The sequence below is a fragment of the Xyrauchen texanus genome, chromosome 40 (genome assembly GCF_025860055.1).
Source record: "Xyrauchen texanus isolate HMW12.3.18 chromosome 40, RBS_HiC_50CHRs, whole genome shotgun sequence".
NCBI classification, from domain to species: Eukaryota; Metazoa; Chordata; class Actinopteri; order Cypriniformes; family Catostomidae; genus Xyrauchen; species Xyrauchen texanus.
In genome coordinates, this window is record NC_068315.1 from 17,534,692 (window position 1) to 17,592,828 (window position 58,137).

Sequence of the window (58,137 nt, forward strand, 5' to 3'; positions counted from 1 at the left end):
ATGTAAAAAATTAAACAGATACATCATATCAGACTTTTTGCAACTTTAATGTTAAAATTACAACCTATGCCTATGCTAATGCCACTGCAAAACAAAGTGACACATTTGAGAGCAAAAAAATGTTTTTTTAACTTTGAATTACTTAACTGCATAAGTGCGCACACCCTTTTATTATTGGTTATGCGGCTATGTTCAGTATCAACCAATCATCAAGCTCATGTGAAATAGTACACACCTGTCTTCACTTGAAGTGATTATGATTAACTCCAAATAAATCTCAGCTGTTCTAGTAGTACTTTTCTGACATCTTGGTTGCATGCTACTACAAGTGCCATGGTCCAAAAAGAGCTTACAAAGCATCAACAGGATCTCATTGTTGAAAGGTATCCCTTAGGTGAGGGCTACATATTTTTTTCAACATTAAAGGAGCTGCAGCTCTTTCTGGCAAGTACTGGTTGCTCCATACATGTGACAACTATCTCCCATATTCTTCATCTGTCTGGGCTATGGGGCAAGGTGGCAAGACCAAGCCTTTTCTGACAAAAGAAAACTATATCCAGTCTCCCAAAACCATGTGGAAAAAATGTGTTATGGTCTGATGAGACCAAGATTGAACATTTTGCCCAAAATTGTAAAAGGTATGTTTGGTGCAAAAACAACACCGCACATCAGCAAAAGATCACCATACCCACGGTGAAGCATGGTGGTGGCAGCATGCTTTTGGGCTTCTTTTCTTCAGCTGGAACTGGGGCTTTAGTGAAGGTGGAGGGAATCATGAATGGCTCCAAGTTCAAGTCAATTTTGGCACAGAACCTTCTGGGTCTGCTAGAAAGCTGAAAATGAAAAGATCTTCCACCTTTCAGCATGACAATGACCCAAAGCACACATCCAAGTCAAAAGAATGGCTTCAGCATAAAAAGATTAATGTTTTGGAATGGCCCAGACAGAGCTCAGGCCTGAATCCTATAGAAAATCTGTGGGGGGACCTGAAGAGGGCCGTACATCAGAGATGCCCCACAATTTAACAGATCTGGAAAGTTTTTGCAAAGAGTGGGGAAATATTCCCAAGTCAAGATGTGACAAGCTAACAGACTTTTTAACAGACTGAGTGCTGTAATCAAATCATGCATTATGCAGTTAGGTTATTCAAATTTTTATACATTTTTCTCAGAAATGTGTCACTTTGGCTTTCAGTGGCATTGCATAGTTTGTAATTTTTGTATTAAAGTTGAATTTTGTTTTTATATGATTTATCAAAAAAAAAATACATCACAAAAACCTGCGGTTTTAACAGGGGTGTGTAGACTTTTTATATCCACTGTATATGTTTTGTTTTTCAGTGTTGGATGTATGAATCAATACAAATGTTAATCGTAAAAAAAGAAGAAAAAAAAATTCATCGTAAAGTTCAACGAGGGTTTAAATCCATTTGCTGATTTGTGAATGTGACAAAGCATGAACATAACTTTAGCCTAACTTGTCATTATAAATCATGTAAACCCTCATTGAATCTTGTGTTTTTATGAAACGGGCTATAATTTATTATCCATTGTACTGTATTTCCACATAAAGTCAGGTCCATAAATATTGGGACACTGACACAATTCTAATCTTTTTGGCTCTATACAAATGGGATAATGAGGGAATAACACACACCTGGCCATGGAACAGCTGAGCAGCCAATTGTCCCATTACTTTTGGTCCCTTAAAAAGTGGGAGGCACATATACAAACCGTTGTAATTCCTACACCGTTCACCTGATTTGGCTGTAAATACACTCAAATTAAAGCTGAAAGTCTGCAGTTAAAGCACATCTTGTTCGTTTAATTTCAAATCCATTGTGGTGGTGTATAGAGCCAAAAAGATTAGAATTTTGTCGATGTCCCAATATTTATGGACTTGACTGTACATTCATCTCTGCAAATTCCGTGGGATGGTGCTCACGGAGATGGTGCTTAAGGTTTGAAGTGTTTCCCGCCTGAGCCGATAATTTTTGCAGCAAACTTTACAGACTGGGTAGCCATCAACATTGATGGTGCTTCGTTGGTCTTTTACATAGCCAAGTAATCCCAGACAGCAGAAATAAAGGTTCAGGCTTGCCCGGACATGTCTGAATGATGCGTTCATGATGCGCAGGGCTCGCGACACCTGCACGTCACCTTTAAAATTGAGTGACTGTCTAATGTAACATGAAGAAGGTGCAATATAATGATTTATTTTATTTTGCCAAGTTTATATGATGATGGGTAAATGTCTTAATTAAACTGATTAGGATTTTAGAAGGTCTTTATCTCCCTGCAATACCGTCAATACTAGTCAGTCCCCACTTTACATTAGCTGCACAATGCACATCGTGTGTGTCCCGCACATCTGATTGGCCAGGTGTTTTGACCACACCATTTACACATAACAGCGGGGGATGGGGATCAGAATCAGATGACAAGTTGAAATGTGTTTTAATGATAACAATTATTGTATTTTTCATGTAAATACATATACATTCTATTTTTGGTGATATAAGTCAGTAAGTAAATTGTTGTACTTGATCCCATTAAGGGTCAACCATAGAGCTTTGCATGGGCCCCCGGGTCATCTGTACCCTTTGACCCCCCCCCACCCCTGACCACAGGCCTGGTTAGGTTTAAGGGTAGGGGAAAGACATTATTGTTAGATCTGTATAAAATCCATAAAATGCATTGAAGTCTTTGGAGAGTCCCCACAATGATGAAAAAGAAAGTTTGTGTGTGTGAGTGAGAGAGAGAGAGACAAGTGCTAATGTAAACAGACTTGGCTGCATGCATTGGATAATCACACTCGATCAGCATGTTTTCACTGTGAGTATACAAGTTTTAAACTGTTATCATTGTGCTTTTGTGAGAGTTTGGCTGTCCATTTAAAAAAACTAATAAAAAATGATATGCCTGAAAAGACTGTTTTAGTTGCTGTTTGTGTGAATTAAAACCTCATCTGCACATAATAAGTAGACTTGCAAGGGAAGACCACGTTTAGATATGATGGCCGTGCATATACAAGCTGTGAACTGTTATTGCGGCACTTTAGTGACAATTAGGCCGTTACATAAAATAAACATATGTTCTTGAAAAGACTCTTTGAGTAGCTGTTTGTTTGACGAATGACTACCGCTACTAATTTAAACAATTGGCAGCATGCATCGGAGGGATCTGAGGGATCTGATTTAAGCCCACATGTTTGCCATTGTCTCTTGTCAAGTATTGTTAATGTAACTGTGTTTGTTAGTCAAGTCATAGTCAAGACAAGTCATAGTCTAGTTAAGGTTCATGTTTGTTTCACGTGTTGATTTACAGTTGTCAACCACCTGTGTCCCACGCCTGCCACGGCCAACGGGCAGGGTTACTTCAGAAGTAAGGGGTTGCACCAGCTGCAAAAGGGAGCGACACTTCCGCCCACAGTCAGGGTTAAGGAAAGGTTTAGGTTAAGGGCTCTGTATTCCTTTGCTGCCAGTTTGGAGATCTCACCATTTTTTGGAGCTCGGCCTGCTGCTATACCCTTCTCACTGGGCCAGACATAACATTAGCTCAGCCAATGGCATGAGTTTGGAGTGAGATTACCCATTTAGATCAGACATTACACACTTCACCTGTAATATTAAACAACTGCACAAGGAATCAAGTAGGTCTGCAAGTACAAACCTGTGTTTTCATCTTGGGGTAATTCATTTGTTGGATGAAGTCATCTGCCATGTTCTCTTCTGCATTGGCACTGCTTCTTGCCAGTCACAGAAAATAATATAATGTCAATTCAGTTTTATTTTCAATGACTGAAAAAAGCACACATACTTTCATGAAATTGCAATTATATAGACAAGTAACCAGTTCAGACACATGTAATTCAAAACAAAATACATTTTTTGGGCTGAATTCTAAATTATGACACGAATAAAAAATGTTCTTACCTTTCCAAACAAAGATTTTTCCATTGACCCCATTGTCCAGGATAAAGCAGTCATCAAATACTAGCAAGTCTTTGGCAAATTGACTTTTCTCTGACACATAGTCATCTTTATTGACCCTGTTGCATCTGAAACCTATTAAATTAATTGGCAGTTTCTTCAAATTTAATGCACATTACATATGAAAATAATTGTTAGACCTTTAAAGGATTTGGGAGTCAAATATGTGAACCAAGCAGACATTATAGATATGGATGAGATTCCAGATGGCTAGGATTCATCCAAACATCTGCAGCTAGTCTCTAAATTTACAGTTAGGCTCTTAAATTGTCTATTTACACAGTTTAGGTTACTAAACACAAGCCTAACATAATTCTGAGCGTGTTGTGGTACCTTAGAGGAAGGCAGAATTTGATAGATCTGCTTGGCTGTCTTCCGCTGGAGTGCTTACTTTCAGCTGTGACACTGGACCAAGAACCTGTTCATCAATTTTAACAAAATGCAGAAATAGTGCACTTAGAGCACATAGCAGCCTTCTAAATGCTGTGAAGACTCACTATGCGTGAACAAGGATGCTTTCATTTTCACTGGCATATGTTAATGCAAAGAGCAGAGTAAATCTTAATCACAGAAGGGCAGAGTTGTTGCTACCTGTAGCATCTCTTAAATCTCCTCTCCCTCATTGATGTTGCTGATCTGGGATTTGCCTAGGGAGAGACTATCCATGACACAATCATCTGTAGAATAAAAAAATCATCTGGTTTTAGAAGTCCATGAAAATATACTTTACACATTTACTTTTAATTGCAATCAAGCAACCTATTTTACACTCCTACTGTGTACATATGCAGCGCAATTCCTAACTTTAAAAATAATGACAATGTCCCCAAACACTATATGGGCACAAGTCATACTTAAAAATGTATGAATTTCTCTGGAATAGATAACAAAATATCAAATCACAACTGAAAACTGAACCGATTCCAAGGTGATTTTAGTAGATGTATGAAGTCAAGTGTCCTAGAACTTCTTTTTGAAAAATCTTTTGCTTAAAAAGATTGTGCTATCTATCCTTAAATAAATGCCGCTCAGTTTAATATTTTATCTGACCTTCATGCACTTCTTTTAAGCTCGGCCACTGCTCATATATACATTGGTCAACAGACAGGCATGCACACATACCTCACCCAGGTCGAGTATGAAGCAGTCTCCTTTGTTAAAACGCTCCCAACTCAGATCCACTTCCTTGGCTCTGTGGTTCCATTTTCCTTTGATATGGTATAACCTCTGAATGGGATCAGATCTAGAATGCGGCCTTCTAAACCCTGACTCCACACCTCCCTCCTGTGAGAAAGAAATGGCAGAAGAAAGAATGAAAATGCAAGGAACATAGACACTCCGTTTGAAAATGAACTATTAGATTACTTTCCTTTGCATGATTTAATCTAAAATAAAATAAAAAGTAAAACATGCATTATGCATAAATTCATTATAGCCTGTTTATTGTGTTTCTCATTATGTGTTTATCACTGACAACACTTCAAAATTATGCAAATGTAAAAGTTGCTCTTAAGATGATGCTTAAGTTTGACCAAATTTCTTTATCACAGTTCATACCCCACAAACATAGAAAATACCTATTCAGTATTAAAAACATACTCATAGATCAGAATTCTGCAAGTAGAGAGTGTAACCTATCAATCACATGATTGCAGCCATCTGCTTGGAGAAATTGGTTCTCTTAATTACACATTGATCAGGGTCATTGACAATCCACCTCTTATGAGAGAAAACAGTAACTTGAGAATGATCATCCTGCAAAGTGAAGGGTATAGAGTACACCACATATTTTTTTCTTGTGATGTTTAGTCACTGTTTTAATATTGAAAGTAAGAGCAGTAATTATTCCGAACACTGTTTTAGTGCTTGAGCATGGTTTTAGCTCACTTTAACTTTGTGTAAAGATCCCAGTAATTATGCATACAAATGTAACTATTATGACATCAATTTGAATGGAGATAAAGTCAAATTTATATTTCACGGTGTTGACACAAACCTCACCTTGTAGCTGACACCTCATGGGAAGAGATTCATGAATTCTGTAGACTCATAGCCCTGAACCTGCCTGTGTTGTACCGGATCTCCACCCAGAAAGTTATCCAACTGTGTTGCCAACAAGGCACAAGCTACCTGCTCCTCACAAGATGATTTCTCTCCTGAAATGGAAAGAGAAAGGGAGAGAGACATATAATTAACAAACAAATTGAAAAAAAATGATGTATGTATTGTTTATTTATAACCTTAATGCTGATAAAATGAGAAAACCGATAAGAGAATGCAATTAGGAAGCAATTAAACCTGTAATTAGCTGTAAAGATTGTAAACATGTTTGCCACACTGTAAAAATTAACCGACTAAAACAACCTGCAGTGAGAAGTTCATAACACTTATTTGACCACTTAGTATTTATACACTGATGAAGAGAATCAACATAATGATAACAAATTGCACTGAAAGCACCAAGCGTGTTAACACTAGTGCAATTTTACACAATTCTGCCCTATGTGAAGTGCCACCAATGCCAAAGTCACTTCCTCTGTTTTCAGCATTAGATACTGAGCAACAGGTTTCTGGTATAGTTAAGCTAAAGCGGAGCTGTTTGACCCAAATGCAAAGCAGTTTGTGGCACAAAAACAAAAAAACACACCATCTCCATTATAAGGCATGAGGGTGCTTTTTAGTACTGGCACAGTAGTAACTGCTCATAATGGCCCAGTTAGGGCTCTGGCCAAATGACAAAAAATAATCGATTTGGTCCAATTAATTACTTGCATATAATGAATTCCACTCTTATCAACAGTCACAAATAAGCCAATCTGCCCCTTTAAGATGTTGAATCTACTGTAGTTTGTTGATCTGTATACAGTCTATGTGTAACTGTAGTTCATTATGAATGAATGATATGGTGGGGTTAGGGACACAGCACAGATGTAAGGGGTGGGCTATGGAGACCAGTTTGCCAGTGAAATGTAGAGACAGGGGGCATGCGTGAGAGAGAACAGCTGGAACAGGCACATGTTGCACTGACAGCCAGCTTAGAGTTACCTAAAGCACCAGATAAAGTACTTCCTTCTTTATCCCTCTCCTTTCCTTTCAAGCATAATTTTCCATCTTTCTGCGTACTCACGCATGGGCAGGCCTGCTGAATTCTCTGATCAAGCATATAATTTTAGTCAGCAGGCTATTATCTCAGATTCAGATCCCATACACCGCTCCATCATTGCATCTGACTGACCCCAACACTGATGGGTCAGGACAGTGTTATGCTGTTGTGTTAAGGCACATCCGAATCAAATATTTGTGTAATATCCTGTCTACTGATTATTAATCCAGCCTTCTCTGACTTTGATATCCCAAAACCTGTGTGCACGGTGTGCTGGTTGGTTTAAAGAATTAAATGGTTCCTTTAAAAGTTTCGTTTATAAGGTCCTATTTTTCATTTCTTTTAATTTATAACTACTAGCTAGAAATTAGCATTGTATTTTCTTAGTAATGTCCAAAGCTCACTTAAATTTTTTTTAAATCATTAAACATGACATTATGATGTTTTGATATGCAATCTGAAACCAGATTTGAGTCTATGCTTTTGGACACAGCCAATGAGCAAATCAATAGCAACCATCTCACCAATCCTCAAGTGGAGGTCTGTTCCCTGGTCACCCAGGTTATCCAGCACAAAGTAAGAGTCACCGTTGAAAAAAGCCCCCACAAAGGCAGTATAGCCTTCATCTTCTCCACTCGCCAACACCTCAGCCCTTGCTGCCTCACCTCTTTCCCAAACTGTCCTGGAGCGGCCTGAAATTGGAGCATTCTGCAGAGAGACAAAGTGGTGAGGAAATTACATTTTAAAGACTTCATATAGGCTTAAATTCATAAAAATAGGTAAAAGGTTATTAAATAGTCTGAGCCATAGCCTTGTTGGCTATACATAAAACTATTAAATACTCTGTTTACTGGAATGTATATACTAGAAGCAATTGCTTGTGACCTTGTTTCTACCACAGTAGGATAAAGTAGTTTCGGTCAGTGATTCCTATACTTGATCCTGGAAATCCCCAGCATTGTAAAATGTCTGACTAAACTGACACACCCAGTTTAGGTTCATGGAAAGCTCTACTAATGAGCTGATTAGTTGAATCAGGTGTCTCAGATAAGGGGGAGAAAAGGGAGACACCTAAAGGTAAAAGGTTGGGAATCACTTTTTAAGGTGATCTTAGAGGGTAGAAGTAGACATGCACACACCCATCCACCACACACACACACACACACACACACACATATAAAACAATGGTGAGTAATAATGAGATTAATATAGTGATTATACTAATGGGGATATTTGACAAGAGTCAGATATTAGTGGTTGGTCATACTCTGTTTTGTTATGGGCATGCCCAACAACATGCAACCCACAACTGGCCGTATTATAAATTATAAGTGACTCGCTGGCCACATCTCATATATTGATAAGGGGTCATGGCAACACTAAGTGCACATTTTATTACTGAGACATGCCATACAAAGTAAGAGGCAAACAAGCCCTCACATATTTCACAAAGGAAAGATAGCATCTAATGGTATCTTCTATGCTCTGATATAGTTACTGTTATGAACACATATGAAACAACAATCTTTGACAGCGTTTGTGATGATAGGTAAATTACACAACTGCTCTCTCTTTATCAGCACATTCAGTACCACATAATCCTTTCAGTCACAATACACATGGCATTATACATTTCGTTCATCTCCAAAAGGCATGATTCCATGCTTCATACACTGCAATAAACCATAACAGAGAGCTATTTCCTTATTCAAATTAATTTTTTTGAAAGCTCAAGAGTTGCTGTTTGTTGCTGTTACAGTTGCAAATTTTATGAATTTATGATACAGTTTATGATCCATTTTAAGACATGAATAGAGATGTCAGTATTCCTTATGTAACATAATCTTATCAGTTCCAGGAAGGGATACATGATGAGGAAGCATGGTTGGCATTATAAAAGGTGAAGTGTGCTAGATAGTTGTACATTTCTGTTTGAGTAACGAAACATCATCAAACACATTTTTATCTGAATAATCATGTGATGTAGAGAAGCAAATCCAGTCCTACAGTAAGTATGCTCTTGCAAAAATCAAACACTGAAGGGATAGTTTACCCAAAAATGAAAATTCTCTCTCATTTACTCACCCTCATGCCATCCCAGATGTGTATGATTATTTTTAGCAGAACACAAACAAAGATTTTGGAAAAACATCTCAGCTCTTTATGTCCATACAATGCAAGTGAATGGTGACCTTTGTAGCTCCAAAAGTCACATAAAGTAAACACAGAAGTAATCCATAAAACTCCAGTGTGTAAATCCATTACTTCAGAACCAATATAATAGGTGTGGGTGAGAAACAGATCAAAATGAAGTGAAGTGCTTTTTTTATACTCTAATTCTCCCCTATCACTTTTTTGAAAGTTAAATTGGAGTAAAAAAGACTCTTTCTATTAAGATATTAAGACTTGTTTTCAGAGAATATCCTGTATCTTAAATTAAGCTTATACAGTACATGCTTGAAATGAGAAAGACTGTTGGGGTAACGAGGTAATAACAAAATGGGGTAACAAACAAATGCTTACATCAATCTTGAATATATTTTTCTAACCCCAAATGCAAATAATTTTTGTTCTTGTTTCAAGCATATATAAGCTTACTTATATATATTTACTGAGACAATTCTGAATATCTCACACCATTTTGCCATCTTATTTTAGGGATGCTTCTATATTTTTACAGGAAAACAAGACAAAAATATTTTTTGCAGTGCGTTAACATGATTTTAGTGAGATAAAACCACTTACTAATCCTATTTGTGTAAAGTTATATCCAATATGACAACTTTATTGTCGATAACGTAACTCTGTAAAACCTGTAATCTGGTTAACAGTGTAATGCCAATTAACCCCTGATTTTATCACAATAAAATCATTTTAGCACATATGATGTTTAACCTGCTGAGACCCCCACATGACTACTGTGAGCATTTCCCTTTTTCATTTGTAACTAGTAACACCTAATAAACAAGCAAAAAAATCCTAAAGTTTTCCTAAAAATGTATGTCCACATATCTGGACAGTGGGACTAAATTGTGAAATTTTAAGTAATTTCAAGCTATAGAAAGTCAGATGTTTTTCATCAGATAGTTTTTTATGTGTCCAGGAGAGTCGGTTATTCATGTATTTGAGATGTTATAGACATTACAGCTGATTTTCTATAAAGCTGAATAAATAATTAAAAGTTATGGCCAACATCATTGCTCCATTGCTCCCTAATTAGTGAATGACTTAACCTCTAGTGTGATTTCAGTCTTCACTGGTTTCAAAACAGTGAATGTAGGATTTTTATGGACAGTTAGTCCTGTTGTCCACTGTGGTGGACCCACAGATGAGGAGTGTGAGTGGAAGAAAGATGAAGAGCTGACCATAAGCAGGAGGAAATTAAGGAAAAGTGGAGGAATAGAAGAAAGATGAGGAAGACCCTAAAGGATTACCGAGTTTTGGCACCAATGTAAAAATTAAATGATGGCAAAGGAGGAAGCTCACACTCCTCGTCTGTGGGTTCGTATGTTGCTCTCAAGATATCACTATGCTAGTCAAAGAGAGGCTGATACAGTGTGGCGTATTTCCATTCCAGTTTGTGGACTTCTTCATAAACTTTACTTCAATGTGGAGGTTTTTAAGGGCATTAACGCATTGCTTCACCACCTTTAGTAAGCTCTCCATGTATCCTGAGGGATTCCACAAGCCCATCCATCCTCTCCTGCAGCGCCGTGAGGATCTGTGGATTTTGCATCATCTGCATTGTCAGCTGATGTGCTTTACTGTTATCTTCCCCTGTCTCCTCTTCCTCCACCTCTTCACCATCCTCCATATCTGCCGGGTCAATTTCAGTCTGCTCTTTATTGACAAGAACTGCCATTTTGTTTCACTGTTATTTCTAAGAGTCCGATATGAGTAGCAGAGCATCTGAGGAAGAGATGCAGCTGTGCAGCGAACAGCACAAAACAGCGCTAAAAAGGGCAGCTGGAGACACCGGTTCAAGAGAGAGACACACGAGGCCGTGCTGAATGTGTCTGTGTGTCTTTATGTTTTATGTTGTTTTAAGTTCATTTATTTCATTAAACTTGAAAGTTGACTATTCAGCCGGTTCCCACCTCCTCCTTGCCCATCCTTAACTGCATTACATCCATGTGCGTGTTTAACAACATGCCGTTTCGCGATAAATCTATGCAAATTTGAAAATGGCATATCGGCTGAAACTAGAGACTTTTGACTCAAACAGGTTTTGCTGTGAAAACTTAAGCTGGTTTCTTACCAGATGTAGTTTTTTTGCAGTTTCTCTGAAAGACAAACTTGGCTGAGATTGGCACCATGTTGTTTTGTCACATGACTCGGTGTGCTGAAAGTTTAACTTTGGCATGGTGGGGAAATTAACTTTATCAAATAATTTACTTTATCCACACAAATTACCGAAACGAACACTTGTTTCTTTCTCACACTTTATAAATGGGTCTTTTTTTTTTATATAAATCTTTCTTTATATTTAGGATTGGTGTTCTTGGCATTACAAAGTTTGAAAACCTCTTGCTTTAAGCAATTCATCCTCTGAGACTGAAGTTATATGTGTGATCCATGTTATGAACAAACAATGACATGTTGTCTCAATTCTAAAACCACACTGGTCACACTGCCCAACCTTGTCGATAACCCCACTCTCACACTGAAGCAACGTGTCAAAACAGACACTTCATTCCAGTTTTGTAAGTAAGCAAATGTGAAAGTGTCACCATTTAAGCTGAAGTACAGAAATTCAAACAGGAGCACTATGTGCATAAGGCAACGACAGTGTGTCAGATGATTGAAAAATGCTGCAGAAAGTTATGAAGGCAGCTCAACTCATCATAGGGTGCAAGCTATCAAACCTACAGGACATTTACTCTGAAAGATGACTTAAAAACACCAGGTCTATCAGAGGGGATACCAGTCATCATCCCAGCTATTAGCTGTTTGGTCTCTTACCTTCAGGCACACGGTACAGAAGTATTCCATATACCGATCAAACAGACTTAGAGACTGTTTTAATCTGCAGGTGATAAGACTGCTTAACAGCCACAGCCTTTCTTAATCTTTCCAAATATGGTTTTCTTTTTTAATTTAGTATATTGAGTATCATATTTCTACACCTACATTGTAGCTTTTCTAAAGTGTGTTCTACTTAAACGTTTTCATTAAATGTTTAATGTATGTTTATACCTTAGATTAGCTTCAACTTTTAATTTCGATTTTTCTTCTTTTTTCTGCATGGAGCTTGCAGATAATGCATTTCATTGCATGCATTTACTGCTGTGTGCTGTATTGTTGTGCATTTGATAAATAAAATAAACATGTAACACTTGTAATTTGTAAACTAGTGAGTCATTAAGAACTGCAGAGAACATGCAAGCTGGCACTATCTACTTCCTGTGTTGATTCGCAAGATTTCAGGATTATCAGTTAAACGCCTTAAAAGTTAAACTTCTAAAACAATGCAGTTGTATAACAATGCTTATCAATGTTGTTTTGGTGGTGACAAAAGGGATGGAACACCCATTCACTGTTTCAATCACATTTACAGACTCTTTTGTGAACAGATTGAATGTAAGAAACTCTCATTTTAAAGGTGCACTCAGTCATTTTTTTCCCCATTAAAAAGGTTTGAACCCTAAAGAAATTAATTTTTAAATATATGAAATCATGAATGCCCACATGAGATGAGGACTGTAGCCATATCAGTAACCACTTTTATATCACCTTATAAAAGTGGTTTTATTCTACATGGGGAGGGGCGTTCTCATGGGGGAGGCCATTTTAGAATCACATGACCAGCTGAATACTACTTAACACTTAATATCAGTAAACATCTTGTTATATATTAAAAGAATCATGGCTGATTGTGAAAAGTGACATTCTACAATGGCATCTGTAACTGAAAAAGATTGATTTTGAATGATGGTGCATCCACACCACTAGATGTAACTGTAAGTCCAAGATGACATGAACAAAACGTTACTGAGTGCACCTTTAATGGCTTCTTCTTTTAAGGTAAAGTGTGTCATTTCTATCTCACTTGTGTCACCAAATTGAATTGCAGAAATAATTATTGTTTTCAAAGAGGTTTCCCCAACCAATTCACTTGTCTTCCATTGGTTGGGTAAATAGATAGTCTCGTTCAAATCTTGCGACACTGTTTGACTTTTCTGAGAGAAATCGACCTATAAATGGCTTGCTTATAATAATAAGAGAGTTGATAGATGAAGTATGGCAAAACATGGCAACTCAGGCAAAAATAAAAATAAAATAATGACTGCCTTCAAAATGTCAGTCAATACAGTTAGTATTTAATTCATTTTTGGCATTTCAATTTTTTTTGTCTTTGTAGCTTATCCTGGACCTGCTCACCTCACATAATAATTTTATCCAACCTGCCTCATCCAACCGATAATTAGCTGAAATACTAGACTTTACACATAAACATACAAACTCTCGAATGACTTTTAATGCAGTATATTTTAACAAAAGGAGCTTGGCTAGTTGCTCATAAGCCCATTATACAGCAAATGTGAATGTAGAACATTGCAATGCATTATTATAACAGTTATAACAATGTTATAACAATGTCTTAAGAACATAAAAATTTTATATCATCACAAGGAAATGGCTTAAGTAAGTAGCACACTAGAACAACAGATCAGAGAAGAACTGATTATAAAACAAGTGCCACAGAAGAAGGAATGTGATTCAAAACATAATAAAGAGGTTGATAAGGGTCATAACAAATCAAAATGTAGACCACAAAATTATAAATTGGAACATAGAAGGGTGGAGCCAACATTATATATTTTATTAATAGTGATGTACTGGCAATTCTGACAAGAATTACCCCAGAGAATATGCAAGTGGTGGCACAATATCAGTCCCATGACTCTGGTTTAAGGTGTATATACAGGGCAAAATAGGCCATTCCTGAATCACATTATTGGATATCATTATCCAATTCACTATTTGAAGAATTCAGAGTGAAGATCAAGATTTGCATTTGTACTAGCTTTGGAATGTTAAAGGTCAACCATTTAAAAAGTCACTTATGCAAAGCTCTTGATTGCACGTCTACTTAAAGAAATTAACTAGAAGTGAAACAAAGGTGTGTCTCTCCTACTGTCAGAAATTCTCTCTTTTTCTACAAGAATGAATACATTTTACCCAACAAGAAAGCAACCATAAAAGAGGCTTAGTTTTGATGTTCTGGGTGCACAATGTCTGACTTTTTATGAATTTTTTACAGATGTTTTAGAACACAGATCAAGTTGAAGTCGGAGGATCCTGCAGAGTTTCATGAGAGAAGAGAGAAGAGGAACGGATGTTTTAGTGGAGAGACTGCATGTACAAAATAACTTCCTGCATCAGATTTCAGTTCTGGCCCATCCCTCTTGAATACATCCCCCCCACGATTTTTGAAGGCAGCATAGATGTATCCTTCCTGTGCGCACCGTTCCCCAATGGTTGAGCTGAAGAAACAAAATGGCAGCCGAAGTGGGGGCTGATTGTGTATAAATAAATGTTTTCCACTTTTTCCAACTTTTGATTCCGTTTCTAGCGAGAAATTAGTATCATAGTTTTGAAATATACACTTTGTTATTGCTAAAACTCTTGATTTTGTTCTAGATTAATAGATCATTGTGGTTCGGTTGGATGAATGAAGTAGACACATTACCTTTAGTGGACACCAGATGACTATAATCAGTTGCTAGTATCTTAGCAATGTGACATAAAGCTGCCTCAGTAGCCTGTCCGAAACCAGTTTCTGGTGGTACCTTCGTACGCAAAACGCTGTCTGTCCTCTGATATGTGCTGAAATGTTTGTTTACTTTAGTAGCGGATGTCATTCTCCAAAGAAACAGCTACTCATACAGAAATATGTTTTATATACATACATCCAGCTAGCACTAAAGTACCACGATAATGGTTTACAGCTCTTATACGTACAGTCAGTACATCAGATCCCTCCGATGCATGCTGCCAATTGTTTACATTAGTAGCAGTTGTCATTCGTCAAATAAACAGCTACTCAAAGAGTCTTTTCAAGCACATATGTTTATTTTATGTAACAAACAGCCTAATTGTCACCAAAGTACCCCAATAACAGTTCACAGCTTGTATAGGCATAGCCATCATATCTAAATGCGGTCTTCCCTTGCACGCAGCCACGTCTACTTATTAGGTGCAGATGCAGTTTTCATTCACACAAACAGCAACTAAAACAGTCTTTTCTAGCATATCATACATTTGTTTACTGAAACAGACAGCCAAAATATCCCACAGGCACCATAATAACAGTTTAAAACTCATATACTCACAGTGAAAACATACTGAGTACGATTAATGGATGCAAGCAGTCACGTCTGTTAACATTAGCGCTTGTCACACACACACACACACACACACATACACACACACACACACACACACACACACACACACACAATGTCTGAGATGTCAAAAAGTGCATATAGGCAAACCGGACTGATAATATTTATTGTTCTCTTTTATAGCTATATATAAACAAAATAAATAAAACAAATATAGTACAGCAGACAGAACCCATTTGTTCACATGTTTACTATATTATATACAGTATTTCTATATTTTAATGACAAGAAATAAAATAAATAAATAAAACAATACTCATCCACACTCTGCCCCCTGTACCGGCTCTGCAGTGTCACATGCAAACATAACTCGCTCCACCTGCCTGTTACGTGCTTATATTACGTGTTATACATGTTTATTGTTAGGTTTAGAAGTAGGTGTTGTATTAGCAGCTTTAAAATATATATACATTTATATATTGTAACAAACATTATTGCTAGTGTACATTAATCTACTTGTTACATGTTTTTGTATTGTTAAAAAGTGATTGTTTAGAGGATGTGAAGGGTTAAAACAGTGTTTCCCAACCTTTTTTCTGCCACTGCACACTTTCTACGACTAGAACATTCTACGGCACACCACTATCCCACACAGGCTAACCATCGTAAATATTTTTCCTTTTCAAGAACTTTCTGTCCGTCTTAGTAGCGTGTTTACTTGTAATGCTTGAAATTCGGCTATGCAAAAAAAAGGCACATACAGTGCTTGTGCTGGACTTTCTCATCATCTGTCATTCTGATGGACAGGATAGTACAAATTCCGTCACAATCTATTATTACTCTTCATTTTAATTTTCATATTTTAATGATAATAAGACATTTAATAGCTTTTATTTTAGTTCACATTTTCATTTTTAATTATGAACTTACAGGATGAGCATTATGCATTTATTTATTTATGAAGAGAACAGATGAACAACAGAGACACCACATGAAGCAGATAAATGTTTTTCTGGACCATATAACACAGTGCTGAACAATAAACTTTGAAGAAGGATCTGATAGCATTGGGTGTCTGTGTAATTTCTTTCTTCCCTCCGCTGAGCCGTATCGAGACGGGGATTGCAGATCAAGAAAATAAATTAAATACATTGGATGACAAAATTATCTAACACACATAAAAAATGAACTGAACAGAACTCAATCGACAACTCAAACCTTCCTCCTGGTCCGCATCGACTTAAACGTGGTGCTCGCCTGTTCGTAATCAAACGCATCAAGGGAGACTGATGCTGAGGCAATTGTCATTAGATTATGCATCTTTGCCTAGGACAGACGACTTCTCGTGGCAGTTTTAATTTGGTTTTTGAGGCTGAACACAGCGACAAGTGCCACATTGCCCTCCACATGACGAGAGTTGCAGAAAGTGTCACAGAGGGGCGATTTTACGAGTTTGCCACGTAAAAATGCGGGTGGTGTACACAATAAACATTGAAAACATGTATTTGGAAGAGAAAAAAAAGCTTGCAGTTGCTTTGATAGCAGAAAGTAATAAAATGACTAATTTATGTTTAGGTCGAAGCGTTTTTTTGGTGAATTTAAATTAGTTCATTTACTGGGGTCTCTGATATTCGTAAACGATAAGGTTATATTTAATTAAAATAAATTATGAGATGTTAAATTTCTCTTCACAAATTTGGACAGTTTTAAAATGTTTCTTGTTGTTTAGTATTCTCAAAGATATTATTGGTGAAGCAAAAAACGCGTGTGTGAAAAACACTTTGGTGTAAAGTCACTTCACCGACTTCAGTGTATTCTGCAGCGCTGACGCGAGTCATGTGAAAGGCCCTTAACACGTATAAATATCACTCACATTTGCTCATAAATCGTAGCTCTTCAAAATCACAAAAGTGACCAATTATGGTTTCAAAACGGCAAATTCATCCAAAAGGTGAGGAGTTTGGATCCCTGAATTCATTAATATTTTTTTCATGCATTTATTTCTTTTGTGGAATTTGATAATTTTTCACGGCACACTAGTGTTGGGAAACACTGGGTTAAGGGATCTAAAATATCGAATATATTTTTAATTGAGTAGTGCATTCAAATATATTTGTAATGGATTCGTCAATATTTTACGTTTCTAAAGCTGTAAATGTGTAAAACCGTTTAAGTTTTAGATACATTCAAACGTCCATCCAAATGTACAAACATGTCATATGATTTCTCACTTAAAATGCACCTGTTCTACTAGAAAGATACTACTCAATTCGAATTTGAAGCTTCAATGCATAGTTGAGCAAAATTTAATCATATAGTACAATATTGATTAGCTCAGAAAATAATTTCAATTGTCCCTCGATTAAAAGAATTGTGGTTACAGTGAGGCACTTACAATGGAAGTGAATGTGGCCAGTCCATAAACATTTAAGTTAAAAAGTGTAGCCACAAAATAAACATTAGAACAGATTTTATTACATTAAAATTGTTAACACGTTTACTTGATTTTAGTCTGATAAAATAAATTACAAGGTTGTCATCATGGCAACGAAGTTGCAATAGTGGATAAAACTACATAGACAAGGTTAGCAAGTGATTTTATCACACCAAAATCATATTAATATTCATGATGTTTGCACCTAGTGGCTGTACATTTGAAACAGTGTGAATGTTAATGTTTATGGATGGACAGGCCCCATTGACTTCTATTGTAATTGCCTTAAATACAATTGCCTTATATGAGGATAACTTGAAATTGATTTGTGGTAATCAACATTATGCTACAAATGCTGTCGACTGAGCTTACCTTGTATTGAACTTGATAAAAATATTTTAATTCCCAAAGCTTTTCCACTTTAAACACACAACCAGTTTTTTTTTTTTTTTAAAGAAACAAACAGCAGGTGTAATCAAACTTTTATTTTATTTTTTATTTAAGTCAAAAAACAAACAAAACAGATACAGAATATGAAGTAATCAGATTGATTTCTATACAGTGGCAATTTCTCTTAATTTAAATGTTCTTTTCCCCCATAAAACCCACCCAGTATTTACTCGATTGCATGAAAACCCTGTCTTACCATTTATACCCTCATGCACATTACTGGGAGCCTGGGTACAAAGTATCAACAGGACTTGTTTGAAACATTCATGAAACTGAAGGCAAACAAGGATATTACAGAGACACTGCCAAAACTGCTCTCCCTAATGCAATATGAGGCCTTAATTCTAAAACTGAAATATGCAAGAGTCTCAAAGTTCTTTACAGGTCAACAAAAACTCCTGTCATGACAAGTGTCCATTAGAAAAACCAACTTGAGGGAAACAATAGGTGCTGTTTGCACCTGAATAGAACTCATCCAAATGCCACTCCTCACTGATGTTAACTCGGTCTCTGTCACCCTCTACTGTTTAAGCAAATGATGTTAGAGAAACGTATGCCTTTTGCCTATCAAGCACTAAGAAGGTACAGAATCAGCTGTGTGAAGACAAATTTGGAATAAATGACAAGATCAAAAGGGCACGATGACGCTAGATATGAAACGGTGCATATTGAAAATGAAACAAGTCAAATTTCACCTTTTTCCCCAAGCACCTAATCCAGGGAGCCAGGCTGATTCAAAGACAACTATGAATTCAGCACTAGAAAATCGTGTAAAATAAATCCTTTCCTCAATAATTCACACAAGAGAACAGCAAATGTACTTAAAAAATAACTTGGAATGATCCAAATATCAGAAAAAAAATAATAATTATACACTTGCTAATTAGAGATTAAAGGGTTGAGTGCTTTGGACAGGGATATCAGATCTCAAGATTTAAAACCTAGTAGGTTTGAAAATGTTAACAATTCAAATTGCGCAAAGCAGTGCACCTAGTCCTCTCCTGCCAAGCCCAATCTTAGGATAAATGAAAACCAGAAAAGGTAATAAATACACACTTTTTGTGTGTGCTCAGAGGTACAAGACTGCTGGTTATTGTTTCATGTTTTGTTTTTGCTATTTTTAAAATGGTAAAGCACTGGGTAGATGCTGGTGAAGGACATAAGGCTTGCATCTTTTGGGGATAGAGGGATTTGGGGACACAATTGATTAGAAAGTTGATGCCTTAAAACCATGCATACTTTCTCTCTCCAATTATTACTATACAACACTACCCATATCATGGCTGACATACATTACAGACTACAGTATTACAAGACTTTTTTAATCTGAAAAAAAATTTACATCACCTTCACCATGTTTCAAAATGCAACTTTCTAATAAACATCAGCCACCGCCCGGTTCTTTAGAAATAACATTTTTCATGAGTGAAGTCAAATTTGACAGAAAAACTACATTTAAACAGATCTCAATTCTGACCTCCACTTATATGGCAAAAATCAAAACTGACAACAAGCGCTTATATACATTAAGAAAAAGAATAGTTTCTGTAAAATGTAGAAGGTCAGTTTCCCCTTTTTAAGATATATAGATTTTTTTTAAGGTTTCATTTTGAAACTTTTTAGATACAATCCACTGTTTTCTGTTTGAAGGCTTTTGGCAATACTTCGAGATCTCAGATTTATTTTACATCCAACACTGAATTAAAAGTTAGGGAGATAGAAATTACTGGATGGAAAGGAGGAGCACAAATATTTTCCTCAAAAAAGTCAACATCCAGCATCTTTCCATCAATTTTGAGTTACGGTTCAGTAATCTCTCCCTCAAAGTTAGAACAAAAATGGTCTATACAAAGGCAGCCTTGAATGGCTTATAGTTCAAATCTGTAACAACAGATGCAACCATTAAAAGTGAGCTTGTTTAGTGAGGCTATTTTAGAATAGTCCAAGTCCAAAAGGACAAAAAAAATAAAAAATTCACATGTGGGATCCCAAGTTCCTCAGCCTTCCCTGTAAATCACAGCAATCCCAGCTGAGTGGCTTTCCTTCAGTCTTTTTCCCAGGGTCAGAGTTCCAATCAGGGAAGTGGGACAAACGTGCCAAACCATCTTTAGTTATTTTCTTCATCACTGTCATCAGGGCTGATGGCTGGGCTGTAGGTCGGAGAGGTGGGGCTGTAGCCAGGAGAAGTTGGGCTGTAGGTAGAGCCCTTGGGGCTAGTTGGAGAGTAGGTAGGAGAAGTTGGTGAGTATTTTGGAGAAGTTGGAGAGTAGGTTGGGGAGGTGGGTGAATATTTAGGGCTGGTTGGGGTGTAAGTGGGAGAAGTTGGAGAGTAAGTAGGGGAGGTGGGGCTGTATTTGGGTGTAGTTGGAGAGTAGGTTGGAGAGGTGGGGCTGTATTTGGGTGAGGTGGGCGAGTACTTCGGGGAAGTGGGTGAATATTTAGGTGATGTTGGGGTATATTCAGGAGAACTGGGACTGTAGGAAGGAGAGGTGGGGGTGTATTTTGGAGAGGTGGGGGAGTATGATGGAGAACTCGGGCTGTAGGAGGGTGAACTTGGGGTATAGGTAGGAGACTGTGGGGTGTAGCGTGGACTGGATGGAGAGTAGGATGGTGAGGTGGGGGAGTATGAAGGAGACGTGGGGGAATAATTGGGGCTGGTTGGGGTGTAATTGGGAGAGGTGGGCGAGTAGGAGGGTGAGGTAGGGCTGTAAGAAGGAGAGGTTGGGGAGTAACTGGGCGAGGTGGGTGTGTAGTTGGGTGAAGTGGGGCTGTAGCTTGGAGATGTTGGGGAGTAGCTGGGGGAGGTTGGAGAGTAGCTGGGGGAGGTAGGGGAGTAGCTGGGGGAGGTAGGGGAGTAAGACTGGAGAGGTAGGGGAGTAGGATGGGGATGTGGGGCTGTAGCTTGGCGAGGTGGGGCTGTAGCTGGGTGACGTTGGGCTATAGCTTGGTGACGTGGGCGAGTAGGATGGTGAGGTTGGGGAGTAAGACGGCGAGGTCGGAGAGTAAGAGGGTGAGGTTGGGGAGTAGCTTGGAGATGTCGGAGAATACGATGGAGATGTGGGAGAGTAGGAGGGTGACGTGGGCGAGTAGGATGGAGATGTGGGACTGTAGTTGGGGCTGGTGGGAGAATAAGATGGCGAAGTTGGAGAGTATGACGGTGAGGTTGGAGAGTAGCCAGGGCTCTGTGGGGTGTAGCCACCAGGAGAACGAGGCTCGTAGGCAGGAGACGTTGGTGAGTAGTTGGGAGACAAAGCTCCTGAAAATATTGAAGGAAAACATTAATTAGTGACCTCTTTAGTTTGCAAAAAAACAACAAAATAACATGCAACTAGTGCAGTAACCTGGTGAGGGGATATAAGGGCTGGCTGGTCCAGGTGATCCAGGAGAACCAGGAGTAGGGGACCAGGCAGGAGAGTAGCCGGGCGAGAAGCCACTGGCATCAGATGCAGCGCTGGGAGAGAAGCCTGCGGCACCTGGTGTCATTCCACTTCCTTTATGGAAAAGAACAGAGCATGAAAAAGTTACCAGCCTGCAATCATGCACAAACGATAATGCACAGTAAATAAGAGTGTTACTAAAACAATAACATTTTTGTAACTGACATCACAGCAGAATGCTTCACTTACCGACACTGGGAGACCAAGCACCATATGCAGGAGTAGCTCCTGTGTTCCAAGGAGTCATTGCTGGAGACATGCCACTCATGGGGCTGGGGGCAGAACCAAAGAACATACCCGTGGCTGGAAAGGAAAAAAAGTGTTATATTATTTTGCTTAAATTTTAAGACCTCAAGGTCTCAAAATAGGAATTTTCACTTACGTCCTGCAACACTTATGCCAGGGATGTTGGTAGGAATCTCCATGCCATACTTGCACTTCTCAGCATCTAACAACAGGTCAAAGCAGCCAGTGCCTGCAGGAGCCAGCTGCCCTAGCATAATGTTCTCAGACACACCTTTCATTGGGTCACTTTCCCCATGTGAAGAGGCTTCCATCAACACATCCACCTGTAGAAAATAGAAGTTTGTTCAGAATATTTATATTAAAAATGAAGAATGCCAGAGTTTCTTTCCAGAGTTTGAGTTATTTGGTATGTCCCAATCTTTGCAATGACATCATGGGAGAGGTGGCCTGGACTCAAGTTTGTGCAAAACCTGATGATCCATGTTACCCCTGCATGATTTGAAAATCTTCCAAGAGTGTCTTTTGCTTTAAATGGAAGAAACTAATTCTTGACCTTTTGTACAATGTTAACATGGTCAATGTCACAAATATGCTTATTTATTAATGGCCAAGAAATAGTGAAAAATCTTTGTCTTTGTTAGATTTAAAAATCCTAAAGCTTTGTTTTGAGGTTTAAAATCATATTTTGAATATATATTGAATAAATAGATTTAAAAATGTAAATATAGACTCTTAAAACCCCACTGTATAATATAAATCAAAATGTTTGGAATTGAGTGGATAAATTGGAGTTCTCACAGTTTCTTCAAAGGAGCACTTCATGAGTGGTCCAGTGTCCTGTCTGTTGATGCCGTGACGAGTGATGGCCATCAGGTGACCCCTACAGGTCATTGTGTCACACAGCAAGGCAAGATGGCGATAGTTGACATAAGAACCATCGAAAGAGATGACATGGTTCAACTCTCTCTCCAGAGCCTTACGCACAGCCTCAATACCAAGAACCTGCAGGTGAAGAGCACACATTTGATAAGTTCTTTGTCTAAAAATGGTGACCAATGAAGTCCTCAAAGTGCAAACTATTGAATTGATAAGTCTTACAGTGAAAATCTCCACAATGTCATTGGAAGTGGTCCTGACAGGGTCCACATCTTTCTCACTGAGGACCCTCATGAGGCTGACTCCATCGGTTTCCAGAATCCACTCCTGCAGGGCTTTAAACTCTCCCTCTTCTGTAATGATGATTTTCTTCTTATTGTCAGTCTGTGGAAGATGCATGTAGACCTAGGGAACAGATTGGGAGAAATTAATCAATGTAAAAATTGTTCTTTGAACAAGTAAAAATGTTTTCTACAGTGAGACAAGTTTATATATATAAAAAAACAATACCTTGCTGATCTGCTCGATGCCTTGCAGGGTCATGTCTGTTAGCATGTTGGATTCAATGCAGCGCAGGAAGACATCATCATCCATCTTATCCACTACCTCCTCATCCTGGAGACGAGATCAGAAGTTTAGTATATGATATTGAGAGCAATGAGGCTAGTTCACACTTTTTTTACAAATTAATTTCCATAACCTTTCGAGTAATTTGTAATTACTGGATAAGAATTTTTTAAAGATCATTTTGATTCAGGCAGATTGCCTAATGAACCACTCAGGCCGAATGGTGTAAGGTTAAATTTCCTTTAAAAGAACAATCTGCTCACCATCAGACATCTATATTGTCTGCCAGCAAATAGTAATTTCTATGACTTATCTTACAGACTTATCCAGGACTTTAAAACAGTTTCAAAATTCCCTGATATTTGCAGGTTTTTCATGATGGTCAGAACCCCGGTCAAACAAGATCAATTAGGGAAAAAAAAAAATACCTCTTGGAACTTATTCTCATCGCTATTCATGATTCGAATACGCAGCACCAGTTTCTCAGCATTGTCATCATTGAAGATGCAGTTTAGGTCATCGCCAAATCCTAGGGGGTGTGGAGGAGAGAGAGAGAGACTTTGACACCATGTACCATGCCCCAAAAAGCCCCGTTTCATAATTTAAACATTGTATAAACATTTGTGTATTTGATCCACTATTAAATATTCTCATGGTTGTTTACACTCACCAGCATTGATCTTCTCTGCGATCTGTTCCATGGTCAGTTTACGGTCAGTCATGTGTTTGCGGTCGAGTTCGATACGCAGCAGCCAGGGTGAAATGCGGGTCACATCAAAGTCTGGCATCTCATAGTACACGTTCACCCACTCCTGATCCTCCGTCACCACTGTGTTCTGTGGGTTGGGGTCATAATAAATGGCTGTGTTGGCAGTGACCTTGCGCAGGGTTGTGTGCTCCAGCCGACAGAGGATATCTTTGGCCCTCTCTGCATCACGGGCCGCTTGGCCCAGGAGGAAGACTGTCAGAGAGGGAGTCTTGGGTCGCTTAGAGATGTTGATAAGCTCTTTGAGACGAGGCACACCAAGAGTGACGTTTTTGGCAGACACACCAGCATAATGGAAAGTGTTTAGGGTCATCTGAGTGGCAGGCTCTCCCAAAGATTGGGCAGCAAGAGCACCTACCATCTCACCAGGGTGAGCCTGAGGAAGAGACAAAGCAAATTTCAATGGAGGAGTCCTTGGCCATTGGGAACACTTTAATCTCCAACATTATTCCATTAAAAAGGCAATTAAAATTAATCATAATTTACTCAAACTCGTTGTTCCAAACCCATATGAACACTATGTTTTACAATGGAGCAGTATGTTTGCCTCAGTCATCATTCAATTTCATTACATCTTTTTACCATACAAAACAAAAATAATGGTGGCCGATGCAGTCATTTTGCCTAAATGTCCTTTTGTGTTCCAAAAAAGACAACATGGAACATCATGGGTAAATTATCATTTTCATCTTTGCCTTTGAACTATCCATTTAAAAATCTTAAGATAAATTGATCTAGTTGATTTAAAATTAAACCATTGTACAATTACATGTGCTGTTGCTCTCTCCTTTCCTTCCTACTTTAGAGCTGTTCAAATAATATTGTATAAACAAGCATTAATACTTACAATGGACTGGTTAAATTTGGTCTCTATCTCTCCAAGCAACCAATCAAAAGCCTCTGTGCTAAGACGGAACTCCTCAGTCATTCGCTTCGAGCTGAGGGTTGAACGCAGGTGGATATTGAAGAGCAGAGTGGCGTTCTCCTGGGCTTGCCTGCTTAACTGATCGTCACCATTTACGATCACCAGCTTCTTACTCAACTCCTGAACTCCTATACACAAAAAACACATTGTGAATAGAACCACAGCCTTGTAATTAAAGCACAATCATACTATTGAAGGGTTCAACTGTAGCCCACTCCAAAAACACAATTAGTGAGTGGTTCCACAATCACAACAAAGCGAAGTAACGGAGCTTGCATTATGGGGAACAAAAGCTGAATAAAAAGGAAGTCATATGAACTACAGAGTAGGCACAGTTAAAATAAAATTGTATATGTGGTCAATTTCACCACTTTTTCTTCAGTCAACAAGTATACAAAAGATATAAAACTGGCCTTTATAATCAGCTTACACAGATCTGCTACAAGACAATGTAAGCTATAGTGATGTCATTAGAAGGCTTTATTTAGCTGGCAGAAGCAAGGTCTTAATTTAGTTGGGAGACCTGCTCAATCGCTGACAGCCTTAAGAGGTTTAAAGCAGTGTATAAAAGGGTGTAGCAGGATAACAAAGATATAAAGGCTTAACTGTTAAAACCTTCCCCACCAAATTAGTTTGTTTCACCCACCTTCCACTACTCGCACTGGGTTGAGGTCAGTTGGTGTCCGAGGATTTATGCGGAAAATCTTCTGAGCATTCCAAATCATTCTGGCAAGATTGCATGGCAGTACCACCTAGGGGAAACCATGCCAGTTTCCATTAACTTTGGGTCTAAAGACATTCTGTTAAGTTGTGTGCATGTACACTGTAGTTATACTCATGCATGTCATCCATTTGTGACCATTTTATGAGGCTGTCCCAACCAAAGGGCAAATGCACATGAAGCTTAAATGTTTAATCTAACACAGCGGGACATACCTTGCTGTCTCCTGTGGGGAAAATGGCTCTCAGGATCTCTCTGTCTTCCTTCATCTTCTCAAACTCTCGCTCCAGCCCACTCTGGACATGAGCATTTGTCAAAACATCTTTCACCACATCCTCCTGTAGAGTGCGACGGAGAGCTCTTTCGTTGGAGTAGTCAAACTTAAATCTATGCGATTAAAGACAGATGTTCAAGGTTTAATTAATGATGTTAGCAGGTAATCAGCTGTGTATCGGCTCTTTGCTCAGACAAGAAAACCAACAATAAATGAAAAGGACCAAATCGCACTTAATACAAAAAAAAAAAAAAAAAGGACATAGGGGAAGACTTGAAAGAGCTAATTAACAGCAAATAATTAAAGTGTAATTTATGCTACAGCACTTTTCCCAACTTAATATGCATTGAAAACTATCAGCAAGCCATTTTATTAGTTGATTTTCCCCAAAAAAGTAAACACCTAACCAGCCGGACATTGGGCGTGTTCAACTTTCAATTGCGCCCGCTTTACAAATCGGCGAGATTTGCTAGTTGCAGATTTGCCGGGAGAAGAGTAGAAAAGACAGCCATCAGATTGCACAATGTTTGCTATATTTATTGCAGATCCGGATGCGTGATAGAAATTCAGATATACAGATGGTTGAATTTTGCATTTAACAACTAGAAAAACTATTTATCTGAATAGGTTACGTGCTGTTTAACACAGTGACAGTGTATATAGTAGGGATGCACAGATACCGGTATCGGGTCAGATACCGTGCTCATGCACTGATCCTCGTAAAAATGCTCCGAAACCAAAAACGGATACCATCTGATGTACGGTCACCCTCTCAGCAGCTGTAATCAATAAAAAAAAATAAAAAAAAACTAATTCCAGGGTAATATAACAAATCATAAAGTTATACATTTACACAAAAACAATTTTTTTTGGATTATTATATTAAAAAAAATGCTAGATTAAAGAGAAATAAGACTGAAACGTGTCATCACGGTCTGTGAAAAAGGTCTATTGCAGAGCTCCTTGGTCTAACACAGAAACACTTCAAAATAAAAGCTCCGCCAAAATGAGCTCAATTTAAATGAAAAAGTATGACAGAAATAAATCACTACTGTATAGTTATGTAATATTTACTGTTATACTACTAATAATAAAAAATAAATAGTAATTGTATTATATTTAAGCAATATCTCACATCTGTGGTGCTCTATTACGCAGAACATTATTTGACAAAAATAACTCCAATGTTATATTTAGGATTGTGCTGTGAGGTTCTGTATTACTGTAATCACTTAATTTGATACAAAATAATAGGATTTAATGTTGAAAATTAATTGCTATACTTTCATTTGATTAAAGTTTTAATTTATGTATTTAAACAATTTTGATGCTAAAATTAAATTAACTGCTGATAAAAAAAAAAAAAAAAACAGGTATTGGACTCTGTATCAGTGAGTACAAAAAAAATTAAATAAAGAAAAAAGTATCAGTACAACTATTATTGATAAACTACATCACTAGGAGCACAAAAAGTATCTACACTCACTTCTTCTCAAAAGCTTTGTTGGAGGGCTTAAGTGTGGCCATGTTCTGAAACTCCACTGATTCGGCTGCCAGCCCATCCTCTCCATACCTGAGCTGGACAACCTGGTTAATGGAATTTCTGACTGTAGCATCATACTTCACCATAACAGACTCCATAGATTTGATCAGACGACGCTGAATGTAACCTGAAGAGTGGGAAGGAAATACATAAAAAAAAAAAAAAACACTTAATTTAACTGCAAAACTAATAAACATAATTGTAGATAAATTTCTCATGACACATTACAGGGGGACCAGAAACAGGCATTGCAGCCCTCATTAGCTCCTCGGTCCATTCATTACCTGTCTCAGCAGTTTTGACAGCTGTGTCGATCAGACCCTCTCTGCCACCCATGGCATGAAAGAAGAACTCAGTTGGCGTCAGACCGGCCAAATAAGAGTTTTCCACAAAGCCTCTACTCTCAGGACCATAGTCATCTTTAATGAAGTGAGGGAGAGTGCGATGCTTGAAACCAAAAGGGATTCGCTTACCCTCAACATTTTGCTGCCCCACCACAGCAATAACCTAGAAAGGTCAAGATAAAATTGACCAAAAACAGTATGAAACATTTATTGCTTGATTACTCATGTGTCCATGTCAAGACCCTTAAGGCGTAACACTTATTTACAATCAAACACCATCTCACCTGTGAAATGTTAATTTTTGAACCTTTGGAACCAGCCACCACCATGGACTTGAAATTGTTATACTCTGACAGTGATTTCTGGGCAGAGGATCCAGTCTTGTCACGAGCATCATTCAGAATGCGGTTAACCTGGTTCTCAAAAGTCTGTCTCAGAGTGTTACCAGGAGTAGGCTCCAACTCATTATTGTGAGCTTTCTCAATGACCTTTGAGAAGAGAACACATGCATAAATGTATGCACAAGGGCTCCATTACATAGATTCCTGAAGTTTAGCTATATATATATATATATATATATATATATATATATATATATATAAAAAAGTTTCAATTACATGTTTTTGACTACAAATTCTTACCTCTATCACATCCTGTTTGGCTTTCTTAATAGTGTTCTGAATGTCCTGATATGTTGCCTTATCGGCAATGGAGTCGCCAATACCAATAGAGTGACCTGAAACAGAAAAGGGGAAAAAAAAAAGAAGTGTTTGATGTCCAAGTGATTTTAAACAGGTGTACAACTACCAAAACTGCTTTGTATTATACCCTCAATGAGCAGCCAATTGTTGACCACCGTCTGGATGTTGGAATAAAAGAGTCGTGTGATGTCATGGCCCATCTCAAGGTATGAGATATGGACCAGAGAGCCAGCTGAAGTTCCTAAAGACTTCTTACACAGGATCCCCATGATCAGCTCACCATTCTCCACAATTACCTGAAAAAACATTCGATCACATTCACTCAGACAACCAGGCTAGCATAAACATTTGGATGAATAAACCTTTAAAACAGTGACAAATTTTTGGAACCCCTATTGTACCTTGGTATCTCCAGGGGAGATGTGCTTATAAGGACCACTGTCCTCTTCATCAGGGTGGGTGCTGTGTGTGCGAATGGCATTAATGTGTCCAGGAATGATCAAGCTGAAGATCTGTTTGCCTGTCCATAGAGGTCGAGGCTTCAAGATGGCTGGTTGGGGCACTTTACCATCCCATGTTGAGAGAAACATGAGAAGGTTCATCACCTCACCCTGAAAGAAAGCAAAAAAATAAGAGTCAAGCTCTTCATTAGCATGAATGTCATTCATCTGTTCATACTAACAGCTTGTTACATTCATGATTCAGGTGAAACTTGCTCCGAATGCTTTGTAAACACACACCCTCTCTAAGAAGACATCTCTCTTGGTGAACTTGCGCACAGCTGTGAGTGTGTCCTGCACAATGCCCATGACAGGTCTGTTGGACTGTGGTGTAACAATCATACGGGGCACCATGGCCAGCTCTTGGATTTCAGCACGGGTCTCCAGAGACTGTGGCAAGTGTAGGTTCATCTCATCACCGTCAAAGTCAGCGTTGTATGGGGTTGTCACACTAGAGGTAAAGGGAATGTTTCTTTTAGATACATTCACCCTCTTCTGCAGTGTCAAATATGCTCCTATCGAATGTTGCTAAATCTGATCAGCATAAACTACAACCATTGTGATAGACCAAGTCTTTAGGAAATCTAGAATACCTCAGGTTGAGTCTAAATGTAGACCAAGGCAAGATTCGCACTCTATGGCCCATCATAGACATTTTGTGCAGTGTGGGCTGTCTGTTGAACACAACAATGTCCCCATCGCACATGTGTCGTTCGACCTGGCAAGAAAAAAACATTGATTTCAAACACTGCTCACCATATTATGTTATACCCCAAATTCTTACATTAAACTGGTCAGTGCAACAGATGGTCAAAACTAACTTTGTATCCAATCTGAAGGTGAAGGTCACTTGGTTTAGGGTGGAAACGCAGGTCAATTCTGTCACCGTTGTCACGGATGATATATTTGGCTCCTGGGTACTGACTGTTACCTCTCCTCACAAGCTCTTGGAGTCTGGAAAGTTAAAGGAGAGAAGAATTAAAGTGGTCAAAACTTAGTTGGAGCTGAACATGACAAAGGACTACAATTACATTTACGAAAGAATACCATTGTCATTGAGTGTGAATACTTGATATATCCATCTACAGTTGAATCAGAAGTTTATATACACCTTAGCCAAATACATTTAAACTCAGGTTTTTCACAATTCTTCACATTTATTCGTAGAAAACATTCCCTGTCTTAGGCGAGTTAGGATCACTATTTTAAGAATGTGAAATGTCAGAATAATTGTATCGAGAACGACTTATTTCAGCTTTCATCACATACCCAGTGGGTCACAAGTTTACAAACATTTTGTTAGTATTTGTTAGCATTGCCTTTAAATTGCTTAACTTGGGTGAAATGTTTTAGGTAGCCTTCCACAAGCTTCTCACAATAAATTGTTGGAATTTTGGCCCATTCCTCCTGACAGAACTGGTGTAACAGAGTCAGGTTTGTAGGCCTCCTTGCTCGCACATGTTTTTTCAAAATTGCCAGAGTAAGAACATTTTATGTGTCTTTTTCCCCCACATAGAATCATAAAAATAGCAAGTAAAATGCACAAAAAATCACTATTGTGATCCAATACATTTTCTTTAATGCAGATTGAGGTAAGGGCTTTGTGATGGCAACTCCAATCCCTTGACTTTGTTGTCCTTAAGCCATTTTGCCACAACTTGTGAGGTATGCTTGGGATCATTGTCCATTTGGAAGACCCAGTTGCTTTAACTTCCTGGCTGATGTCATGAGACGTTGCTTCAATAAATAATCAGCATAATTTTCCTTCCTCATGATGTCATCTATTTTGAGAAGTGCACCAGTCCCTCCTGCAGCAAAGCACCACCACAACATGATGCTGCCATCCCCATGCTTCACAGTTGGGATGGTGTTCTTCGGCTTGCAAGCCTTACCCTTTTTCCTCCAAATAAAACTATGGCCAAAACTTTTCATTTTTGTTTCATCAGACCAGAGGACTTTTTTCCAAATAGTAATATATTTGCCTTCACTTGCTAAATGTAGTCTGGCTTTTTGGCAATTTTGTTTTTTTTCAAGTTATGTCGATATAGGACTTATTTTAATGTGGGTATAGATACTTGAGTACCGGATTCTTCCAGCATCTCCACAAGATCCTTTTCTGTTGCTCTGGGACTGATTTGGACTTTTCGTACCAAACTACATTCATCTCTAGGAGACTGAATGAGTCTCCTTCCTGAGTGGTATGATGACTGCATAGTCCCATGGTGTTTATACTGGAGTACTATTGTTTGTACAGATGAATGTGGTACCTTCAGGCATTTGGAAATTGCTCCCATGGATGAACCAGACTTGTGAAGGTCCACAATTTTTTTTTCCTGAAGTCTTAGCTGATTTCTTTTGCTTTTCCCATGATGTCAAGCAAAGAGGCACTGAGTTTGTGGATGTATTTAAGGCCTACCTTCATATCCACCTCCAATTCAATACACATCATATCAGAAGCCAATTGGTTAATTTGCGACAACTTTTTGTGACATTGATTTACAAATATAACTGGTCTGATCAAACTCAAACAAAATTGCCAGAGTAAGAACATTTTGTGTGTCTTTTTCCCCCACATAGAATCAGAAAAATAGCAAGTAAAATGCACAAAAATCACTATTGTGATCTAATACATTTTCTTTAATGCATCCTTGATTATCCTAATCAACTGCATGCAATACAAAAAAAACAATTAAGTCAGAAGTAATCCAAAATATATCAGATTACTTTAAAATGAAATCCAAGAGATTACATTACTGACTACAATTTTAGTCATGTAATTTATCAATCATACCAGATTATAATTCAAATGTAATCTACCTAGCACTTTGTGTAATAATAAAGAGATCTAAATCCAAATGTTACCTGTCAATGTTAAAGGGCGTAACAATCTCAGGGAAGGTCATGTTTGCAGCAATGGAACGGGGAACTCCGACCTGGTCGATATGTAGGTTGGGGTCAGGTGTGATGACAGTTCGGGCAGAGAAGTCTACACGCTTCCCCATCAAATTACCTCGGACACGTCCTTCCTTACCCTTTAGCCTCTGCTTAATTGATTTTAGAGGACGACCTGACTTTTGCATTGCCTGAAACAAAACCAAGGACACGAGGGCACCGTCTTCTTTAGTATGAATATGTGATGATTTAAACTGGCAACTAGTGCAGAAGCAAGCATTCTGGATGCATAACCAGACAGTTCATTCAAAAGGATGTAAATTCACATCTCATGTATGTAACTAGAATCATGTGTATCACAAACAATTATCTGGCACTAGCCTTGATTCATATATTGTATAGTATAACAGATCATAGATCTTACCCTAGGCAGGCCTGGTAGTTCATTGTCCACCATAGTGGCCACATGAAACTGAAGCAGCTTGACATCCTCTGCTATAACGTGAGCTGCAGCTCCACTCTGCTCATTTCGCCGCAGCTGGTTATTGATCTTTACAATGTCAGCCAACTTGTGTGTCAAATCATCCTAGAGGGAAAAGGAGTGAGCAACTGAATTACAAGAATTCTAACAGCTATTAGTACTAAGCTCCACAACAGAATTCTTTCAGTTTATTTTATAACTGCTTACCTGATTTCTAGCAGATCCTTGCATGACCACAGCAGGTCTCACAGCAAGTGGGGGCACAGGCAAAACGGTGACGATCATCCACTCAGGACGGGAATATTTGGGGTCCATGCCGAGGATCACATCCTCCTCGTCTGAAATGCGTTTAAAGATCTCATGCACGCGTTCAGGGCTGAGGAGAATCTTCTTCTCTTGGGAGTCTTCATTTACATGCTTCCACTCAGCATACAGCTCCAGACCAGTGCGGCGGATACGTGGCTGGTACCTGCCACAGCCTCCGTGTCCCTTGATGCAAAAATTATAAATCAGTTAAATGGTTTGGTAAACATCAACACAAATATTTCAAAAAATGATTAGGACTCTGAATGTAAAGAGCTCGAAAACTGCCATCTGTGATGAAACTCTTTAGCACCTTCTCTTTGGTGATGTCTTCTTCGGCCTCCTGCTGCTCCACTCCAAACTTGTTGTCCATCTCCTCTCCACCCTCGCAGATGTTTTTGCCTTTACAGAGGTCATAGACATGGGTCAGGCGCTTTCGTGGCTGCCCCTTCGACTTGATCAAGATGTCTTTGATTTTGGGATTGTTCTGGGTAAAAAAGCAATTATTGTATAAAATGAGCTTGATGAATTCATACATGCCTGTTCAACATGGAGATAAATTACAAAGGAAATTCATCTGAAGAATGAGAGAAAATTGCAACAGTGAGGAAATAAAATGGTATTTGAAACTACTACATACCGAATCCACAAGCAGCTTAGAACAGAAGAAGCAGACACAGCGGAGGACCTTTATGATCTTTGTGATGAAGCCAACATGAAAGACTGGCTTAGCCAGCTCAATGTGACCAAAATGCCCAGGGCATTCGTTCATGTTACCTAAATCATGAAAACCAAATAAGTGGAACTTCAGAAATTCTCTTGCATAAACATTTAAAAAGGAGCTTTTAAAATATGTAAATACAACAGAGCCCAGGACAAAATCAGTATATGAACATACCCGCACACGTCTGGCATCTACCGGATCTTTCAATTACCCCTTGCCGGGGGTCCATGAGACCACCCAGTTTAGGGCGTCCTCCCTCTGTGGTCTCAGGGTACTTGATGCCCCCTTCAGTGACTGACATCCGTTTCTGAAATTGATAATGCAATGCATTACAAATTTTCATATTTACATAATGATCAGAAAATATTGTCATTACTTTTAAAAATCAAGATTGAGAAATGCAAAGACAACAAAAACAATAGATTTGTCATTAGCCAGAAGCCATAGCTTAGATGATGGTTACATAATGACACTGAAATGTTCTTTAGACCTATCTGTTGGAAACACAAATATCTCAAAGGCCGTTTTATAGTTCCACAAATATGATGTTAATTTACAAGTACCCAAAAAAGTACATTTTGAGCTCATGAAACATAAACTGACTACTTGAGTCAACAAGTGCTTAATTCTTCATTCAACTCTCCAGTCAACTTCATTAAAAATCTATATATACCAGCAGAAAAAAATTCAAAGTTGTTAAAGGTTTATGTTATACAATACAAAGGCCAATTTCTTTTCACTGCTTTCAAGAAATGTTTGACAGGTCAACACAGATATAAGGAATATGTTCTATGTTTATTGTAATACTCTCCTTCCTAAACAGAAGTGCATTTAAGGAACTGTAAGAGTGCATTAATTTGACATCTTTAATTGAAAGCATGCGAATAAAAGTTCATACATTTTATTGCGAATAAGGGAGACATTGGGAACAATGTGGAAACTTGGTCTAACTTTGGGTCTGCCATTGGCCTCCAAAAGTGGTCAAAAAGAATAAACGGACAAGAAACACTACAACAACTTTAAATTATAGGAGTTCAAACCAGACTTTGTTGTTAATTGTTAAAGTCGGACTCTTGTGTAGTGTTTGTTCAACTTTCTAACACATGCTCTTGCTAGAGAGGAAGCATTGGCTAGCCGGCTATCTATGTTAGCTAAACACAGGCTCACAGAAGACACTTTCTGTTATTCTCCGTATTTAATATGATGTTAACACGATGAGGACTTGAGTAAAACAGCAATACTCAAAGAATTAAAGAGAATACCCCCTCCCAAGAGCAAAACCTACAAGTTCATCAGGGCTGAGGACGCCGAATTGCACTCTCTTGATGAGGCGCAATGGGCATGCGCTGTCGCTGGAAGGCGGTCCGTGCATCCTGTCTATTCAAAGAGACGCGTCCTCCCCCGGCACGCCGCTTTGTAAGAAGGAACACCTCTGAAACGCCACCAAGACTCTCCTGGCCCCCAATGGTGACCGGAACTTGTCCGATGGCGGTTTCCCAGTGACCACCGTGTCTTGCTACACAATGTGCTTTCTAAATTTGTGTTTATATACTAGCTATTGCCACTTCCGGCAGTCCCCTTCCCTTCTCTTGATCTACACTCCAGTGCGCTCTAAGCGCAACTGAGAGCAAATGTTTCTCACACGTCTTTATATAGACTGTAAGCGTTGCTACAGGTTGACACAGTCTGCTTGGCAGGGGCTGCACAGTCAGAAGGCGTGTTATAGATCGACGATTCTGAGCGTTTATTGGCTGTGCGACGGAAGAACATGAATAATTCATTTAAATAGACGCAGAGCCAATGGTGTTGCGCGTTGTTGAGTCCTGCCAATCCCATACGGTTGGAGGCGGGACACAGCATTTGAAGAGATTCAATAGGTCTATATAACCCAAGGGAGGCTCTTGAAATATGTTATGCATGAATATTAAATACTATTCAACCATATGGGACATCATTCGTCAGAAGTTTCGTTAATATTCATAAAAGAGAGTAATTGACCAATTGTAAAAACCGCTTGACGGCGGTAAAATAACATTCGTATTGCCCGCCTTCTTCACGAGCATTGCCGATTTTACCCGACTGGTATTTTTCACCCTCAGAGCAAAAATTAAAAAAAAAAATCGTACTGCTCCGTCCGTCTCGCTCTGGATCAGCTAGGAGCGCTGGTAAAGAAGCTCGTGTGAGAGGCCTACACCTACCATCGAGGATTAGAACTTATATTTTCGTTTTAAATATGATTTTCTGTGTAGTTTAAATTATTACTGTGCTTTTCTTTTATATTTGTGTTAAGGTTTCTCGACTTAATTATTGTTATTTCATTGGTTTATTTGTGTTTTTCGGGAAAATGCAAGAATCCACGAGGTCGAGTAAAAATGATGGCTGGACGACACGCGCTTTTTTCGGTATGCTCCGTTAGAAAGTCCGCTGAAAGCCTGTAGCTACGGACAATCCATTTTAATATGGGAAATCATTCCAAAATGGTCTAGTTTAAAACTTTTTAGATTTTTTTGCAACTATTAACAACAATTACGTTGTTACAGATATGTTGTTAAAGGCAAAATTTGAATTTTACGCTTAGGCCATATTGCTAATCAGAAAGATGTTTACGAAAAATTGTAGCAAGAACATGCTTTTTATTTGATTTAATTAATAACAATATTATGATTATTATTGTAACCATCGTATTACATCTATATTTTCAAGTTTAGTATAATATGGGCTAACATGTCACCTAGCGACGTTAGTGCTGTGTAGAATACAAACGTTCTAAGCATCAAGCCCATTTTTATGACAATTTCTTTAAAAATACAGTTTTGTATATGATATGAGGTAGTGTGTATTCGGGTAATATAACAATATATAGACATGCACTATTATAAAGACCCAATGTTTGTATTGCCTAGTCGGGGGGTGTAAACTACATTCTTGGTTACATTTGTATGTAAAAGCACAAGGTGAAATGTTGGTGGAATTGTTCTTCGTGTAGGTCCAATCATATATATTTTACATAAATTGAGTTCAGTTACACACAGATGAAGTATAAATACATTATAGATGAAAGACAAATGCGAGAGACGTTTATTCCGGCAAAAGGTGATTTTTATTTTTGTGTGTGTGTGTGTGAATTTTCGTTTAAATCTATCTTGACATAAAATTGTTTAAGATCGTAGATGTGGTTGTTTAACCGAGCATGTGTTATATCATGTCCATGTTAGCCTGTTAGCATCGAGGTTGGATGGTTATATATATGTAAACAGAATACTTGTTTTAAAATGTGGAGGTTTTCTGACTCGCGAATTCAATAAAAACATTGGTTGTTTGAAACAACTTAACAAAGCTAATCGGATAATGTAGCTATAGCTTGTATTGAGTTTGCCGCCCGTCTTATTTCAACACCAAATCGTTTCATTTTATCCAGATACTTGGGCCTTGAAGTTCTTTTGGGTAATTGTCCTAAACGGTCGCTTTATTTTCGTTAAATATTTTGGTTGGGTCAAATACGATGGTAGTTTCACAGTCTACAACGTCATTGTTCTAAAAATCAAGTGTTGGGTTGAGTCTGAATTAGTCTCTTAACGTAAAGCAGATCTATTCGTGTTTAAAAACAACACCATAAAGATAGACATTTTGTCGTAGATGGCGGGTACAGTGGCGGTGAGATGAACAAACATGGAGTCGGAGTAGTTGTGCGCTTGGGCGGGTTTATTGGGGCAAAGAAGGGAAGCAGAGTTGCGTAACTCCAGTATGAAGTGAAACGAGCTCGTCTCGAGCTAACGCTCGCCGTATATTCGCAAAACCGTATAAACATTAATCTCGTCCATGAATGAAACCGCTTACATGAAGGTATCTGATGGGAGGCAAATGTATTTCATAGATCCTTATCTCAATCCATAAATAAATTCGAGCAGTGATGGTCGTTTATTTATCTTGTTAGCAGCCGTTCATGTCGATGCAACATGGAGTTCGGCGCAATGCTCTTTTCCCACATGCAGGTGTTTTCCATTGTCTGACATGTGTTTTCCTGTCACACAGTTCACTGTCAAACTTGAAGGACTGTATTGTGTGCTTTATTTGACAATGCTAGTATCCACTAAAATGCAATCCGTTATTTGTCTCCCTCCCTGCTAGGATTCCATTTGTGATTGGAAATTATTTTGAGTTGGACACACCGACAAAGGTTTCACCACCATTGGCATATTTGATTATTTAAATGAAGTTGGTGGTGTTTTGGCTTAAACGGAAAGAAGTGATCATATGCGTTTACATCTGTCCTCAAAGATGAGGGCTTTTGTTATTTAGTTACAATTACTTAACTCTGAAGGATTTGGAATGTACATTTATTTTATTATTCCTTAAGTGTATCTAAATAAAAATCAGCTTGGATCCAAAATTCTCGTGTCACTCTGTTTTTTAAGACTAATACTCTGCGTTGAGGCTGGATTTCTAAGAAAAAAAGGCTCATGTACCTGTTATGCACATACAACTCTAAAACGAGAGACTTATTTAAAGGGATAGTTCACCCTAAAATGAAAATGATCTAATCATTTACTCACAATCATGCCAAATCCCGATGTGTATGATTTTTTTTTTCTTCTGCAGAACACAAATGAAGTTTTTTTTTTTTTTTTTTTTTTTTTTTTTTATAATATCATTGCTTTGTAGGGACAATGCAAGTGAATGGTGATCTAGGATTGTATATATACATTTTAGTCTTAAGTGTGTCAAAATTCTAAAGGATGTAATTTGGCTCTTATTCCTAGACTTAAGAATAAGTGTGATTCATAAAGGTTCATAAGTGTTAAGATTTGGTCTCACTCTCAGCTCCTAAATTGTTTGAGAGCTTGAGAGGTCTCCTAACCTAGTTAAGAGTATGATGACGACTGTGTTTCGTGGGGACAAAACAATCTACAATAAAGAAAATGTGTTGGATTTATGATAGTGGAATTAGGGTAATTGTGTTTCGTGGTTCAGCTAAATTAAATCCATCAAAATGTTTTAATAGCAGCACTTTTTTCCATTGAATGAATCAATTGAGACTTGTAAAATTATTAAAACAATTGATGGGTTACATGCCTAAGATTTTAGAGGGCAGCAACAACTAATTAATACAATCTAAATATCTATAAAATAAAAAAATATATATTGATGAAAATAATCAATAATTAATTGAATTATGATTAGTTGAATATCTTTGCCCAAGCACTGCAACCTCCATCAGTGATGCCACTTTACAGTTGTGAAAATGTGTTTTGATGGGGCAAAAAGACATTTGGAAAAATGGTAGAGCTGCATCTGAAAAGAGCCCAACCCAAGCACTATAAAACCATTTAATAAGCTCATAGTTTTGTGTGGGGTGTCAGGTGCTTTAACAGATTCCTTCTGCAGTTTATATGCTTGAGAGATGTTTAACCCCAGCTCATAACTTACATTTTGCTGATTTATACATATTTGTAAATATTATAAACTCAAAGTCATGCAAGTTTCAACTTCCATTTTGCAAAACAACTTGTCCAAAACAGCAAGCGAGACATTATTACTTTAAATAGGCCAAAAATGTAATATACATAAAAAATATTGCTTGTAGTGAAGTAACCAAACAATAAATATTGTTGCACTTACATATTTTTTATATTTACAGTGGGTACGGAAAGTATTCAGACCCCCTTACATTTTTCACTCTTTGTTATATTGCAGCCATTTGCTAAAATCATTTAAGTTCATTTTTTTTCCTCATTATTGTACACACAGCACCCCATATTGACAGAAAAACACAGAATTGTTGACATTTTTGCACGTTTATTAAAAAAGAAAAACTGAAATATCACATGGTCCTAAGTATTCAGACCCTTTGTTCAGTATTTAGTAGAAGCACCCTATTGATCTAATACAGCCATGAGTTTTTTTGGGAAAGATGCAACAAGTTTTTCACATCTGGATTTGGGTATCCTCTGCCATTCCTCCTTGCAGATCCTCTCCAGTTCTGTCAGGTTGGATGGTAAAGTTGGTGGACAGCCATTTTCAGGTCTCTCCATAGATGCTCAATTGGGTTTAAGTCAGGGCTCTGGCTGGGCCACTCAAGAACAGTCACGGAGTTGTTGTGAAGCCACTCCTTCATTATTTTAGCGGTGTGCTTAGGGTCATTGTCTTGTTGGAAGGTGAACCTTCGGCCCAGTCTGAGGTCCAGAACACTCTGGAGAAGGTTTTCGCCAAGGATATCCCTGTACTTGGCCGCATTCATCTTTCCCTCGATTGCAACCAGTCGTCCTGTCCCTGCAGCTAAAAAACACCCCCAGCATGATGCTGCCACCACCATGCTTCACTGTTGAGACTGTATTGGACAGGTGATGAGCAGTGCCTGGTTTTCTCCACACATACCGCTTAGAATTAAGGCCAAAAAGTTCTATCTTGGTCTCATCAGACCAGAGAATCTTATTTATCACCATCTTGGAGTCCTTCAGGTGTTTTTTAGCAAACTCCACACGGGCTTTTCATGTGTCTTGCACTGAGGAGAGGCTTCTGTCGGGCCACTCTGCCATAAAGACCGGACTGGTGGATGGCTGCAGTGATGGTTGACTTACTACAACTTTCTCCCATCTCCCGACTGCATCTCTGGAGCTCAGCCACAGTGATCTTTGGGCTCTTCTCCCCCGATAGCTCAGTTTGGCCGGACGGCCAGCTCTAGGAAGGGTTCTGGTCATCCCAAACGTCTTCCATTTAAGGATTATGGAGGCCACTGTGCTCTTATGAACCTTAAGGGCAGCAGAAATGTTTTTGTAACCTTGGCCAGATCTGTGCCTTGCCACAATTCTGTCTCTGAGCTCTTCAGGCAGTTCCTTTGACCTCATGATTCTCATTTGCTCTGACATGCACTGTGAGCTGTAAGGTCTTATATAGACAGGTGTGTGGCTTTCAATATAATCAAACACAGCTGGACTCAATTGAAGGTGTAGAACCATCTCAAGGATGATCAGAAGAAATGGACAGCACCTGAGTTAAATATATGAGTGTCACAGCAAAGGGTCTGAATACTTAGGACCATGTGATATTTCAGTTTTTCTTTTTTAATAAATGTGCAAAAATGTCAACAATTCTGTGTTTTTCTGTCAATATGGGGTGCTGTGTGTACAATAATGAGGAAAACAAATGAACTTAAATGATTTTAGCAAATGGCTGCAATATAACAAAGAGTGAAAAATTTAAGGGGGTCTGAATATTTTCCGTACCCACTGTATATTGCAAGATTTTGTGTTTTGATTTTATGTAGCCTTCAATTTGAAACATTTTTAAGGACAACAATTGGCAAGATGTGGAATAATATTTTAACTTACAGGAAATTATATTTTGGCTTTCTCATTTGATAAACCAAAGAATAAATCAACAGAAAATAACCTATTATCAAAATATTGTTTTATAATGTGTTGTATTAAATCATGAGTGATTTAATGATGCCATACCTGCTTGGACATTTATTACCCTTGCAGGTTCACTATTGGCTAATTCAGTGTTTGAGGGCACCATTTTGAATATACATTATTGTAGTCATTCACAACACTTAAAGGTGCAATATGCAGGTTTAGGGAGTAACAGAATACATGTAACGGGATTAAACATTTAAAATACAAAAAATAAGTAACTATTCCAATACAGTTACAATTTAAATCATTGGTAATTACAATACAGTTACATTCAAAAAGTATTTTGATCACTGAAGAGATTACTTTGCATTTTATTTTCATTTGTTTCATGTAATATTTATTCCTTTCAGATAGAAAACATTCATCCATATAAATGATGCGATCCAAAGTGCATTTGAACAGTAGTGAAAGACTTTCTTATGTGTGTTACATTCATATGAGCAGACAGAGAAGTACGTTTGAAGTAAGTTTAGTGCAGAAGAAATAGAAATAAACTTTGTGTAAATTGTCAGTTTTACGCTAAGCTAAAATACTATTTCTAGCCATTTTACATGCACATGTGACCAGGCACGATCATATTTTTTTATCAAGAAAATTCACGTTGGATCATAATTTATTTTTTCTAGTAAGACCTATGAAATTAGGGCAAAATTCATATTCTTGATAATAATTTTTGTATCGTTTTACCGTATTAGATTAATTTGATTGATCTTGTTTTAGAAACAACACTGCATAAGATATTTAAGTTTTTCAGAGAATGTATTTTTAACGTATATTTTGCAGTACTGGCAGAGTTTTATAGTCAAAACAAGTGAAAAAATTGACCAGTGCTGAAGAAGTAATCCAAAGTATTTAGAATACGTTACTGACCTTGCGTAATCTAATGGAATACATTACAGATTACATATTCCAGCATGTATTCTGTCATCTGTAGTGGAATACATTTAAAAAGTATCTATCTATCTATCTATCTATCTATCTATCTATCTATCTATCTATCTATCTATCTATCTATCTATCTATTTACACTATATGTCCAAAAGTATGTGGACAACCCGTTCTAATTAACAAATTTGGTTACTCCATTAAATCCAGTAAAGAAAAATCTCAATGTTTCTTTATGTAATGGCTTGGGCTTTGCGTGCTTCCAAATTTGTGGCAACTGCTTGGGGATAGTCCTTTTCTGTTCCATCATGACAATGCCCCTGTGAACAAAGTGAGGTCCATAAAGAAATGGTTTACTAGAAGGAATGGAATGACTTCACAAAGCCCAGACTCCACAGACCCCACTGATCACATTTGGGGTGAACTGGAACAGCAACTGTAAGTCAGGCCCCATTGACCAACATCAGTTCCTAACCTCAATGATAGCCTTGTGTCTGAATGAGAGCAAATCCCTGCAGCCATGTTACTACATACAGTTTAGTGGAATGCCTTCCCATTAGAGTGGAAGCTGTTATTACAGCAAAGGGGGAAATTGATGCTTACGGTTTTGAAATCAAATGTTCATCAAGCATATATGGTGTCCACAAACCTTTGGCCATATAGTGTATCTATCTATCTAATTATGTTATATTATATTTGATATATGTTTGAGATATATATATATATATATATATATATATATATATATATATATATATATATATATATATATATATATATTGGCTATCTGTCTATATTCTATTGTATTTGTTATATATTCCACTATCTGTCTTTGATGAATTTGCTGAGAAATAGCGCTTCTCTGTCTACCAATGACTTTGGCTGATTTAAAAGAGCACGCTCATAAAATGTCACATCATGTAATTTAAATGCAAATTAAATTTAATACAATTAAATAGATTTCCTTTGTAAAACTTGCTCTTAGCAGTTTTGCGAATAGCTTATAATCAAAAACTCTTAGCTAGGAACTCTTTGGAGAACCCCTAGTGGTAAGATAAAAATCTTTTGAAAAAGGCCCCTGTCTTGGACTTTGCTGAAAGTTGCATTTAGCATCTCAGTCAAAAGCTCCTACTCTTACACAAGTAAAACTATTTGCTAAAAAAAAGAATTGACACTTAAGTCAAAGCTTAAGACTATTTTTAGGAACATACTGTATATTCATACGGCCCCAGATCACCATTCACTTGTATTGTATGGACCAACAGATCTGAGATAGTCTGCTAAAAATCTTCGTTTTAGTTCTGCAGAAGAAACAAAGTCATACACATCTGGGTTGGCATGAGGGTGAGTGAGCAGTGCTTTTCAAACAGATCATCAGCCCCACCTGGAGGCAGGCAAGGGGAATTACGCACCTCACTCATCTAGGTTTATGGGATGGATAAAGTATCAAAATTATTCACAAATGTGTAAATACTTATCCTTCAATTCGTTAAATGCCATACATACATCTTACTATTCACACACAAATGCCTTCCAACTTGTATCTGTGAAATTCTGAATTAAATGAATTTGCACCTATTTGTACAAATAGATACATATTTGTGTATCAAACCAAAGGAAGATGTTCCAAATTAAATACAAAATGGCCTTGTGAAGCATAGCATGTGCATTTATGGATCAAGTGGCACACGTGGATTCACTGACATGTTTTTGTGTCTATCCTGATTTATTTCTAATTTTGTTTAGCTGTTTATAACATGGCCACACACACACAAACAACTACCAATGAATAAGTCCTAAATCATTCATAAGTGTGGGCAGGGTGGAATGGTGATATATATCGTGGAGATGAAATAAAGTGTCAATCAGTAGAAATGTTTCTATATCGTCAATATTTTGGTATGCAAATACCTGTGCATGCAATGCTCCACTTGCATTAAAATGCGGTCTCACGTTATTGGATGAGAGCCCTGTTTATGACACGCATGTACACAGCGCACGCTTCAGCTGTTGTTAATAAATTGACAACTTCAAGCTTTCCTACCTACTGTTTTACCGCACAGAGAAAGAAGCTATCGCAATTACATCAGAAATAAAGAAATAACTTCTTTGTCAACAGTGAATGTATACAAGTAGACTATATACTGTAGTTACCCAAATGGTTTCCAGTATCTAATGGAAGACAAAATCCAAAACAAATACATTATTGAGGGCTTTTCTTCAAAATCAAAGCAAATGATTAGATTCAAATGGAAAAGCATATTTGTGCTTGTATTGAAAAGCGATGCAGAGTAGATAAAGTAGATAAAATATTATTTTTTTATATTTATTTATTGATAACATTTTTCATTGTAATGGGTATAAGAGGTCTTCCATTATATTACATTGGGCATCATTTTAAATAAAAAAAACAAACAGTTTTTCATAAGTTTTTGAATCACTTCCATCAAAATGTGTAGGCTATATTCCATATCAAACATATCTTTATTGACCATTTTTTTAAAAATATTGCCATATACTTTATTGCTAATATCAACCACCCCTTTCAAATGTTTATTTAACCTTTTTTTCTTCCCAGTAAAAAAATATTATATTTTGATAGATACTGTTACCATGATATAGAATTTTGGTTATGTTGCCCTCGCCTACCCAAACATCTGGCAAGGTTGCATCCTGTCTCACAGTCAGAAGCTGCTACTTCTTGGGTTCATATAAGACAATGAGATTATCCAAGCCTTACTGCATCGTTTTGTTAATTTGAATTGGTTAATGTGAGAAATAAAAAGCATTAATGCAGAAGAACAGCAGCACAGCTAGAAGTGCCTTTACAAAACAAGAATCATGATAACAGACATACCATAAATACCTTTATATTAAGGTTTGTACAAGATCTACTGTTGTAAGAATTGGTTTCCACAATATATATAAAAAAAAATGTTCCACAATAAGGAAATAAATATGAATTCTATGAAATACTATTTCAGATTCAGACAGTGGTCATTGACTCATTGCTATCTTTTCAGATTTTTCCCCGTGCTTTGCCCTTCAACTTCAAGCACTGACTCAGCTGCTCCCAAAATCAGTGGTTCCAGTTCTAATACGGGGTACATTTTAAAATGTATAATATGCTTCTTTATTGTACTCTGATGTGAAGTCAGTCTTAAGTCATATTTCCATGTACTCAAATGAACGTGCAATAAGTATTTACCTAAACAATTAACATTGTCTTCTTTTGGCTGCACTTATAATTGTTCACCCAAAAATGAAAATTGTCATAATATGCTCACCCTCATGTTGTTTCAAACCCATATGATATATTTCCCCCCGTAGATTGCAAATTGTAAATGTTGACTTTGCTTTTATTCTCAAAGTGAATGGGGACTGAGGCTGTCAGTCTCTATACATACTGCCTAACATTTCCTTTCTTGGAACGTGAGTAAATGATGAAAGTTTTCATATTTGAGTGAACTATCCCATTCATTTTGTTAAATTTTAATTCAGCGTTTTACCAAAGCATTTTAATTTAGTAAGGTTTTAAGAAAGCATGTCAATATAAAAATGAATCATGTAATTCTGATGGCTGAAGAGGTACTGAATTTAAATTTACATATACAACATGTCAAACTCATAGCTAATAAATGCAAGTGCACATCTGCAACTTAATATGGTAAAAACAGCTAAACAAAAGTCTCAAAATTCAAAGAAATAAACAGATTAGACACAAAAACATGTCAATGAATGCACGATGGCGCTGAGTATGGCTCTTATGTTTTTTGTCTTGGATGTTGTCTGCCTTATTGTCTACAATAGACAAACACTTTTGGACATAGGTTCTGCAATAGCAAACTGAAAACCGGACTTTAAATACCTCAATGCCGATGTTTACAAACAAGTCAGCGGAGCACTTTGTCAGGGCAGCCCGGCCGCAGAAACGCAGACTAAGACGTTCTCATCAGACTAAGATATCGCTTAAATCGACCCCAGCTACCCAGTATTCTACCGGCAAATGTTCAGTCTCTGGACAAAAATCTCTGCAAGCTAAAAGCGCAGATCTCTTTCCAACGAGAGATGAGAGACTGCTGCATTATCTGCCTTACATAAACTTGAATGTCTGCGGAGATTCCAGACTCAGCCATTGAACACTCAGGGTTCTCCATACACCGAACAGATAGAGCAAAATACCTTTCAGGTAAAAGAAGAGGTGGTCGTGTTTTATGATTATCAAATCCTTCTGCTCTCCTGATCTGGAATTACTCATGCTTCTGTGTCGACCATTCTGGAATCCAAGGGAATTCTGCAAAACAGGCCGAATGGGCCGTTATAGGCTAAAATGAGCTGCCGCGTTATGCAGAACGGACCACAAAACAGCACCGTGATATGCAGAAAAGGATAGTGTCTTCATGTGATGGGCACACATGACAGGGAAACAATGGCTGAATCAAATTTATTAGCTTCTTCAACTCCTGGCTTCCTCTCGAACATGCTGTACCAGGAAAGTGAGAGTAGGGAGAATGCAGTCGATAGGGATGTGGAATACCTTCGGACTCGGATGACGGCATCAAGCTCTACACTGATAGCATAACGCGTTTCAAAAATGCATAGAGGATGTTGTACTGACCAAAATATTACGGATCTACCAAAACCAGAAACCATGGATTAATAGTGATGTCCGTGCAGCACTTAATGTGTGGACCTCCGCTTTTAATTCTAGGAATGCAGAGGAGCATAAACAAGCCAGTTATGCCCTCCGCAAAACTATCAGAGCAGCCAAACGCCTGTACAGGGACAAGATTGAAGGACAGTTCATCACCACTGACTCTAGAAGCATGTGGCAGGGAATTAATATCATCACAGACTTTAAAGGGTATAAAATCTCTGCCGTGAACACCGCTGCCTCTGAGCTAAATACTTTATATGCTTGTTTCGAGGGTAATAACACCGCTCTCGTGGAGAGAGCTCACAGAGGTTAGTTCACTACTGGTAGGTCTGATCACTGACAATGATGAAACAGCCTTCAGAGAGGAGGTGCACAACCTCTCCCTCAATGTCAGTAAAACCAAGGAGCTTGTGTTGGACTTCAGGAGAAAAGATAATGAACACAGCCCCATCACCATCAATGGAGCACCGGTGGAGAGAGTCAGCAGCTTCAAGTTCCTCTGTGTCCACATTACTGAGGTACTCACATGGTCCGTCCACACTGAGGTCATTGTAAAGAAGGCTCACCAGCGCCTCTTCTTCCTGAGACGGCTGAGGAAGTTTGGAATGAACCACCACATCCTCACATGGTTCTACACCAGTACTGTAGAGAGCATCCTGACTGGCTGCATCACCGCCTGGTATGGCAACAGCACTGCCCTCAACTGCAAAGCCCTGCAAAGGGTGGTGCGAACTGCCAGACACATCATCGGAGGTGAACTTCCCTCCCTCCAGGACATATATACCAGGCAGTGTGTAAAAAAATCTCAGAGAATCTTCAGAGTCTTCAGCCACCGGAGCCATGGGCTGCTCTCACTGCTACCATCAGGCAGGCGGTATCGCAGCATCAGGACCTGCACCAGCCGACTTCATGACAGCTTCTTCCCACAAGCAGACTTTTGAACTCTTGATCAATATACATCAGCACTGCACTTTATTAATCTTATTATCTCACACTGGACTGTCATAAATTATATTCTCTCTTAACAACACACTGGCAACTGACTATCAATCGACAGCCTGAATGTCAATACAGCACTTACAACCTACTGTATATTTGATATATACTATTTTTATTGTATACTGTACATTGTATATTATTATTTGTATATTGTGTTGTGTATAATTATGTGTATATTAGATATGTAAATGTGATGTTTATTGTAAATTGGTATATGTCTCATCACTGTCCCGACTGCTATGTTGCTTGGAACTGCACCCAAGACTTTCACACACTATTGCACTTGTGTATATGGTTGAGTGACAATAAAGTGATTTAATTTGGTGTGTGTCACTTGATGCACAAATGCACATTCGATGCTTTAGAAGGCCATTTTGTGTTTAATTTTGAACATCATTCTTTGGTTTGACATGCAAATTGTGTTAAATTTATACAAAAGGAAACATTTGCATTCACAAATATGCCTCTATTTGTACAAATAGGTGCACATTCATTTAATTAAGAATTTCACAGACACAAGATGAAAGATATTTGTGTGTGATAGTAAGATGCATGTATGACATTTATCGAATTGATGGTTTATGCATTTGTGAATAATATTGATGCTATATTCATCCCATACAACTCCCCCTCCTGGAATGAAGTTGCTAGAGCTTAAGTTCATTGCACTTGCTGACACTGAACTTCAGCCTGTGCTTAATTAGTACACAAACGAAACTGTAAAATTTATTTTCTCAATTGTCTTATATAATGCATTTGTCAACCAACAGGGTTATCACTGTCACAGAAAACCTATATTCAAAGTCAAAGTCAGGTTTATTGTCTTTTTTTAACTTGTTGAAGAGCAATTTAGAAAAAATAAAATATAGTTATTCAAGGAAATGTTAGCATAAGATTATTATTAACTATTATTAAAGAGTAAATTAAAAACAAATAAGACAGTGTTAAATAACAATGTAAATATGAAATTAGTTTTATATTCTGGTATATTGAATATTAGTGCTGTTCCAGAAAATAGAGTAAAAATATCATCCCACTAAGAATGATAAAAAACATAAAAATATTGTTGCATTGTATCTTACACGGTAGAGGTAACAATACAAACATTATATACAAGATATAATCTCCAGTATTTAATAATAATAACTTTTAGCAATTTTTTTACACAAAGTTGTTCACAAAGTATTAAATCACAACACACTCAAAACACACTACACACAATGTAGTAAAAGCTAGTCTATACAATTCACGAAATGCAGAAAGGATGATGAGAACCTCCTCAAGCTACTAATCAGAGAAGACACTTGACCACTAGATGGGAGCTTTGAGCACACTATGGACACAACTGAAAATGTATGTTACTTTGTAAGTCTGTCTGGATCTTTCTCTTCCAATTGGAGTCCACAATAATGCAGAAAAAGGGCTGTGCTTTGATCACAGGCTCAAGGAACTCCTAATGTGCCAGTTTAGTAATCACAAGGGTCCAAATATAAGGTTATTTAAAAAAAAAAAAGAAATGTGCACACTCGAAACCATGGAAATGTAATCTGTTTAAGATGGCAATGACTCTGAATGTAAATTTCATAATTAGGCTCACCAAGTAGAAATGTTTCTAAATATAGGCTATATAATCTAATCTAATCTCATCCTCCTCCTCTTACTATATTACAGTACATTTTAATTTGCTGTCTTTCACACACAAATTACCCCAATAATCTAAAATGAAGCTGGTTGATTATTCTCATAAATGTGCCCCTACTCTGAATGTTGTTGGGTCTCTGTCCATCCATCCATCTATCTATCTTTCTTTCTTTCTTTCTTGAATGGTTTATCTTTGACTCCCACTTATGTTTAGTAGGGAATTGTGTGTATATGATATCATTGTACAAACGGTAGACGTTGGAAATCCTTGAACATCCTTCATTCTTTGCTTTTGAAGACAAGCAAAAACAAGGATACTTCTTATCAGCTTAGAACTGGGCTGCCTACTCTGAATAGCTCACATACACAAGTTATTCAGACCACATACAAGGTATTCCACATCCCTATCGACTGCATTCTCCCTACTCTCACTTTCCTGGTACAGCATTTTCGAGAGGAAGCCAGGAGTTGAAGAAGCTAATTAATTTGATTTAGCCATTGTTTCCCTGTCACGTGTGCCCATCACATGAAGACACTATCCTTTTCTGTTACATTTTTTGGAGTAATTTAACCTTATTCCTCAATTTTAATATGTGTCATATGTCAGTCTCTAGATTGTGTTTTGGAACCCATAAGATGTTAACATAGCAATGAACATTTAACATTGATCATGCAACAAAAACAATTAACAATGTTGATATTGATTTCAGATGCTGAAATGGCAATTGATAGGTCATTACAGCCCTAAAAATAAGGGACTTGCCTTAAAATAATTAAAAATAATCTATACATTTCTTTCCCCATGTTGGGGAATTATCATGATAGAAATCATAACAAGCATAGTATGCAGTAGCCTATATAAAATAACATATTTTCAGTAAAAGTATTCTTAATATTTAATATATCATAAAATTGCACATATTTCAAATATTTATATGAATGATAATTTTTTTTTTTTTACATTGATTTGTTAACATCTTGGTTACTGTTGTAACCTCTGATGGAGGGAACGAGAATTTGGCATGCAAATTCCACTTGCCAATTTTCATTGGCCTTTTCTCAAATATCAGAGGTGTTTGGGGCTCCCAAGTGCAACCCCTAGTGTCACTACATCGACACAATTTCGAGTGAGTGACAGATAAGGAACTAGCGGTTTCCTTCAGAATCAAAGCATATGTTTTTAATCCAGAACAATTGAATGGGATTTCGTTCCCTTTTTCGGTTACATTTTGAAAAAAAAATTCATTCGTTTTTGTTCTTTGAATCGTTTTTTAGTCTCTAATCACAAGACAACACACTGTTAAATGTATATGTTATATGTGTTTGCCATTTACTGAATAATGAATGCCATTATTTTGTGTGTGCTCTTGTTTGATGTAATATTATATTGTTTTACTTCTCATTCCTGTTTAATTTTTACTTGTTGTCTTATTGTTTCTTATTTAAAATATTCATTCTGTAGTCTGTACAATGTATAGGTCCTTACAATGCTTTGGCAATGTAGAGATGTCATTAGGAGGATTATCTGGATAATAGCTAATTAAGATACAAATAAATTAGACAGAACCAATTAGTTCAATTGTTTCTGTCTAATTTATTTTTTATCTTATTTGGGGATACATTTGTGTAAATGTTTTCATTTAAGATTACTTAAATGAAAGTAAAATATTTGGAATCATTAATCATTAATGGATCATTTGCATAAATCTAAAATGGAATGGCAATCCCTAATGCATTTATTACTATGCAGCATCAATATGACGATTTTGGAAGTTCATTGATTGGTAGTTTTGATGTACATAACAAATGTCATTACAATTTGTACACTCACACACACAAACACACACACACACACACACACACACACACACACACACACACAACAACAACAACCGCCATTCGCCACTAGGTGGCGGTGACGTCACCACGAAGCTTGTGCCAGGCTATGTGCACGTTAAGGCCACGTGAAGTGTTGAACGCCCGCTGGCAGGAGGTCACGGGACAGATCCAACAGGTGACATGGGTCGAATGACTGAGATGACTGGCTGATGCACCACCTGTGCCCCCTACTGTGCCAACTTGCTGTGCTTTAGCCACCCTGCGCTCTGCTTGTTGTTGTGAGCGTCGCTCCTCTGCCCTCCGTTGTTGTTGGAGGGTGACTGCCTCCAACTGGCCAGCAGCGTCCTTCACAAGCCTCCTCCAAAGAGGCCGATCTTGACACCGCTGGTACCAGTCATGGCAAGTCCACTCAGCTCCACATCCTCCTGTACCACATCACTCCATCTCTTCTCCAGCCCGTGCTGCGCCCGCTTAGCCCCCTCTATCCGGCCAAACAGAAACTGTTTAGGCATGCGGTGGCCAGGCATGCGGGCTACATGACCCAGCCAACGCATCCTTGCCTGCCGTAGGAGCTCACCGATGGGACTTTGTCCACATCTTTCAAAGATTTGTGAGCTCCTCACACAATCCAGCCTGGTTAAGCCCAGGATGGATCTTAGGCAGGCCAGCCTAAATGTTTCTAATCGGCGATGATGTTCCATTACGGGGGTCCACGTTTCGCAAGCATAGAGAAGGGAGGGAATGACCGTGGCCGAGAATACCTGAAGCTTCATGCGGAGCGACAAACCGGGTAGCTTCCACACAGCGTTATGCAACCGATGAAAAGATAATGCCGCTCGACTGATTCGGAGTGAGACCTCTGCTGTCAAACCGGAGCTGGTCATAAGCACACTTCCCAGGTATGGAAAACACTCCACTCTCTCCACAACTGCCCCATCACCAATTGGGAGCTGTGGGGGTGGATTGTCTGATGGTACATAATACCCAGGAAGGTGCTTTGTTTTGGTTGGGCTGATGGTAAGGCCCCATCTCTTGGTGGCAAGCTCCAGGTTCATCAGCAGCGCCCCCAATTCCTCCTCTGAGTGAGCAGCAATTACCAGATCATCAGCATACATAATGTGGTTGACCAATAGGGAGCCATCCCTTGACCGCACCCAGGCGTCGATCAACCTCCCATTATATCTATACCAGAGGGAAATTCCTCCAGTACAGCCATCGAAGGCTTCACGAACCACGTGGTCGAAATAGATATTAAATAATGTGGGAGCCAGAGGACATCCCTGTCGCACTCCCAGGTGAACAGGGAATAGCTCCGACTCCTGACCACCATCATGAAGGTCCTTAATGATCGCGAGCAGTGGGTCTGGGACTCCGAAAGCACGAAGAACAACCCAGAGCCCAGGCCTACTGATGGTATCATAGGCCTTGACCAGGTCAATAAAGCAGAGATGTAGGTTTTATCTGGAATTCCCTACACCTCTGGACAGAGCATATGGCATCCGTGCAAGACCGCCCCTTCCTGAAACCACACTGGGGCTCCGCAAGTCTCTCCTCAGCGTGCCTGGCAAGGTGATGTTGAATAATCCTTGCCAGGACCTTTCCCGGCACACTGAGGAGTGAGATGCCCCTATAGTTATTACAATCTGAGCGGTCCCCCTTTTTAAAGAGAGGGACCACCAGGGCATCCTTCCAACACACACACACACACACACACACACACACACACACACACACACACACACACACACACACACACACACACACACACACACACACACACACACACACACACTGTGTAGATGTTGGTCTACCTATCATTATGAGGACTTTCCATAGACATCATATTTTCCCACTGTCTGCGTTCGCTACTACCCTTTGATTTGTATCTATCAACACGATTTGCTAGAGAGTGTCTCGTGACTCCCATCAAATCAAACCACACACTTGAACAAAAGCTGTAGATCTGGCACCAACTGTTGAGGATGCCTCATGCACAGTTCAACAAAATAAAATAAAGAGAGAGAAAAATAAAAAAGAGAGATTGATATCGATGATAAACTTTTGAGTAATTTTCTATACTTAACCTATGTTCTACATATAGAACAGGGGTGTTCATTACATTGATCGCGATTGCAAGACAACCACTGGTTGGTTGATCTAGATAAAATATAAAAGATTGACTTTTTATTTCCTGACGTCTGTAGCTGCGTGCTGTTTGATTGACAGGCGGCTAATGTTTTAGCGCTATTGTGGGTTTGAGCCTAGATGGTCAAATACAATTTATAATTCCGTCAGTGCCTGTCTTGATGAGGCATTAATGTAAATGCAGTTGACTTGGTCTAAAGTGAAGGTAAACAGTGGGACAAAAAGCATATTTGCATCAAAATGTCAGAATTGAAGTGTACACTGTCTAGTTGCTATGACTTATAAAGGATATTAATCAAACAACAATAAGGAAATGAGAAAACAACTCACTACTTTTGGCTGAATAAATTGAGTGGCTTTAAAAGTATTAATGTCATAGAATAAAACAGTGATATTTTTTAATAATATTGTTAGTTTTTTAAATAATACCGACCCCTGATGTGGGTCGGTATTATTTAAAAGAGTGTGTGAGTGTGTTAATTTGTATAACAAATTACCATAATAAATCAATAAAATAATACATTTTTATATCAGATTCATGTAGTGTTTACAGTATCATAGATAAGTGATGTATTTTAAAATCACAAACACTTATAAAATATCTATATTTTTATTCTTTCTGGCAAACAGCCATAAAAGGGATTGTAAATTACAGTATGTGTGCTACTGTATTGTAGCATAGAGTTTTTAATTAGAAAGGGGCATAGCTTTCGCAACTCAGTACTCAATACTCACTACTCATGAGTACTTTTAAATGAGCTACTCTTTTACTATTACTTGAGTAGATTTTAGGACAGGTACTTTTACTCTACTCATATGACATTTTTTAAGATGTAAAAGTACTTTTACTTGAGTATTATTTTTCAGTACTCTTTCCACCCCTGGGGATAGTTTACCCAAAAATAAAAATAATTCTCTCATCATTTACTCACCCTCATGCCATGTTTGTTTGTGTTCTGCAAAAGAAGAAAGTCATACACATCTGGGATGGTATGAAGAATGAGCAAATGCTAGAATGAGAGAATTTTAATTTTTGGGAGAAAATAACCCTTTAAATGTTATACATTTATTGAATACTATATTTATTGGCCAAAATTATGCTTTGATACTTTTGTATGTCACCCTTTGACATTTTTGCTGTTTCTTGTGTCTCATATTTTTTTACATTTTGCTGAAAAGCTGTTTAATGGCAGGTTCCACTGTGACAGTTTACCCCATATAGTGTGGCAACAAGCAAATGCCACAAAAGGTCAGCATATATTCAAGGAACTGTATCTTTTTTTTTTTTTTTTCCAATGAACTGTATCCCCCATCCCCAATATTGATTTTATTTCAGTTATTTTACTGCTATAATTTAAAAATGTAATATTCAAACTTATGTAATAAAACAGAATATTATATTTTTCTGTTTCAGTTCAAATAAAGCTTTTCCTTGTAGATTTATTTGCATTATTTAATAATTACGTTTTTATGATTAAAAAAAGCATATAATAATCTCACGTTTACATTGATTATTTGTACTTTTAATGCATTCACACTGACAAAAAATGGTGTGATGAGAGCCTGTGAATCTGTCTCCATCATGGGATTTTAATGTGTCTAAAGGATTATTTATTGTTTTACTCACCAATTTGCAATATTTGTTGGGGTTTTATTATGCAAATATTTTTTTATCTGTCCTATTTATTGTATCTATATGGATCCACATGGAAATGGTAGACAAAAAGTTGTATTAAAGTCAGCTTCCACTAGAGACACTAGACAAGATGGAAGACGAGTGTTTGAGCACATGGAAAAGGTTGTTGCTTGATCACATTATACTCCGGCCTTCATTGTTTAGGGAAGGGAGTAGGTACTGCTCTTAGTACCAAAAACAGGCCTAGCTTTTAGAATTTTTTTTTTTTTTTTTTTTGCTTACTTTTAAAAAATTATTTATTTGCAAATTTTGCACCTCTATATAATAAAACATATTTTTGGAAAGCCATTCCTGCTTCCTGCTGTGATCTCTCCTTGTGACGTCTTGGTCCTTATCAAAAACTGTCTAAAGTCAGAGGGTTAACTTGACATTTAATTAATCTGCTCACTGCCATATTTGCTATCCAGTCCTCCCATTTCAGCCCCACATTTGAAAGCCCCCTATTTTCCAAAACTCATCAGGAGTCTGTGTATGGCTAACTCCAGATGTCCCAGGCTCTTTTGTTACCGTGGAGATTCAGCTGGCCACTGCCCTCTCATTATTCTGCTGATCCATATGTCATGTTAAAGATGGCCTTTGATCAGCACTGAGCAGGGGAACATTTGAGCAAGTTATCTTCACAGCAGACAAAGATTAGAGACAATCAAATGACAAATACAATAATTCTGAATATGACAACTCTTGTTTGCAGTGTTGAATGGCTGATGGTCAACACTTGTGAAGCCCACCACTCTCTGTCTGGACTACTTTTAAATTAACTTCAGCAAAGGAAATTAATGAGTGCTATAGCCTTACATTAAAGGGTCAGTCCACTCAAAAATAAAAATGAGGACATCCTTTATTCACCATTATGTCATTCCAAACCTGTATGACTTTTTTGCTGTGACATGAAACAGCTGAGCAACGACATACTGTTTGAGAACATTCAGACACCGGCCTCGCTGCTGTGGGAGGCATTTAGAGGAGCATTTAAATACGAGGACACACAAGACCACATGTAAAACCATAACTAATGTGACATTAAAATGAGCTACCAATGACTTCATGCTTCAGTCTATGAATAGAATTCATAAGAAATTGGTAAAAGAAGCTTCTTTAACTACTCGAAGATTATTTAATGTAATAAACAGTTTTTGTTGTAGATAAATCGGTTATTTGTCATGTTTACCTTATGCATTCATGGTGCTATAATGAGCTAACATGCTCTATGCGGACATTATATGCACCGGTTACCCTCTGTTATTATATATTTTATGATGACACTGATACGATGGGTATATAAAGAGCTTTCGGCTGCAGAAGGCACATGAATAAAGCAGCATATCAAACAACAGAGTGAATAGGTACTAGAGCATTTGAGTAGATTTAATTCCTTTTGTAGACTAACTAAGCAAAAAATAAATCGCATAACATATTCTTGGAAAATGTCTTTACAATAATGATCGTTCAGATATAGCTAAGTTTGCATCAGCTCGCTAATAACTCATAACTAATAACACATTGGTGTGATCATGTTGACTAAGCTCCAGGTCACACCTACTGATGACGTGGGCCAGTGGCAGTTTCCGGTACAAAGGTTTCCTATAAGTTTGCTCTGGGAAGCTGTTACAAATCACAGAAACAAACTCAAAAACACCCTAGTTTATCAGGCCAGATTAGGTCAATTATACCACACCTGATTTTGTATGAAGCATGCCAGGGCTTTTAGGGACCAACTGCCTTAATCACCATTCACTTTTAGTGCGTGGAAAAAGATGCAATGAAAGTGAATGGTGTCAAACATTGTGCCTCTCATATTGTTTGGAATAACATGATGGTAAGCAAATGATGACCAAACTTAAATTTTTTAGTAAACTATCCCTTAACCTGCCACTCAAATAGGCTCAAATTGTCTTCATATCTTGCCACGCTTTCTAGCACCATACTCTTAATGGTGAAATATCTTCCAAATTTGTGCAGTGCATTCTGAATTAATTTCCCTTTCTTGTAGTACTTTTGTGTTGCTCATTTCAATAATCTAATTCCCAAACATATCACAACTGAAAGCTACAATAACTTTGGGGTGAATCTTTTTGAAAGGGTTATCCAAGCAGTTTTGAAGTACAGAATAGATGATATAACAAGCGAGTAAGATGCGTATAAAAACAAAACAAAACATGCAGACCAAAATATTTGGCTTTAAATAAGCAGAACAAAGAAAAACATATTTAAAGAAAAGTGTGAGAAAAGTGACAAAGTTCCACCAAGTCGGAGAGATCATAAGAACAACACCCCTTCCAAAACTGAGTTCCCATGGAGACAAGTGGGCTGGCATACAATAGAAGAGAAAAAGAAGGAGTGCAAAGGAGAAAGGAAAAATAGAGAGAAGGGCCGAGGGGCACAGGGGAAAGTAAAGTAGGATGGGGGTATAATGAGCTGTTTCACTGGAATTTAAGAAAAAAGACAAATAAATAAAATAAAATAAATTATAAATGTGAACCAAGAAAACTGTCATTTTGAACTTTTTCATCATCTTTTTATTCCCATTCTTCAAAGACTTTGGCAACCTGTTACTCTTTACTTTGATCATTGACAATGTTGTATAGAGGTTGAAACCCTAGTCCTCCACACACAATGCTCTAAAACGATATACCAGTTGAAATACAGGTGGTTTGTATACTTTTATGGAGCTATAGATAGATTATGGATTGACAGTGAGCCAGATCCAGTAAATGCCGGAAGGACTGATTTGGCGAATGAAAGTGGGGCAAAGTGAAAGTTTATTTAAGATTTAAAAGTGTTATTTCTCTGTTCTGTGAAACAGTGAGAAGGCCAAATCTGTCGCAGGGGACAGTCTGACAAGCTTTTGGCTTCTCGCTCTGCCAAAGACTTCAAATGTTTACTTGTCTGTTCCACCGCTTCTCGCCATAAATGCTCTCCTCTTCAGTTAGGGCAGTAAAAACTGGAAAAAATGAAAACCAACATGCATGTTCATGCGCTTTCCTTTGATCTCTGTCTTGGCCACCTCACTTTTTTAAAGAGTTAACCCAAGTATTGTCTGCCCCACCCCCCTCTTTCGAACTCTTTATCTCTTTACTTGTGTCTCTGTGCCCAAGCTTCTTTTTTCTGTTGGCATGGCTCCTGTTTGTTTTCAGCCATTTTGGGGGACTGGCAGTGCTCATAACAAACTGCTTAAATGGCGTCCTCTCTCTCGCTCGTTCTCTCCCTTGCTCTCACTCTCCCTCCCTTCCTTGC

The 58,137-nt window shown here is 37.9% G+C and overlaps 1 protein-coding gene and 1 pseudogene across 1 annotated transcript; both read right to left on the reverse strand.

The window, feature by feature from the left end:
• Window positions 1-668: 668 nt before the first annotated feature.
• Window positions 669-7,801, reverse strand: LOC127633175 (macrophage-capping protein-like; annotated as a pseudogene).
• An 11,785-nt stretch (window positions 7,802-19,586) lies between these two features.
• On the reverse strand, window positions 19,587-35,230 carry LOC127633425 (DNA-directed RNA polymerase II subunit RPB1-like). The gene is given in 29 exon segments (XM_052112504.1): window positions 19,587-21,186; window positions 21,188-21,582; window positions 21,668-21,817; window positions 21,953-22,066; window positions 22,146-22,332; window positions 22,808-23,011; window positions 23,108-23,290; window positions 23,396-23,500; window positions 23,881-23,981; window positions 24,123-24,594; window positions 25,066-25,271; window positions 25,790-25,895; window positions 26,080-26,251; window positions 27,625-27,808; window positions 27,966-28,188; window positions 28,310-28,513; window positions 28,667-28,761; window positions 28,854-29,022; window positions 29,128-29,337; window positions 29,467-29,677; window positions 29,820-29,944; window positions 30,048-30,180; window positions 32,089-32,309; window positions 32,543-32,704; window positions 32,807-33,088; window positions 33,216-33,389; window positions 33,543-33,679; window positions 33,801-33,933; window positions 34,912-35,230. Coding segments are annotated over 29 exon segments (5,898 nt in total). The 5' UTR covers window positions 34,999-35,230; the 3' UTR covers window positions 19,587-20,433.
• Window positions 35,231-58,137: the final 22,907 nt, after the last annotated feature.